Here is a 63,369-nt window from a genome sequence, read left to right on the forward strand (position 1 = left end):
CAAAAATTTAATTAATCAATTTGCATATCAAAATACAAGAAAAATAAATTTTAAATGAAACATATTATAATATAATAATATTAAATTAATTAATATATAAGTATAAAAAATACTCTATTTTTAATTCTCGCTTTAGGCTCCAAAATGTTTAGGCCGGCTATGCCCACGACTTACTCATGTCAGTAGCTTGATCCCAAAGTAGCTGTTTTTTTCTGTCAGTGCACCAGCTCACTGCCGACACCAGAATCATTCCTCGAAGTTAGCACCATCGGCACGCTAGGTGGCTGGAGCACCGCGATGTGTCACCCAACTCACAAACAATGGGGCTCGTAGTACGACCTTGGTGAGAATTGGAACAGTGGCCAGGTTCCATAATAATCTGGTTCGACACACATGGGCCGAAATGAGTCATATTATTATTGCCCACGACAGGAGAGTGGGCTTTCAAAGGTTAGCCCATTGCCACATGAGCTGCCTTTGCTTGTTCCCCACCTCTATTACGCTCCCAAAATACCTGCCTCCTTCCATTCTCTTATAATTCCACAATCAATCTCTTCCCTTCAACTCAACACCACCCACGGCAGTCGTGAAACTTTCACCGGTCTGAGTTTCAAAAAACCACCACCCGTGGCTGTGTGCAAGGTTTGTCTCTCTGATAAAGGGCTGCTTGCCTGCCAGTGCTTCAAAAAATGATTCTCCGTTTTATTGTTTTGTCATTGCAATTTTGTTGATTTTGCTTCTCTTATATCATAGAAGTTAGAATCTTGTAGAACTCTGTCTGGGGTTCATTTTTAATGTTTTTGAATGTCAAATTTATAATGGGTTATTCTTAAAATATTGTCTTGATTTGTTAGTAATGTAGTGCGTGAAATGTATTAACATGTTACAGAAAGCAAATTGTTGCAGAGAGAGGGCTTGTGTTTTAGAAGCTGATAGCTAATGGAATTTTGTCCTACTTGTGGGACTATGCTGCAATATGAGTTGCCCCATATGGGGCGCCCTTCCAGATTCTTCTGCTCAACATGTCCCTATGTATGCTACATAGAGAACAAGGTATATATAGTTCATTGGTCTTATTGTAGTTAAACTGATTAATATATGAAAAATTCTTGTTGTACTTTTGTGAAGTTAATAACTTGTGTGCATGTGTGTGTGATTTCATAAATGCAGGTTAAGATAAAGAAAAAGATGCATTTGGATAAGAAGGATTTAGAACCTGTCATCACTGACGATGACATGAAGAATGCATCTCAAACTGATGGTGCGTCTCTTGTTCAACTTTTTTGCTTGGTGGATTCCTTTTTCTTTTTCTTTCACTCTTTTTTAGTTTCAAGTAACAAACTAATCATTAGCGTATGAACTCAATTCTAGAAGAAAAAAAAAAAAAAAAAGGTCGGCGGGTTTATTTCATTGAGCTGTAAGTAAAGTAATATTCCATTCTAGTGGAAATAGAATGGGATGTCAGGGGAAGAGTAAAGGTCTGTAAATGGAGTAACAAGTGATTCTATTGATATAATAATTTGTTAAAAATAGTGTATTAGCTCAAAGACTATTCAGTCTATGCATAATGGCTAGTTCTTTTAGTGTTGCCATGTCATGTCTGGTAACGATACCCTGTAAATTGATGTAATTTTGTATTTTATCTTATCTGCTCAAGCATTTACCTAACTCAAAAGAGAAAAAAATAGAGTTATTTTTTATAATGTAGTGTAATGCCAATTTTGTCTAATTAAACCCTGATGATCTTGCAAGGGTACACATTTTAGTTTATCAGCTGGTTTTGCTTGCTACTAGAATTATATATATTGTGCACCTATCTGCTTATGTTTCTTGCTGCTGCTGCTGTTGTTGAAAATGGTTATTCAATGTGTGGGTTGAAGTTGATCAATCTCTCTGCTGGTTTTTATGGAAATGATGCTCAATCTGTATCAGTTTTAAAGTACCGAACCATTGCTTCTATATCCCGGGTGTTATACGCTAAATGGTTAACTTTACTTCTATGTGTGAGCTGTCGTTCATCAATCTCTCAGATGGTTTATATGGAAATGAAGCTTGATTTGTATGAGCTGTAGTTTACTAAATTGTTGCATATAATTATAGGTTTCATAGGAAGGGTTAAACTTCATGGTAATGCTTCTTATTTTTCACTTTGTTTCTCACTTATGATGGATTGGTAAAGTGCAACAAAGACTTATTTATGCACTGAGTGAGAAAGATTAATTTAATTTAAGTGGATGGAGTGGAAAGAGGTTGAAGGAGGCCTAAAATAATACAGGGTAGAAGTAGTGAAAAGGGGTATGTTAGGCAGGGAGACAACAAAGAGTATGAATTTCAATAGGATAGATTGGTGGTGAAGAATACGTGTGGTCGATTCCTATTAATTGATGAGAATCCCTAGTCAGTTGCCAACCCCAAAATAATTGGGATTATGGCATGGTTGAGTTGAGTAAAGTTGAGTTTCTGTTGATTGTCCTGCCTTTCTATTTGTTGTAAATCCCTATTTTTTCAGAACACTGGTGGTGGGGGTGTTATTGAGACCTTGGATGCTGAGTTAACTAGACCACTTTGTTCTGTTGGATATACTTGGGAAGACATTTGGCACTTGTATAGAACAGACGAATGATCACCCTGTCTGCTTGTAGAATCGCATAGGATAGACCAATATGAATGCACTTTCTTTTTCAGTTGTTAGATACCTTGATGATGCATGAACACTTCTATGCTAAAGTTATGTGTTTATAATGTTGTTATGGGTCACTTGCCAGCTGCCTGAGGTTTCGATTCAGTTGTTTGATGATCTATTAGATGATTTTGAAATCTTGACAAAGTTATAAAGTTGGATGTATAGCTTTAGAACACTGATAGAGTCAAAAGGCAGTGAACAACTGTAAATTTTTTACCATACAAGGTGAAGATGGGCCAAAGGTTTTGTTGTGTAGTAGCATTAGGTTTAATTAATTTTTAGATGATTAAGCTAAGCCCTCTCATGGGTATAGAGAATTAGTGATCTCGGATTATTTGAGACATCTGAGTTATTGGTCTTTGTTGACTTTGTATGTAATACATCTCTAAACTAGATGGAATACAACTTAATCATTGATGTTCAACTACATAACCAATATCTGAATATTTAGTGCTCAAAGCTTGGAGTTTGAAGTGAATCACTATCTTTAGGCTACAATTGTGTTACAGTTGTTCTTGCCAATGCTGCATTCTTGCAAGATTCTTTTTTACATAAACAATGTTTTCAAGAGATGGCAATTGCCTCCTTTCTTTCTTACCTGCTCCTTTCTATTATGACAGCAACATGCCCCAAATGCGGTCATGGAAGGGCTGCGTATGTACAATTTCAGACTAGATCAGCTGATGAGCCGGCAACAATATTCTATACATGCATGAAGGAGACTTGTAGAAGTACTTGGCGAGAGGACTAATCAAGATATCTTAATAGAGACATCTTACAATTATATATCAACACTTTTATTTAGCAATAAAGTTTTGCCCAAATCTGACTTGGTCTGAATTGATTGACTATGGGTTATGGCAAACTGGCTCCAAGTACTTTTATTGTTACTATATCATTTTTTTGAGTTTCTTCTGCTATCACCCTAATACACAGTTCCTAAGAGTGACTCCATTATGGAGTTTCTAAAATCTTATGAATGCATTCATTTTCATTTTGAATTTGAAATAGTGGATTGAATTTTTCATGTCATCAACATTTAAATATGAAAAATGTTATATTCACAACATTTTTACAATAAATCTTAAGTGGCGTGTTGTTACTTATTATTACTAATGAGCAAAAAAGTAACTTCAGTGATGAGTTCAAATTAGAACTAATAACAACTTACCAACAATGATTTGTTGTGAATACATTATAAAAATGTTGTGGACGTAACACTTCTCTTTAAACATTGACTTGCATCATTTTGAACCCACCAATGAAATTATTTTTTTATCCACTAATATCATTTAATAACCTCCTACTTAGGATTTGTTGTGAAAGTATTGGAAAAATGTTGTGGACATAATATTCCTCTTGTTCAAATTGTTGATGACATAGTCAAATCCAATCTACTATATTCAAATAGACTAATTGAATTTTAGGGGCTTTATGATTAAATTCCCCCATACCCAACTCTAAAAGAAGATTATATTTCTTCACGTAAGTTTAAATTACAATCTACAACTTTTTAAATCCCTATTTCTTTGTTTTAGATACAGCTTTTCAGACCCCAAAATTCTCTTTTTAATATTTAAATTAAACACATAAATGAATTAGGAAGAAGGAAAACCAGCTTGAGCTTCAGTATGCCAATTGTTGTGGCCTAAGTAGAATTTTGTCTTGCCCTCAAAAACAATGCTGCCTAAGATCCTATAGCCAATTAGGAATGAGCCAATGAGCATGAATTGTGCAATACTCATGAGTCATGACCAAGGATAGAGTTAATAATAAAAAATTAAAAAAAAATTCAGAACATTCAAGAGTATATACTTATATATTGAACAAAGTTATAAGGAAATTGACCCCCAAATCACAAAAATTAAATCCAAAGAAAGGATCACGACTTCCACAAAAAAATTGCCGCATCCGATACTAGTTTCCAATTACATAATCACAACCCTCAAATAGATACCTCAAAGGACCATATGGACAATAATGAAGCAACTTGAACAAGCGTAGGGAAAAAAGGCACCCCCCCCCCCCCCCCCAAAAAAAAAAAAAGGTTCAGCAACGTGCCTAATCATTGGCCAGCCAGCTTCTTCTTTGCTATCCATCGCTTTTTGGTAGCCTCCAATGATTCCTCCCTCATCCTAGAAAGTTCCTGAAACCAATGCTGATACTGTGAGTCAATTGCTTCAAGTTCCAACTTAAGCTCGATATCAGTATCTTTGTCTGCTAAGGACAAAGATGAACTGCTGCTTGTTAAGCTCATAACATTTGATACTCCACTTTGAACTGGCATTGACAATTCTGAGTTCTTTGAGAATTCATTCATGATGTCTTCTGAGTCGTTGCTATCAATTTGTTGCAATCTGAAGACATCATAACATGCATCCCCAAGCTCTATTTCAGGTAAAGACCCAATTGAGCCCTTGCAGCTTCCTTTAATGTTGCAATCAACAAATTCAGCTGCTTTATCAGTTTTGGTAGAAGCATCTTCTACCAGTATCTCTGAAGCAATTGATGCTTGTGAATGTTGATCTTCAAAATTTGCTAAATTTGGAGAAGAATTACATTCACCATGGCAAACAGAACTGTCAGGGTTATTGCATCCACTACCTTCTTCAGCTTGTACACCACCTTCTTGATGGCTTGTATTTAAACCAGAGAAAACATCTTGCACAACCTCCAACCCAGATGGAATTAGCATTGAATCCCATGGACATGCCATTAATTTTTTTTCTTCTCCAAAGACTGGGGAAACATCAGAGGGAGTTACTACTCCACTTGAGGAGTAATCAGACGAGGGCTTCCATCCAGGTAGAAGCTTCATTATCAAGTAATCAATCAACTCTGCTATGAATTCTACATCATGATCTGCTAAATCCAGTTGTTCAACCATCTCGCTGGCCACTGAAAGTGCAGTATCAGTATCAAGGTAAAAGAGAAAGTGTATATTCCTCACTCGGCCTGCAGGTAATAAAATTAAATCCATGATGTTACGCTACAAAACAGTAATATTGATCAATAATCAAAGTCTATGTTCACTTCTAACAACACCCCCCCCCCCCAAAAAAAAAAAGGAACCATACGCTCAACTTACCAAAAAAGTCAGCAATTCGCAAGGTTAACGATACTGAGTTATCATCATTTTTCTTCCCTTTTAATCTAAATTCATTGTTCATATTCGTCCTCTGAAATTCCAAAATTGGACAGTGATTACTCCCATTGATGCTTTCTGTACATGCGTTTAAAGATTGCTGCTTATAGTCAGTATCTATATCCATGGAACGAGGGCCAGACTTAAGTAAACCACTTGCTCTGGGACTTGGGTCAGGTAACTGTAAGGGATCACGTATTGGCTCCTTTGGATTCTCAACTTGAAGGAATTGGTCTTGGAGGAGCTCCTTTGCAGATGATCTCTCTGATGCCGGAACCAGACACTTCTCAATGAACTCCTTAATTTGGTAATCACTCACCTTACTAAGGGAAGCAGGTTTGATGCCCTAAGACAGAATGCATCAGAATATAAATTAGTTGTTTACATAAAGTTTTACACTGAAACATCCAATAGAGAATATGACGATAGACTGATAGTGGCTTAACTTACAGAAGTAACCTTCTTATAGATTTGAGCAGGATTTTTGCATTCACTGTATGGGTAATCAAAAGTAACCATCTCCAACATGCACATCCCAAAAGAATATATGTCAACAAGTTCATTGTATTCCTCTTCATAAAGCTCAGGAGCCATAAATTCAGGAGTCCCTAATGTAATATGTTAAAAAAAGAAGGAAAATTTCACTACTTTTCATAAAGTCTGTCTAATAGAGGGGAGAGCATCAGGGGGAAAAATCTCTTACCAATCACACTTCGAGCAGTAGGCTGCTGCATAACAATTGCCAATCCAAGGTCTCCAATCTTAACCTCTCCATGATTTCCATTCACAAAAATATTGTCACATTTTATGTCCCTGTGAATTATAGGTGGATTGTGACTGTGAAGATAGACTAAACCTTGGAGAATCTGCCTTGCCCAATTCTTTATTGCCTTCATATCAACATTTTTATGCTTCTTCCGATATCTGAGCACCAAAAGGTATCAATCGCACATATACTGTCAATCAATTTAAAGACAGGACAGGAAACAAACAAAGAGAACATACTGCCTCAGATTCCCAGATGTGAAGAGCTCGGTTATCATGTTGATAGTTTTCTTCTTCTCATCTACCCAGGAATTACAGAACTTGATGATGTTATCATGTTTCAACGATTTCAGTAGATGAACTTCAGAATACAATTTCTCTAAATCGTCTGGTGACTGCAAGACATCATCTATCCTAACTTGGTTCCAAGCAACTTCTATTCCATCAACTTCATCAAATGCCTTAAAACTGCAAAAAGAAATCAGGAATCCCCAAGTACAACCATTCTCCAAATTAATAAAATGTTTATCCCTTAAAAGATAATAACTCCTTAGAAAATAGATCAAAAGAAAAGAAAATAAAAAATCAAGAAAGATAAGAGTGGTTTTGGAATCATACACAGTCTTGAAAGCACCCTTGCCCAAGATTTCATTGCACTGTTACAAAAGAGAAGTGTACATGAATAAGAGAAAAACATTTGACCTCACTCCAACAAAGAATAAAATGGTCAATCTAAATCCAAAGATCTCTTTTGGTCCTCCAAATGGCAATGATGACAACAAGGGCTTCAAGGAAATAAAACAACAATAGCTTCCTAACTATAGGCTTGAGCCATTAGCTCAATCTGTTGATGGTTACATCAAAATAAGAAATCAAAACTCAATTACAACATCATGCATATAGTAAAAACTTGGAAATCCTCAAACACATAATTCATAACAAAGAATAACATGCCCTCAAAACCCGATTTTCAGTCGTTGAATACAATGCATTATGTAAGGTTACTGGCATCATGGCCTTGGGTCATTACTCATTAGCTCAAATTATCCGCCAAACATCAAAATTTACAAGGTCACAGTGTCACAAGAGGAAAAAGCCAAGCACTTGACTATCAAAACCCAATACCTTAAAACACAATGTCCTCACCTATATATAAATTTAACAACAAAAACTGCCATTTTATGCAATGCTACTTCATAAAAATGACCCATCATACAAAATTCTCAACTACATGATCATAATATGTCCAAAATAATTCTAATTCACAGGAATAAGGTTAGCTATACCCGAACATATCGACCGGTTGGATCTTTCTCTGTGTATTCTGGATCGAGCTCGACCATTGTCCAAGACATTACCAATCCAGCAAAGTGGAATGTATTCCTGCCAAGAACCAAACAGCTACCAGAACAAAAGGGGTTTAACAAAATTCAATCTTTTTATCATTTTTTGGGTCGATTTCGCTTTATTTTCTTTTAATAAATAAAGAAAAAAAAAATGTAGCAATCAAAGCAACCGGCGCAAAAGAGAAAAAAGGTGCTCAGAGAAGGCCTCAGAGGCAATGCAGAAGGAATCGAATGCCGATTGCGAGCGGAATCGGCATTCGACGACAATGGATTGAGGCAATGAACTCGCTGAAACAAAAGCTGAATTCACAACCCCAACTTCCATGCCACACTTTTTACTCATTCTTTAACTCTAACCAATCCCAATAACACCCACTTCTCATTTACCATTTTTTTTTTTATATCACCAAAAGCTACAAACCCATGACTAAAAAAAAAAAAAAAAAGGAGGGAGAGGGTGCAATTGGACTAGGAAAAAAAAATGGTGGGACAAAATCAGAAGTGAGAAACAAAATGGGGTTGGTAAAGAGACAACAGAGAGAGAGAGAGAGAGAGAGAGAGAGGGTTTGTTGGGAATGAGAGGAAATGAGATATAGAAGTAGCGGGAGTTGCGGAAGTTAGATATGTTTGTAGGAACAACATACACTTGGATGGTTCTTAACCGATAGCGTCAGAATTTCATATGTGAGCTGCCTAAACGACAACTTCTCCTTGCTTTTTACATGCCGTTGTTGTTGTTGTTGTTTTGTTGCTGAGGTTTGAGAACTACGGCTGTTAGTTACTGTTGGATCTCTCCATCTCACAGTGTCCACTCCATTTAAGAGCTAAAGATTGAAAGTGGACTAAATCTACCGTCTAAATTGTGCCAACTCGTTTAAAATTTAGTTATAGTTAAATCAGATTACAGTTATAGGTTTTTTTAACGAGTTGACACAATTTAGACTCTAGATTTTCTCAATCCAAGTCCGTAGGTCTCTCTCTCTCTATTTGGACCTAAATGATAAATCGTTCTTATAATATAATTTGGTACAACTTGTTAAAGGTGGTTGATTGTAAGTGGTAGATAATCATTTTTACATGGGCCTATCATTTTTCTCCATCACTCATAATCTACCATATTAGAGTTGTAACAAAACTAGCACAAAAGTTGTGCTCCTATACTTTCTTAACAACAAATGACTAGCCTTTTTATTTTCGTAAAATAGGAAGTTATAAGAAACTAACAATATAGTGATAAATGACCAGCCTTTTTTATTTTCCTAAAATGAGAAGCTAAAACAAACTACCAATACACAAGTAGGTCCTTGCTCATGTGCAAGTCAACATACTATCACGTTCATGGCAACCCATAAAAAGGGAATCACAAGGAGTAGGGCACGGGGTGAAGACATTTTGTCATCCTTAATTTGATGGTTTTGTTATTGATAAAATGATGGTTTTGTTATTAATAAAATGATGAAAGAAATATGATAAATGCGATGATAGGAATGCTAAGAGGAAATACTTAGGATAGAATAGAGGTTTGTTTGGATACCGCTTATTTTACTGAAATTGAAACTTATTGCTGAAAGTATTGTAGATAAGGTAAAAGTTAGTTGAAATAGTACAGTGGAGCCATGAATAGTACCAAAAAGTGCAGTGAGACCCATAAATAGTAGCAAAATTAAGCTAAATAGTAAAATAATTTTATTTTTAATTTTAATCCAAACGCATGCCAGGTGTAAAAAATAAATTGTAAGTTAGATATGCAAAAATAAAAATAAATTATATACATACACAATCAAGGTGGGCAAGTGAAATTAATCTATGTTTCATCCCCTTTTCAGGTGGGGAAAAAAACCCAAGTGGGATGGAGCAGAACAGAGGATTTTTGTCACCCCTAATGGAAGGGAAAGGCTTGTGTCCAATGAAAGTTTTCACTGGACATGGCCGGATTCAGACATGTGTCCAAGAGTGGACACGTGTCTGCAATCTAACGTGTCTAGTGAAAACTTTCACTGGACACAAGTTGCTCTCCTAATGGAGATGATAAATAATAGGATGAAAATAACTGTGAAAAAGAATTTTGAATAAGTTAAACTTGTATTATGTTCTAAACATGAACATTTAGTTATTTATTTAAAAATAATAATAATAAATAAAAATTATTGATGGCACTTTTTTCAAATCTAATGGGTCATAGTGTTAGAGGCTCATCTTCTACAACCTAAACGTAGCAAGCCAGTCAAACTAAACTTCATCTATCATGCACAAAAACTGCAAAATCCTATTTTTATGATCTAGCATATTTAACGATATCTAAAATGTTTGTTACTTTGTTTAGTTACTCAAGATTAGATTCATCAAAAAAGGTTACTCAAGATTAGAGAAATATTAGAGGAAATGAGTACAACGTGAAACTAGGTCAGTCAAGGTCATATAAGGGGGGCCATCAGGCCCATCACCATATATAGGGTACTTATTTTCATGACGAGCAAATTTAGTGAGTTTTGGGGGCTCCGTTTTTCTTAGAGGCATGAACTATATACGGTTAGGTCAACCAAATTTTAAGAAAAGGCCAAACTAACCAAATTTTAAAAAATAAATTGTGATTAGATACGTTTGTAGGAACAACATACATGCACTTGGATGGTTCTTAACCGATAGCGTCAGAATTTCATAAGTGAGCGGCCTAAACGACAACTTCTCCTTGCTTTACATGCCGTTGTTGTTGTTGTTTTGTTGCTGAGGTTTGAGAACTACGGCTGTTAGTTACTGTTGGATCTCTCCATCTCAGTGTCCACTCCATTTAAGAGCTAAGATTTGAAAGTGGAGTAAACTTGCTGTCTAAATTGTGTCAACTCGTTTAAAATTTAATTATAGTTAAATCAGACTACAGTTATAGGTTTTTTAATGAGTTGACATAATCGAGACTCTAGATTTACTCCATCCAAGTCTGTAGGTCTCTCTCTCTCTCTCTCTCTCTATTTGGACCTAAATGATAAACTGTTCTTATAAATTATAATATAATTTGGTACAACTTGTTAACAGCGGTGGTTGATTGTAAGTGATAGATAATTATTTTTACATGGGTCTATCATTTTTCTTCACCACTCACAATTTACCATATTAAAGTTGTAACAAAACTAGCACAAAAGTTGTGTTCCTATACTTTGACTAGATTTTTTTTTTATTTGATAAACACACACACACACACACACATATAGGGGAAGGGAATGAGATAAAGGAATACACTCACACATCAACACCAAAACTATATGTGACAGTTAGTGTTGCGGAGTAAGTGATTAACCCCTTCTCAATATTATACATTACCGATGTGGGACGACTCGACAACACTGAATATCTTTTTTTATTTGATATACACACACACACACATATAGATGCACTGAATATCTTTTTTATTTGATAAACACACACACACACACACACACACACACACACACATATATAAGGGAAGGAGGATGAGATAAGAGAATACACTCACACACCAACACCAAAACTGTAAATGACTGGCCTTTTTTATTTTCCTAAAATAAGAAGCTAAAACAAACTACCAAAATACAAGTAGGTCCATGCTCATGTGCAACTGTGCAAGTCAATATACTATCATGTTCATGGCAACCCATAAAAAGGGAAACCCACATGGAGTAGGGCACGGGATGAAGACATTTTGTCATTCTTAATTTGATGGTTTTGTTATTGATAAAATGATGAGATAAATATGATAAAGGCGATGAGAGGAGTGCTGAGAGGAAATACACATGTAAAAAATAAATTGTAAGTTAGATATGTAAAAAATAAAAATAAATTATATACATACATAATCCAGGTGGGCAAGCGAAATCAATTTATGTTTCGTCCCCTTTTTAGGTGGAAAAAAAACCCAAGTGAGATGGAGTAGAACAAAGATTTTTTGTCATCTATAATCGAGATAATAAATAACAGGAAGGAAATAACTGTGAAAGAGAAGTTTTTAAAAAGTTAAACTTATATTATGTTTTGAACATGAAAATTTAGTTATTTATTTAAAAAATAATAATAATAAATAAAAATTATTGATGGCACTTTTTCCAAATCTAATGGGTCATAGTGTTAAGAGGCTCATCTTCTACAACCTAAACGTAGCAAGCCCGTCAAACTAAACTCCATCTATCATGCACAAAAAGTTGCAAAATCCTATTTTCATGATCTAGCAAATTTAACAATATCTAAAAGGTTTGTACTTTGTTTAGTGACTCAAGATTAGATTCATCAAAAAAAGTTACTCAAGATTAGAAAAATGTTAGAGGAAATAAGTACACCGTGAAACTAGGTCAGTCAAGGTCACATAAGGAGGCCCATCACCACCGTATATAGGGCACTTATTTTCATGACCCGCAAATTTAGCAAGTTAAAGGCATGAACTATATACGGTTAGGTCAACCAAATTTTAAGAAAAGGTCAAACTAACAAAGTTGCTTCTTTTTCCATTGTAGCCAAGCTTGCACCAAAAAGCGACTACTTAAGACTTTCAAATTTTATCCAATTAGGCTAGTTCTTTGATTTTTTTAAAAATGTTAATTTTGTAAAATGAATAAATTAAGCCCCAAATTATAGCTGGAAAATAAGGAGAGCAAACATCTAAGAGGAAAAAAAGGGAAATGAGACCAAACTATAGCCAAAAAAAAAAAAAATGAAAAACTAACTTCAAAGAGAATAAAAAGGGGTAAAGGGGCAAAAAATAAGAGAAAAAAAAATGGTGAAAGGAGGCCAATGAGTTATACCAAAATATAAAAAGAGTAATGCTATAGATACAAACTATTTTATAACATTTTTACAAACTGTTGGTGTGACAAATTCTTAGTAATTCTAATATGGGTCCGTCACTAATATCACATTTTTACTTACAATAACTATTTGAAAAATGCTAAAACCACATCAACAGTTTATAAAAATATTATAAAATAATTTGTATATGTAGCAAATTTTTTGTGACCTAGAAGCTAAAATCTCTCTCCCTCTCACTTTCTCTCTTAACAAAACAAAACAAAACAAAATCAGCAAAACATAAAATCCCAACAAAAAAAAAAAAAAGCTCAATCCTCTTCTTTTTTTTTGCTAATATTGCTGGAATTAAATTTGTTTTTTTAATTTTCGGCTTAGATCCTAAAATGCATAAAGTTGCACCTAAGCATAACACCATAAAAATGCATGAGGTGAGTGCTACAAGAACCAAGTGTCATCCTATTATTCAAAGTCTTTCTTTCTCCATAAATACACTCAACTCATTTGCCATTAGCACCAGTATCCATTGGGATCGCCAAATGTATGACAACACTCCACATTTTCCTTAAACCGTGGCTAAATGTGATGCAAAGGGTCCAATGAGAATTTGGCACCTCAACCATTTGATTTCCATCTAAATGGCCTAGCTCCACGAGCTTAAAAGAGACGAAAACACTCACTAGAAGTTGGGAGGAGCAAAAAAAAAAAAAGCTAACATTCCTTCTACTTCAATTTTTTGCCCCCTTTTCCCCCTTTTTTTTTTTTTTTTTTTTTAATTTTTATCTTAGAAGTTTGTTTTCCTTATTTTTTGGCTATACTTTTTGCCTCTTTTCCCTTTTTTTTTCTTAGAAGTTTGTTTTCCTTATTTTTTTTGGCTATATACTGGTCTCATTTCTCTTTTTTTTTTTTTTTTTTTTGTTGTCCTTAGTTTTTGGCTATAATTTAGGGGTTTAATTTATTCATTTTACAAAATTAATTTTTTTAATTTAAGAACTAACTTAATTGGATAAAATTTTGGGGCCTTAGGCGATCACTTAACTCGCTTAAGGTAAAAGCCAACACTGGTTGCGCTTATGTTGCCATGCACAACACAGACTAAACCAAAAATATTATGCAAATTATGCTTGTACCAACTCAGCTACATTTCCTCGCTCTACTATGCACAAGCATTCTTCTTTACCTTTATGCTTCCATATGTATTATCCAGAAATGGATCCAAGATTTTAAGTTAGCGAGGGCAAGTCTAAAGAAAAAAAATTCAAAAAAGAATCTATATAGTATTAAAAATTTATAAATACTCAAGATCATTGTTTCTAAATACATTAAGATGCGATCATTTACCAACAAAGACAAAAACAAAAAGAAATTTTTTTTTTTTAATACAAGGCTAGCTAGGATTTTTTTTTTTTTTTGAAGTTAAAGCATTCACAGTGGTGGTGCTAAAAAGTTTAGCTTTTACACTTCAAAAAGTTACTTTATCTATTTTACCACCTCATTTTACAATACACCCAAAATCAAATGTTCTATTTTTTTTATCACTTCATTTAAAATAATATAAGTAGCTCATCTATATAATAACTAAAGGTCGAAATGTTTGACTTTTTGTTAACCACTTCTTATTGTGCTACGTGGTTACACAAATTATTGCCACGTTTACTTTAAAAAATATCAAAACATATGTCTTTTTCGTTTGAAGAAATAAGAAGAATTTTTCAGTTATATTTTCACTTTTCATAACCATATTCTTTCTCTAGGGTACACTACAAAACACGCGGGTCTTAGGCCGCGTTTTTTTCAGCCGTGTTTGAAAAAATACGGCCTAAGACCCTAGTACAAATATCAAACAAACCCTTCTTTCTGGCTTCTGGCAGTCTACAAATTTTTCCATACTTGAGTAGCATCTTTTCGAGTTTACATAGGTAGTTACGAAACTTTTGTTTCTTCTCATTCCTTTACCTCTTTATGTGGAATTTTTTTGATAAGAGGGGTTCCTGTTTCCGTAACTCATTTTCTGCAAAAAAAAAAAAAAAAAAAAAAATTATAGAAACAAATTTTGGCTTATTTGTAATAAGAATTATTCAAGAAGCAGATATTACGATTTTTGCAAGAAAAGTCACCAAAGAAGTTCAAAGGTCAGTTACCATACCCCAAATATATCCCTTCTCTCAGGTTTTATTTTTTAATCAAATATCTTCTTCATTTGCTATTGCTTGATTAATGCATATGATTAACACATAAATAAAACTAATCCTAAAGTAATAAAACTTTTTTTTCCCAAAACAAGCACTACGTTTGAATTGAAATTGATAATTAATTTTATTAGTGTACTAACAGAGTAAGAAGCTATTTAAAGTTTTTCCCCGGACTCTTTCACATTACGCTGATTGCTAATGCTTCCCCAATTTCCTATTCAAACCACAAAAGGCACTAAAGTGGAGAAGAACAGTTCCCTACATAAGTCACTTTTAGGCAACACGTTAGCCTATTTAATTGCAAGTGTTTTTTTGTCATTTTATTAGTTATTTTTTCACAACGACATTTTACATTTCATTAATTGGTCACAAATTCTTTAGAAATTGGTTATGAAGTTGAACATGTAATATAATTTAATATAAATAGTAATATTATGAATTACAAATTTTATAGCATTGCTTATGAATTATTTATCATCATATACTACCGCACGCCCTTGATGCAATGGTCACTCCACAAGTATAAGTGCTTGTGAAGTGTGAGGGGTAAGAACCAGAATTCAAGTTTTCAGGACGGAGCTTCACACACATATATACTTAGATTAGGCTAGAGTAGAATTCTATCTTGTATAAAAAAAAAAAAAATTATTTATCACCATATAAATAAATTGATCTTCAATTAAACAAGTAATTATATTTATTGTCACATTAGTTTGTCAAAGTTACGTAAAAGAATTTGTAGGATTACAATCATAGTAAATAGCTTATGACGCAAAATCATTAGAAAGTGATTACCAGGTCAATCCAAAATGTAGAAACTACAACTAGACTTTAATAAAATTTGATACTATACATGACAAATTAGATCATTATTAATTGAAATTTTTTTATGAGTATTAGATGTTTATTGCATTTTGTTTTTGTTTTGATACATTGAGAAACTGAAATTTAGTGGGAAAATGATATTACAATAAATGCACAAAAATGTTTTGACATAGAGAAGATACAAAAATGTACTGGCAAATTTACAAATGCTGCATTTAGAGGGAATCTTTCAAATGTTTTATTAAATGGAAAGATGATGTTATTAGAGCATCAACAAAGGAAAGTGTAAATGCCAAATGTAATGGTTTTTAAGCAATCTAGCCCAAAATGCTCACTCCAGCCCAACTTGCAAAATATGCCAATTGTAAAAAAATTTGGGATTGTGCTACAATGCGATTCTACATTTAGAATCACACTGTAGCTCAATTGTAAAAACATATATTAATATTTTATGCGTAAATATCAAGCCTTTCTCTCTCCACAGTCTCTCATCTCTCTCTCTCCATTGCTCTTTCACACACCCATCGCTGAAGCTCACCCATCACAGAAGCCATCGCTGAAGCTCTTTCAGACCAAGCCTTTCTCTTCTCTCTCATCCCCTCTCTCTATCACTCTCTCTTCAGACCGAGATTCTCAAGGGTTTTTGGGTTTAGGTTAAGATCAAGATCAAAATCAAAATCCAAATCATCCAAACCCACAACAAAAAATGGATAGCCAGAACCATCAACTTTGGCAGCAATGATGGTTTTCTTCAAACCATCAACACAGAACCCATTTTCTTCAAACCCAAAACTCATTTTCTTCAAACCCATTTTCAAAGAACCCAAAACCCATGCACATGAACACCATCACCAGAGCCACCCATGGCCGGACCCACCATGCAGTGTTTTATGTTTGGATTGATGGAAGTGGCAGTGATTATTTTTGGGTGATTTGGAGGATTTGTTGCTTTGTTCTTGGCTTGGTATTTTATTTTATTTTATTCGAAATATCTTGGCTGGGTTGTTGGTGGTTAAATAATGGGTTTTGGTGTGGTGGTGCCTGTTGTTGGTGGCGGTGTGGTTGAGAGAGAGAGAGAAAGAGAGGAAAAGTGACTGAAATTAGTGATAAAGGAAAGAGGGAGATAATTTTATATTATTTTTTATTGTATAATTTATGTTATTTTAATGTATTGTATTGTAAAATAAAAGTTGGGATGATGGAGTATTGTAAAATGGTATTGTATAAATTGATAAAGTAGCTTTTTAGGATGGTAAAATAGAATAAGATGAGATTTTGGGTTGTGGATGCTCTTGATTTGTTATTTGTTAACTCCTATTTATAGGCATTTATGCATGTATGCTAACCATTTAAGGTCAAATATAATATATGTTTTTTAAAATATTTCTAGTGGCTTTTTTTGTGCATCACACAAGTTAGCGACTAGTTAAAATAATAAAGAAAACAAGAAAATTTGAGTTTTTTTAATTGAAGGAAGAGACATAATCTTAATAAAATATTGTATTTTATTTTTGACAGCTTGCTATTGTCAACTGGTATTTATACTAGTTTACTATAGTTGCAAAAAATTTAGTTTTAGCTTCTTCAATAATACATAATTTTTTGGTTCTTTGCTGGTAAAATTGTTTTTTTTTTTTGTGTGTGTGGCTAAAATTCAATCACCATTGTGAATGTTTTTATTGCTTTTGTTAAGTATTTGAGTTGGATAGTTGCTATTTGAGTGAGGCTAGTTAGACTTATTGAGCTTTTATTGTTTTTGTTAAGTATTTGGGTTGGATAGTTGCTATTTGAGTGAGGCTAGTTAGACTTATCAATGAGAAGGTGACCTAATGTTTTGGAAGGGGTCAATTACAAAAATGAAATATATTATAACTATAATTTTGGACCTAAGTGGGCCTTGGCCCCCACTTGGGTCCGTCCCTGGTATAATCTATCATATCTCTCTTGTTTTGCATTGCATTTGTAAACATATGTCGTGGTTTGAAGATGCAAATACTTTTATTGTATACCATATGATTTTGTAATTCGGAACATTCTTCTTAATAAGCTTATCAAACAAAGGAAGGAAGGCTAGTATTTCCGTCGCGATAAATGTGTATTTGGTTGAACTTATATTCATTTACTTATTTTACTTCAAAAATAATTTCTACTTAAATGCTTTAAAAACAAAATTGTACATAAATCTAAATAAGTTGGAGAATGAGTTCATCTAAACAGGTTATTACCATATAAAAATAATATGAATGATTTTCATGTATCATTAAAATTTAATCACTGTAGCCTAATGGCGTGGGAGAAAAAAAACAACCATCTTTAGAGAAAATATTAAAACGGAAGTAAAGCACGCAACGGTGTCGTGGTGTAGTTGGTTATCACGTCAGTCTAACACACTGAAGGTCTCCGGTTCGAACCCGGGCGACGCCATAAATTATTATTTTTAATTTTAAAAATTTTGATGCAAAGTGGACTTAACCTGTAAAAGAAGGTAAACGTGTCGCATACGTGGTGGGAGGTTCGTTTTGTTTTCATTTCGGGTAGTAGTTTTTATACTGTCTTTTTGTCTTGTCTTCTTTTGTTGAGACTCTTTTGAGATTGTTTTGTCTGTAAAATCACAAATATCAATTCTCATACTTTCCTCTCTCCTTTATCACTCTCTTTACTTGACTTTTCAGTACTCACTCGCTACTAAATCATGGAAACAGAGAGCAATGGAGAAAAGCAAATGAAAATGAGAATTAGTAGTAGTAGTAGGAGGAGGAGGAGGAGCAAACAGAAAGAGAGGGATGAGGTAAGCGAGTTACTGAAGAAATCGTGGTACCATCTCCGGCTTTCTGTGAGACACCCCAGTCGGGTTCCCACCTGGGACGCCATCGTGCTCACCGCCGCTAGCCCCGAGCAAGCCCGGCTTTACGACTGGCAGCTCAACCGCGCCAAGCGCATGGGCCGTATCTCCCTTTCCACTCTCACCCTCTCCGTCCCTGACCCCGACGGCCACCGGATCGGCTCCGGCGCCGCCACTCTCAACGCCATTCACGCCCTCGCTGCCCATTACAAGGACCAGGTCCGTCTCTACACTCCCCCCAACCCCCATTACTATTGAGATCCATTTCATTTTTGTTTCGCAAAATTTAGGTACCGTAACTTAGTTAATGTTGGGTCCCGCATTAGGAGTCTATATAATCAATTACAAGGAACCCATTCTGCAGGACAGAATTATGAATAAAAATGTTGTCGGAATTTATATACTTTTGCAATACACTTTTGGCTTATGTTTAGAGTATTGGGAATTATGGTAGTGTTTGGGTTTGTTGTTTTATTTCATATTGCCGACACTAACTAGTCTGTTGAGCATCCATAGCCCAATTCCACAATCTTGGGACTAAGGCTTGCTTATTAGATACCGCTTATTTTGCTGAAATTGAAAACTTATCAAAAGTACCATAGATAAAGTTAAAAATTAGTTGAAATAGTAAAGTGCAGTGAGCCCATGAATAGTAGCAAAAATAAGTTAAATAATGAAATAATTTTTATTTTTAGGTGGTATCCAAACGGAGGCGAAGAGTTTAAAAGTTTCTTTTGGTTATGTATCTCTGTAGTCATTTGGTAAATCCTTTCACTTGCTGGCTTTGATAAGATGCTTATGTCTACAGGTAGCAACCACAGAAAATAATAACAGTTCTGGATATTCAATGCAACATCAGAATTCCAACAACGATGTCCCTCTCACACCAATGGTTAGCTTTATGGCCAAAAAGCATATACTATTGCTTCATGCTGGAGGTGATTCTAAAAGAGTCCCTTGGGCAAATCCTATGGGAAAAGTTTTCCTGCCTCTTCCATATTTGGCAGCAGATGACCCTGATGGGCCAGTTCCACTGCTCTTTGACCATATTCTTGCCATTGCTTCTTGTGCAAGACAAGCTTTTAAAAATGAAGGTTGTTTATCCTGTCTTTTACATTTGAGTGAAAATTTTGCTACCTCGTCACTACAAAATCTATTACTTAAAGTTGGCTTTCCTTTTCCTTAAAAAAAAAATGTTGGGTCTTCAATGCGTATAAATCTTAACAATGTATTCAGTGTATTTGTATGTCTATTGTCAATACAATTGATATATGTATCTTGACGTGAATAGTTCTGTTAACCATTCTCATATTATTGATGAACTTATAGTGTCAATTATTATTTATAGTATCTTTATCTTTGCCTAATTGATTGAACACTTGTTACTTATAAAAAAAAACATTGTATACATACTCAGAGTGCTGTTTTCTGTCACAAATATCATCACTTGCAGTATTGTGGCTGTTTACCAATGGGAAATTTTTGACCATTGCAGGTGGTCTATTTATTATGACCGGAGATGTTCTTCCTTGTTTCGATGCCTCCACCATGGTACTTCCAGAGGACACATCCTGCATCATCACTGTTCCGATCACACTAGATATTGCTTCTAACCATGGTGTCATTGTGGCATCTCAAAGTGGGATTACAACTAAGAATTGTGCAGTCAGTCTAGTTGATAATCTTTTACAGAAACCCAGTGTAGATGAGCTTGTTGAGAATAATGCTATTCTAGATGATGGCAGAACACTACTTGACACAGGAATAATAGCAGTTAGAGGTCAAGCCTGGGTGGAGCTGGTTAAGCTTTCATGTTCCTGCCAACCAATGATTTTGGAGCTTCTGAAGAGCAGAAAAGAGGCAAGCACTGATATTCAGTCATTAAAATGTTTTATAGTTTTAATCATAGAAAAAAAATATTTATAGTTTTAGCAGGAAAAAGAAAAGCAAAACTTTCAATATGTGTATCTCATTTTCTTCTTAGGGAAAATAGAATAGAAAAAGGATCTCTTGATTCAAATTTTTTTGTGATATTTCTTTGTGTAAAATAATTTTTGAGTGCATGCAGGATGTGTGCCCAGTCTGGTATGGAATCTAGTAATGACAAGTAAAAAATTTATGAATAGAAAGTAAACCAGATACCTTGATCCATTCTTGTTTTACTGACTATCAAACACAATTTGTCCAGTTTCACTGGAGCAAAGAAAATGGTTTATTATTATTGATAAGTATATTGGTTTATTATTTTTCATAAATAATAAACCAATTTGTTTTCATTTTATAGGCAAGGTCCTCTTCGATCTCCCTTACTTTGGATAATCATTCTAGCATTATATACATCTTATTCTTTAGTCATCTCTTGGCCTTTAATTGTCATCATTTCCTTATTCTTAATTATATTTTTTATAAAAACTGTATTCTATTTTCTTACTCTTGTTACCTCTCAAATCGCATGATTCATTCATGTTTTTAACTTGTAGGAGTTACTTCTTACTTCCTCTTGTATTATCCTTTACTTTTTATTTTTTTATTTTTTGAGAATCGTATTATCCTTTACTTGTGTCTGTAATGGATATGTGTTGAATATGCTTCTAATTTAGCGCAGCATTGACATATTTTACTCTAATAAAAATTCCTTGTATTTTCTACAGATGAGTTTATATGAAGATCTGGTAGCAGCTTGGGTACCTGCTAAACATGAGTGGTTGCAACAGCGCCCTTTGGGTGAAGAACTGGTCAGCAGATTGGGAAAACAGAAGATGTTCAGCTACTGTGCTTGTATGTTAAACATTGCTGCAAGTATTTGAATCTTATTATTGTTTTCACTATTGTTACTATTTAATGTTGATATGATTGCTATATTGTTTTTGTCCTTCAAATATTTTTTCACCACAGATGATTTGTCGTTCCTACATTTTGGAACTTCAAGTGAAGTTTTGGATCACTTAAGTGGGTTTGGTTCGGGACTTGTTGGCCGAAGACACTTGTGTTCCATCCCAGCAACAACTGTATCCGACATTGCAGCATCTGCTGTTGTTCTGTCGAGCAAAATTGCACCTGGGGTGTCAGTTGGTGAAGATTCTCTTATATATGATTCATCCATTTCTAATGGAATACAAATTGGTTCCCAATCTATAGTTGTTGGTATCCATGTTCCAGGAGACAAAGGTGGTTTAGTAGAAGATTCATTTAGGTTCATGCTTCCTGATCGCCATTGTCTTTGGGAGGTTCCGCTAGTAGGATGCACTGACAGAGTTATTGTGTATTGTGGCCTCCATGATAACCCAAAAAATTCACTTTCTAGGAATGGGACTTTTTGTGGAAAGCCCTGGAAAAAGGTTTTGCTTGATCTAGGCATTCAGGAATCTGACCTGTGGAGCTCAACAGCTTTGCAGGACAGATGCTTATGGAATGCAAAAATATTCCCCGTTCTTCCTTACTTTGAGATGCTTACTTTGGCAACATGGTTGATGGGCTTGAGTGACCAGAAAACCAACTACTTGCTTCCCTTGTGGAAAAATGCAAGCCGTTTCAGTTTGGAGGAATTGCATAGATCAATCGATTTCACAAGAATGTGTATAGGCTCCAGTAACCATCAAGCAGATCTTGCAGCTGGAATTGCTAAAGCATGCATTCATTATGGCATGCTTGGACGCAATCTCTCTCAACTGTGTGAAGAAATTCTTCAAAGGGAAGTTTCAGGCGTTAAAATATGTAAGGACTTCCTGGATCTGTGCCCCAAACTTCAGGAGCAGAATTCTAAGATTCTTCCGAGAAGTCGGGCATACCAGGTGCAAGTTGATCTGCTTCGAGCATGCAGTGATGAAGCAACAGCAAGTAAGTTGGAGCACAAAATCTGGGCTGCAGTTGCTGATGAAACGGCTTCAGCTGTAAGATATGGCTTTAAAGGTAGCTTTTCTTGAACGGCTGCAGTTGCATAGAGGCCTTTCATGTGTGTGTGTGTATATATATATATTCATGTTTTGAATAATGTCAAAAATCGTTTCAAATTCAATTATTGGGAAAGAAGGGCTAAGGCCCCGTTTGATACACCCACTCAAACACATGTTCTTAGTTTTTAAACGACATTACATGTATTTTCACACACTTTTTCACCCACACTTATTTCCACACATGTTTTTAAACATATTTTTTCAGTTTTTAAGTACATATACCAAACACCCTCTAAGTTTTCGTTTGGGAACAGCTTATTTACTTGTAGTTGAAAACTTTTTGCTGAAAATATAGAAAAAAAAAGTTTAAAAAAAAGTTGAATAGTATAGTAAAACCCATGAATAATAGCAAAAAGTGCAGTGAGACCCATGAATAGTAGCAGAAAGTGTAGTGGGACCCATGAATAGTAGTAAAAATAAGCTAAAATCAGGAATAAGCTACAACTTTAAGCACTTCTCCAAAGTACTCTAATACCAAAAGTGAGCAATATTAATACATTCCTAAGTTATAACTTGAAAGTTCTAAAGAAACTTGTCTTTACTTCTGTTGTCTTTCATTTCTAATTAATTGTTTCGGATCTGTCAATATACCTGGTAATTTATAATTTTACCATTCTGTTCAAGCTCTAATGTTTGCTCTTTGACTTTTATAAGGGCTAGTGATTTACACACCTTTTTGTTCTGTGATCTGTAGAACATCTCTTGGAGTCCCCTACTGACACGTCTGCCCCAGCATTTCAGAAAAACAAGTTTGATAACTGCGGAGGTCAATTTTTCCACCCTAGAAAGGTCAAGGTTGAATTACCTGTTCGTGTAGATTTTGTGGGGGGTTGGAGTGATACTCCTCCATGGAGCTTAGAGCGTGCTGGTTGTGTTCTGAATATGGCAATAAGTCTGGAAGGTTCTCTTCCTATTGGCACCATCATACAGACGAAAGAAACAGCTGGAGTATTGATTAACGATGATGCTGGAAACCAGTTACATGTTGAAGATCTTACCTCTATTGCAAGCCCATTTGACAGCAACGATCCGTTTCGGCTTGTCAAATCTGCATTGCTTGTGACTGGCATAATTCATGATAACATTCTTGCGTCCATGGGTTTGCATATCAGGACATGGGCTAATGTCCCTCGTGGTAGTGGCTTGGGGACTTCTAGCATCTTGGCTGCTGCTGTTGTGAAAGGACTTCTCCAGATAACTGATGGAGATGAAAGTAATGAAAATGTTGCCAGACTTGTTTTAGTATTAGAACAGTTAATGGGAACAGGAGGCGGCTGGCAGGATCAAATTGGAGGTCTGTATCCTGGAATAAAATATACCGCAAGTTTTCCTGGAATTCCATTGCGACTTCAAGTCATCCCCCTCCTCGCTTCTCCTCAATTGATTCTAGAGTTGCAGCAACGCTTGCTTGTGGTATTTACTGGTCAAGTACATGTCTATCCACTCAGATCTCATTCCTATAGAATATGCCTCTCAAGTATATTTTGTTATATAACTGTATATTGGAACTGTTGCTGTGCTTTTTATATGCTGGTTAAGTACTGTGTATCATGGTTGGCTTTCTTCATGCATTTGATTAAAAATTGTTGACATCCAACATTTTGAGTCATGAATCCACCAGCTGAGCTTAGCACTCTTGTTCTCCCTTTTTTCACACTTCTGTTAGGTATTGGATAGGTCCTCAAATGGTCATCAGGCTAACAAGTGCAACCAGGATTGTGATAGGTGTTTCTTAAGTTGATATGCATGATTGAAGCCTAAATGAGCCACATTGAAGCTTATTGCATTTCTGATTGCATTTATATCTCACCCTTCCCTTGAAGAATGAATCGTAACTGTGATTTATCTTCATCCAGAGACTTGTGTGGGAAATTAATAGATGCATTTTCTCATCTTCTTTTTATTTATATTATGTTTTTTATAATATAAATATCATTTACTTTGTTATTTGCTAATATTTTACAGCTGAATTGGTAATTAAAAATTAGGAATAAAAGCCTGACTCTTAGATTGCAGCTCTCTACAAAGAAAAATCCTTCTTTTTATTGGGTCCATATTAAGATTTTTAATAACTGGATTATATACTGCAAACGCTGTGCAGGTTCGTCTTGCAAACCAAGTTCTGCTAAAAGTGGTAACTAGATATCTTCAACGAGATAACCTTCTTATATCTAGCATCAAGCGTCTTGCTGAATTGGCAAAGATTGGGAGGGAAGCTTTAATGAACTGTGACATTGATGAGTTAGGGGAAATAATGTTGGAGGCTTGGAGGTTGCATCAGGAGCTTGACCCTTACTGCAGCAATGAGTTTGTTGACAGGCTCTTTTCGTTTGCCGACCCTTACTGCATTGGCTACAAGCTTGTGGGTGCTGGTGGCGGGGGTTTTGCATTGTTACTTGCCAAGGATGCTGACTATGCCAAGGAACTGAGGCAATCATTAGAAGCGGATTCAAGTTTCGACGTGAAAATCTATGATTGGAACGTCTTTTTGGAATAGTAATTGTGAAGAGGTTATTAAAAGGTAGCTTATAATATTATTATCATATATATATTTTTTAAGATATGATTATTTATTCTTTACTGGAGATTAAGATTCTTGTTCAAATTGATGAGGTGTCATTATGTAAATTCTGTCAAATGAAAGACCAGAAATAAACTACAAAATGGAAGTACCAATGTATCATTACCACTTATGCTCAATAAATTACAGCAGTATAGTTTCTTAATGTTATTTTGGTCAAACTTCTTAGAATCCATCTTCATATATACCCATATGGATCTTGGCTTTTAATTCAAGGTGCAGACATTAAAGTTGTGAGTTAAAAGGCCAATACAAGTAGTCTGATGATGTACAAAAGTCGGGCTTGAGGGATAACTCTTATTTTTGGGGTCATAAGGCTTTGGTGAAATTAAGAGAGTAACGTCAATTTCCTCATATCCAAATAAGTGTTTGACAAACTTGAATCATCATTTTTTATACTTTAAAGGAAAAACCGAACCAAACCATTGACCTTGAAGTTCCAATCATAAATTCATGTTAGGTTCATGGGGTATGCTAGATAACTAATCATTATTATCTCATGCCACTTTTTTAACAATAAAGTGGGAATAAGACCGCACTACGACAAGAACTTTGTATGAAACTTTCTCTTAAAGATTTAAACTCTGACTTTTAACCTCATTTCACAAGAATTTTGTACTAGCAGAGTGACCAATATGCTAAAGGTGTGTGGTGGTAAAAATTGCATTGTGACCGTAAGAGAAATTAATATTAAGTGTCCGTTTGTTTGCACTTTCCTCTAGCAAATAACGCTTTTTGAAACCAAATAAATAATATATGCATTTGGTAAGATTTAAAAAGTTGTTTTTTCTAAAAAGCCGCGTTTTGAAATGTGAAAGAACTCCATTTTAACATAAAACAGCTCTTTAGAACCTTTTGCAAAAACCAATGTGCATTCATAAATATTACCGTTGGAGGCTGTCTTCAATTACCAAATTGCCCAATCATTATATTGAAAATTCAATTTTACCCTTTGATAAATCAAATTATAACACCTCTTTGGAGCTCACCTCATGCCAGATTCCTCTCACATCTCATCTTCAGAACAAGCCTCTCCGTGCTGCTACACAATCCTCTCTGTGCTATTGCAGGTAAAAGTCTCTCTTGCCTCATCCGTCGGCGATCTTCTTCCTCTTCTTCTCGTCTGTATTTTTTTTTTTAATTTTATTTATGTCTATATTTGAAAAAGTCTCTCTTGCCTCATCCGTTGACTATTTTCTTCCTTTTTCTTCTTTGTCTTCTTCTTCTTGTCTATATATATATATTTTTAATTTTATTTATGTCTATATCTGATTTGAGAAAATTTTTATTTAAGTTGATATAAACTCCTTTCGAAAAACTCAGTTTAAAAAAACTAAACCAAACTCACCCTAATAGCGGTTAATTTTATTTTAATCTAAAATGCAAACATTTTTTTTTGATACAATATAGAATTTCTACTTTAGAAAGATCTAAGTGTATATGTGTGTGAAACTTCTTCCTAAAGGCTTAAACTTCAGTCCTTACCTTTCACACGCTACAAACATTTATACTTGTGAATTGATCACCATACAAAGGGTGCAAGGTGGTCTTAAATGCACACATTTAAACGATTATGATTAAAGTCTCCCACTCAATGCCAATGGGGTCCAAGATCCATGCCAACAACAGGTTTTATTGAGACACGTATATATAGTGGGCTACAGTGTTCATCACTTATTGCATGGAATCTCACAAAATTGAATAGGAACCCAAAAAGGCAAAAATGAAAAAAAGAAGAAGCTTGAGATAAGGTACGGTATAACTTGGAAACTTGGCAAAGAATCCGAGGCACACAAAATCCATTTTCCCCTTAGGAAACGGCGTCCCTTGCCGTGTAGGATTAAAGACCTTAAATAGTACTGTAAAAATACAAAAAAGTTTGAATGACCCAAAAGTCAATAGGAGAGGGAAAAAAGGTAAAAGAAACCACGCAGAACCGTCGTTAAAAACTCCAAAAACACCACACACAAAAAAAAAAAAAAAACGGTACTAAATATTATATGATACATATGACGAAATGTTACATATGTATAATAATGTATAGCAGTGGTAGAGGTTGTTGAGCTGATTCTTTGGTCACCCAATCATTTCTTTCCGAACCCCTATACAATTATTATTTAATTCTTTTTTTTTTTTGATACGATATTATTATTTAATTCTTAGTACGTTTGCAGTGCCATTTACTTTGGCAAATGTATGTGTTAAAGGTATACGGTGGGTTTATTGGTATCGTTTTCAGTGTTTAGAGATAGATTAGTGGGCAGAGCATTGCAGAGGCAGAGGCAGAGGCAGAGGCGGAGAGAGTGAGATAGAGAGAGATGGGTCTGCTTAGCAACAGAGTGGAGAGGAGTGAGATCAAGCCTGGAGACCACATCTACACCTACAGAGCTGTCTTCACCTACTCACACCATGGTCTCTCTCTCTCTCTCTCTCTCTCTCTCTCTCTCTTTTAAAGTACTAATGTCAATTGCCAAAATGCTTGCTAAATTTTGAGATGTGGGTTCCTTTTCTAATTCTACCTTCTGGGTTTTTTTTTTCCTGTTTAAATTTCTTTGTGGGTTCTCTCTGTTTTGTTTCTCTTAATTTTACTTTCTGGTTTTTTTTTCTTTTTTATTTTTCCTCCCACAATTGTGAAATGTGGGTTCATCGGGCAATTTTGTTTTGTTTTTTCAATTGCCTTTTGCCTGTTTTAACTGTCAAAAAACGTTCTTTATTTTCAAATTTTTTTTTAAAAAATAGTAGTAATTGTTTGTTCAGTGTTGTTCAGGATTATCTTTCACCGAAATGTTTGATTGGTCCCATCAAATTTGTCGATGCTCTGCGTGTTAATGTATTCCTGCCGACAATCAGGATTTCCAAAACTTTGACTTTAGTTTTTGTGTGTTTTCGATTTTGGATGTGGATGTGTATTTACTTTGCTTGCAAGTATATGCTTTTGCTCTTCTGGACTGCTTGATTATTGCTTCTAATTGACTTTTCAAGGAAGGCCAATAGTTTGTTTAGCATAACAATTTTTCAGATTCTTTTGATGTTGCAACATCATATCGTAGGGTGGAATTCTTCAATTGACTTTTGCATTGACGTGTCATGCCATATTCTGTGTAGGAGTACCAGGCTAATTCATAGGTACTTTCTCTTCTATGCATTGGTAATGCTTGAAAGCTCGAATTTGTATGAATATACAAGAGCTTGTTTAGATCCCTAATATAAATTACGGCCAGATGACTTTTACTCTAACTTATTTAAGTGCGGAACAAGAGTAAATGAAGCTTGGCAATGCTTCATTTGTGTACTTTCTCTTTTATGCATTGGTAATGCTTGAAAGTTCGAATTTGTGTGAATACACAAGAGCTTGTTTAGATCCCCAATTAAAAATTACGGCTAGATGACTTTTACTCTAGCTTATCTAAGTGTGGAACAAGAGTAAATGAAGCGCAATAAATCGATAACTACTTTAGTGCATAAACATTAAAAAAAAAAAAATAAAAGTAAAGCACAAGAGTAAGGAAGAGAGATGTAACCACAAGATAACACCAAGAAATTAATATTAAAATTATATAGAAATTTTTTGGGACTTGAGGAAACAACTCTGTAATCAACTTAGCCTCATACGGCTAATGTGCATATTTCATCCAAGGTCTTTTTTTTTTTTTGGAGGGGGAGGGGGGGGGGGGGTTGTTTAAAAAAGGAGTTTAATAAGATTAGATTATCCACTGTGTTCAGAATTCTAGTTATCTAATCTGAATTTATGCAAGATATGTTACCAAGATAGCACTACTGTAAGTTCTGCTTCTATCAAAACAAGAAGTTGGTCATGCAAGTGATTTAGATTTGCAGGTCCAACAACAGTAGCTTACATCTACCATGAAGATATTCAGATGGAGGCTTGTAGTGGTTTCAAAGGGATAGAGTGCATTGGAGAGCAATCGCTAGAGTGGATAGGTTTAATAAGGGTGTTTTACAATGCAAAAGCATGCCTTACTGTTTATATTTGTGAATTTCATTTATGTTAGAGTTCTGTTTGTGCTCTCTAAGTAACAGCGCATTATATGTAGATAGCTAATGAGAAATATTGATATGCCTATTCTCTCCCCTCCGGTGGGTTGTTGGTCAAGACATTCTTTATGAAGTTTTCTTGTAAAATGCTGGTAGTCTCCTTTGCCAAAAAACCATGATTTTATCCACCATCACTGCTAGAAGTCTTACCACTACAAGTTCTGAATATTGGCCTCTGAATGCAAAGCCCCTTCTTATCCGTTGGTTGGTTTAGGTTTGGCATGAAGACATTGAAACTTTACCTTTAAGGGTTAGCTTGTAGTCCACTGGTTTGTTGCTGTTTCAGAAAGAGGGAGACAGAATTTCTAGATGTCAAGGGCTGTGAAACTTATGAACACGTCTAAGGAGATTTGTCATGTTGGAAAGGCAAGATTAGGAAAATTTGTAGAATGATGGGTCCAGTGGACCTTAACAGAAATCTCTACCAACCATTCAAATGTTATTTTGAAACTTCACTGTTATATGATTTCATAGCCACACATGGAGTTTGAAGTATCCCATTTCCTGACATCATGTCTTTGTCAAAATAACTTCATAAAAAGTCGAGTACTAATTTTATTTTTGTTTGTTTGTTTCATTTTTGTTGTTGTTGATAATTCGATAATTACAAGCTTACAACATTGGGTAAGGGGGCATTTGAACTTGAGTTAGCCTCATAAAGGGTAGGTCATAATGCCACTAAGTTACAAAGCTCTTGGCATGTTTTCTCAAAATGCTAAGGAGCTGAAAACAACAGTCTAACTTGGACATTCTGTCCCAAAAATGTTGTCATAGGGTTGTTATGTTTCCCTTTCCTTTAGTTTTTGTCTGTAAAATTAACAACTTGATCCTGATGAAATTTGTATGCATTTGGATTAAAAGAGTGGGCTTTTCTGGTAAAGTAGAGATCAGAGAATTTAATCTGAACACATGAAGGTGATTTCCGCTACATGCCATTCATTTACAAAAATTGTGCAGAGATATGTCAGAATGCTGTGAGATACTTGGGGCTCCCATTAGGAGCTAAGTTTAAGGAGTTGTCAATTTGGAACCCTATTTTGGAGAAGATGGAAAGGAGATTAGCAGGGTGGAAGATGTTGTATCTATCTAAGGGGGGTAAGGTAACTCTTATTAAAAGTACCCTCTCCTCCTTACCTACATATTTCCTTTCCCTTCTGCCTATACCTGGGAAGGTGGCAAATCGTATGGAGAAGATACAACGAGATTTTTTGTGGAGTTGTATTAATGGTGACCCTAAATTACACTTGGTCAGTTGGGCTCAAGTTTGTAAACCGATGCAGGTTGGAGGGTTGGGTATTAGAAGTTTGAGGAGTTTTAATGCTGCCTTGTTAGGGAAATGGTTATGGAGGTATGGCTTGGAGACCGATACTCTTTGGAGGAGGGTCATAGAAGTGAAATATGGGAATGATTGGGGTGGTTGGTGCACAAAAAAGGTGACCAGTGCTTATGGCATTAGTTTGTGGAGACATATTAGGAGTGGTTGGATGAGTTTTTCTAAACTAATTCGGTATGAGGTAGGGGATGGTACTAGAGTGAAGTTTTGGAAGCATGTATGGTGCGGAGATCGTACTCTCCAAGAGGCTTTTCCGGAGCTCTATTGTATTTGTAGAACAAAGGATTCTTCAGTAGCGGAGATTATGTGTTGGTCTGGTGGGAGGATTTATTGGGATGCTAAATTTCGTCGTCCTCCACAAGATTGGGAACAAGAATCCTTTGATTGTTTCATGGATATGGTTTACTCTTTGTCGGTAAGGGGATTGGGTCTGGATCGGTTGTGTTGGAAGCCAGCAAGGAATAGAGGTTTTGAGGTTAGAGGATTCTATCTTTCTTTCTTCCCTCATAGCATCGTATCTTTCCCTTGGAAGTTGATTTGGAAATCGAAGGTTCCTCCAAGGGTAGCTTTCTTTTCGTGGTCTGCTTGTTTGGGTAAGATTTTAACAACAGATAATCTTCGTAAACGACGTGTGATTGTTCTTAATTGGTGCTATATGTGTAAGAATTGTGGTGAGTCGGTGGATCATCTGCTTCTTCATTGCCCCATTGCTTGTGAGCTGTGGTCGTTGGTGTTTTGCTTGTTTGGAATTCAGTGGGTTATGCCACAAAAGGTTATTGAGTTGTTTGAGTCGTGGCAAGGTAAGTTTGGAAGACATAGAAATATAGAGCTGTGGAGAATGGTGCCTCATTGCGTGTTATGGTGTGTTTGGCGCGAAAGGAATGCGAGATGCTTTGAGGGCTGTGAAAGCTCTAGTTTAGAGATTAAGTCTTCTTTCTTACACACTCTCCTAGATTGGAGTGTGGTTTTTTGTCATTTTTCTTGTTCTTCCATTCCTGTTTTACTTGATCGTTGTAATCTTGGTTTTTGACTTATGCCCCCATAGTACATTCCCAATGTACTCGGGTTGGCTATTCTTCATTTTTTAATAAAATTTTGTCGTTACTTATCAAAAAAAAAAAAATTTCTGTGAAGAAACCATGTCATATCATATCCCTTTTAGAATACTTGGTTTATAGAACTTAAAGAAGTTAATAGGGTGGTTTATCTGGACATTGAGGTAATCATAAATCATCTTTATCGTCATTAACTCTTGGATTCTTTTACCAACTATTGATGCCTTCTACTTGAATCTTTTTAATTCTGTTTGCCTCATAATGCATAATGCATGGTGTATTGCTAGTTTAGATTACCTCCACATAATTAATAGTGAAAAGCTAGTGACAAGCCACCCCTTTATGGTTTGTGCTTCATTATTTGGTAGTCGCATTTAAATGCATCTGCCTTTTATGGCTAGTACTGGACCCAATGGTATGCATTTAGAGTTGAACCACTGGGCTATATGTTGGTCGAAATATTGATCAGCTTTGCACGGCCAAAGGCTTCAATATCTTGGTTGCCTGTCTAAAGCATTCTAGTAGATTTACAAGCATAAATTGTGTTTGATACATATCGTCCTTCAAATTTTCTTTATGTTAGTCTCAATGTATATTTCCCCTAATTTAGCATCATACCTAACCACATATGTTCTGTGCTCCTCCTTCACGTCTCATTATTGCATGACAACATAGTAACAGCAATTCTTTAATGCGGTCATGTTTTATTCTTTAATGAATACAATTGTACCTCAAGAAGCTTACAAACAGCTGACAAGAATGTCAATGGCTTTTCACTTCACTCCTTTTGTGGTAGATCAAGCCTGATCATGTGCTGTATCGACTTCATGCCATGCAGGTATCTTTGTTGGGGGAAGCAAGGTGGTCCACTTTAGACCTGAGAGAAACCTGAATTCAGGCACTGGGTCATCTTCTAATTCTGACTTATATGATTCAAGATTCAGTCTCCCATCATCATGTTCTACCTTTCCTGACTGTGGATTCACGCAACCCAATAGTGGTGTAGTTCTCTCTTGCCTGGATTGTTTCCTTGGAAAAGGATCTCTGTACTGTTTCGAATATGGGGTTACCCCGTCAGTTTTCCTTTCTAAAGTGCGGGGTGGCACGTGCACCACAGCAACATCTGACCCACCAGAAATGGTTATCCACCGAGCAATGTATCTTCTTCAAAATGGATTTGGAATTTATGACGTGTTTCGAAACAACTGTGAGGACTTTACATTGTATTGCAAAACTGGTCTTCTGATAACAGACAAACAGGGGGTTGGAGGAAGTGGTCAAGCTTCATCTGTCATTGGTGCCCCATTAGCTGCTATTCTTTCTTCTCCTCTGAAGTTGCTGATGCCAAATCCTGTTGGTGTGGCTACGGTAACAGCTGGGATGTATTGTATGAGCAGGTATGCAACTGATATTGGTGTTCGAACTGACGTGATCAAGGTGGCAGTGGAGGACTTGGCTGTGAACTTGGGTTTGCCAGGCCCTGACGAGGAAGTGGCTGACAATGGGGCTTCTAACCAACTGATTGCCCTGTGATGTGCGTGAAGCTGAATTATAAATTATATATAGTTAGTGTTGATAAGCATTTGTTGACATTCATAAGTGAACTTCTGACATGGGTATTGAATGCTAGCCCCACTCTGTTCACCCTCTTTCCCTCTAAATTTGTTAGTTATTGAATGCTGTTTGGTCTTGTGCTGTGCATGGAATGATATAAGAACTATACTCTCATTGCGGATTAAATGAAAGTATTGGCGATGGGTGGTCTTCTATAGGTAATTACGAACTCTTTTAATTTTAATTTTGCACATTTAATATCTGTCATGGACATAATTGCATAAAGGAACTACTTGATTTTCAAGCATGGAAGGTGTACAATATCTTAGTTTTCTCTTAAAAAGTATGAGGGACAAATGGAGGTAAAATGTTTTCCTATAGAAAATACTCTCTCCGGAACCATTGACACCTTGCTTATGAATTTGAGTTCAACTATGTTATTTATATTACTATTTAAAGGGCTTTCAAATTGTAAGCCTGGGCTTTAAAGCTAGGCTTGATTATCCACACGTAATTGTGCAAGTACTTTGCTTTTCAAAACTCTACTTTCTTCCAAAGCACTTTTTCATTACATTACCAAAGCTGATTTTAAAATTTTAGCTTCAAAAAGTGCGTTTTAGCTCCTTAAAGTGGAATCAAATGCATACTAAGAATGCGTTTGGGAAGGGTTGAAACGCATAGCGTCTGCGTTTCAGCCCCTTCCTTTTTTTCTTTTTCTTTTTCTCTGGACGCGCTTTGTTCGCTGTTCATTGGCCATGAACAATGATTTTAGGCAAATGAACAGTGATTTTTACCCATTAAAAAATTACTTTGCTACAGTGTTTTTCAGTTTTCAGTTTCAGCTACATCCAAACGGACCCTAAGTCTGGATTCTAATCCAAGCCATCTAAGCCATGAACTCTTAAGACATGGTTATCTCAAAATATTCCTAACCTGATCACTTACAACTTTTTAGTTAGGGGCATAAATTCGTAAAATAAATTCTCACAACTTAAAACCTTCTACTAAACTCACTTTCTCAACCTTTACAATCTCTCTCTTCTCCTTACTTTTTTGTTTTTCTTTACGCTTCTCTCATATTTTTTATTTCTTGCCATATCTTCAGTGGTGACTCCAGGAATTTTGTCCAGGGTGTTCCTATTCCACTTTGAAAAATTTTTGGGTCATTTCGGTCTATTTCAGGTGTTTCGGGACATTTCGGTAAATACCGGCCGAAATTCAAAATTTGGTAAGCATAAAGTTTGTACTTAAAAAAAAAAAATTCTTAAAACCAAAACAAATTTGCATTCTATACATTGAAAAACCTCAAAAGGAAAAAAAAATAAAAAAAATAAAAAGAAAAGAAATTAATGAACAAAGGTACTGGTATAATAAACTATAAGTTCATTTGAAATATTAATAAAATTATTAATTATTGTTGTTTAGTTGTTTCTTAAATTTGTTTGTCTTTTATAAACTATAATTTGTTGTATTGTTGTTTCATTAATTATTAAATTATTAATTGTTGTTTAGCCTAACATAATTTAATTTGTTTGTCTTTTATAATGTATTAGTTAATTAAATTATTAATTATTGGTGTTTAGTTACTTTATTCATTTTTTTTACTAATTATTAGGAGTCTAGCATACACCCCACTGTGTATGCTAGACTCCTTTTTTTTTACTAATTATTAGGAGTCTAGCATACACCTCACTGCATGCCTTTTAGTTCAAAATTTGTTTGGCATAAAATTTTTGAGAGTATTTCTGAAATTGCTTGAGGGTGTCCCTATTTTTTTTTTAAAGGTAAATAAATAAAAAAATTAAATTATTATATATATATAAAAAAAAAAAAATTCAAGCCAGGGTGTTCCTAGGAACACCCTGGCTTCTGAGTGGCGGTGCCACTGCATATCTTCAGAAAATTTTCATATATGTCGGATTGGTTTATATAGCTTTGTGTCCATATTTTCGTTGGTTTTTCTTAGTTTCCCATTTGGTGCAGTTTCATTTGGACAAACCATAAATGTACAAAGAGTAACGTCTTTGTTTCGTCGAGCTTGCATTGGGTGTCATGATGCAGGCAGAAATATAATCTAGCCGGTGATAATCACTTTGCTCATGCAATCCAGATGATTATTATTCTAAATCTGTTACTTCTTTAATCCATTGCTTTTTCATCTTCCTAGAAAGATAACACTTTTTACAAAAGATCTTCAAAGGTAATCTTATCAGAAATCCATTGTTCTGTTTGAAATAGCATGCCTCATGATATATGCAATTTAAAAGGAGCATGAAGACAGAAAAATATGGAAGTATATCAAAGATAAATTAAAATACTACTTTTGGTACGGCTTGCTGAATTTTGGGTCGTTGGTGCCTTGGTAGCACTTGCTTTTCCAGTTCAAAGCAACATGGTTTTGGCATTTGTTGGTGGCATTAATTTGCTGATAAACTAGTGTATCAGCAAATGGCTTCAAACTTTAGTGGAGAGAAGCAGATTTTGTAGTACGAGGAGCAGATTTTGTACATCTGCTCCTCTCCACTAGTGTTTGAAAACGTAAGGGACAAGGTAACTAGGGCCGGCTCAATAATTTTGAAGATTTTAGGCGAAAATTTTAAATAGTTTATTTTTTAAATTTTAAAATCCAAACTTACACAAATAAAAATTAATTTATTACATGGTTCAATAAATTAGTATCACTATAATACAAATGAGTTGATATAATATACATCAAGTTATTAATTAGTTTGATAATTTATAATAATTGATAAAGTAAGAATTTGCATTAAAAAAAAGTGATAACTTATTAATTAGCATGGGGCTGTGTGGGGCCAGCTTAGCTTAGGCTTATGATGTGTTGGGGCTTGTGGACAAGGTTGCGCGGTGCACATAGCACTATGTAGTCTTGTCCTATCAAGTTGTGTGTATTGTTATTGTGCATTTTAAGATATAATGTGACATTTTTAATGTATTTTATTAACCAATAAAAGTATTTAATTTTTTATGTAATTAAAATATATAGATAAATATATATATAATTTTTTTTACAAGTGGGGGCCTTTTTTTATTTGAGGGCTTTAGGCGATTGCATTAATTGTATCTATTGTTCAGCCGCCCCTGAAGGTATTTGAACGGGAATTTGATATGTTCGTTTTTATCTTTATTTATGCATTCGATAATTTTGATTAAAAAATATTAAAAAAAAAGGTAGATGAAGATGTGGAATTTGATTTTTTTTTTCTTTCCACTCTATGCTCTTTTTTTTTTCCAGTAAATATTAATAATTTGCATCCATTATAATTTGAGATTACTACATTTTTCAATCACAAAAATACTTAGGGGTGTGATGAAAAAATTATTTCACCCACAAATGCATAACACTCACTACATTTATAATTATTTCATGTGATTGAAAAATGTGGTAATCCTAAATTATAATAGATGCAAATGATTAATCTTTACTAAAAAAATTATAGAAGATCATAGGGTGTTATATAACTCAGTTTTAATCCACCCAAAACTCAAAAAATGTGAACCCCACCAAAAACTAAATTGTTTGAATATATTTTTTAGTTGAGTTTCCATAACTTAAAACTCAAAATTTTGAGTTGAATTACGAAAATTGAAAACAAAACTTGGATACTTCCAAATTTTGAGTTAAGTATTTCAATGACACTATTGTAGATAACTCAATCATTGTGAAGCCCACATTAGTGTATCGGCAAATCAAATTAGTGTGTGACTATTGGGAGCTAACTCTTTACTCTTTATTTATTTATTTCTTTTAAGGCAACATCTCTTCTTTAAATGGGTCACACTCGCCACCATTTTTGAGTTTAAGACATGAGATATGCATCCAAGATACAAACACAAACAAATATTTTCTAGAGTGAATGAAAAAGTAAAAATCGAGATATAAGTTATAAGAATTGAGTTTGAATTATGAGATTTGAGTTATAGGCATTAAGTTAAGAGTGATGCTGAAACCAAACACCGCTAATGTTATAACACAACATTATCAAGTTGGTCTTAATTCTTACGTTAATTTTGAAAAGACTGGTCCATAATCTATTAGTATAATTCAACTTGCGAATGATCATCGTTTACAACTTACACGGCAGTACAATATCCAATATCAACTATTGGCTGGTGTACATAACCGAATCAGTCATAAAAATTCCCATGCGCTTGCAATCTTTATCTGTGCTTGCAGACGTCTTTGACTTTGTTGTTGACAATCCGTACTGAAAATCTATGTTCACCTTCTAAAGTACTCGTGCAATATGTACTGCAACAACAACAAAAAGTGGGAGGGATTTGTAATATTAATATATTTATGGTCTGTTTGGATGTTTAAAAAAGGAAGGAGAGTAGAGTAGAGGGAAGGGGAGTAATTCAATTACCTTGTTTGGGAGTTTTTTAAGGAAGGAGGGGGAGGGGTTTGGAGGGGTTTGAAGGGGTTTCAACTACTTCCAACCTCCTCATTTTTAATTCCTCCAAATTGGAGAGATTTGGAGGAAGAGTAGAGAGCACATAAAATTATTGATAAAATAAATTACCTAATTTACCCTTATTATATTTATAAAATTACAATGTTAAAAACAAGGAGAATGACTAATTACTCCCTTCCCCCTTACTAATTATAAAAACATCCAAACAAAGTGGAGGGTAATCATTCTCCTCTACTCTCCTCCCCACTACTCCCCTCCCCTCTACTCCCCTCTAATCTCCTCCTTCTCTAAACTCCCAAACAGGCCATTAGGGAAATGGGAAATTTGTGGTGATTACCGTACCTTACACAAAAGAAAAAGTTGCATGATGTGGAACGCATAAACGACTGAGTTGGTTCCCAGGATAACAATGAACGAACTTGGTGCACTACCCAGTTTAGTGCAATTACCCAAAGCAAGCAATGGACATTAAAGCTTCATAAAAAAAAGCAGCCCACTACTTGAGGAGTATGTCTATTTTTCAAACTTTATGCATGATAGAATGATAAAGATGTAAAGTTCTGTTTAAATAAAGTTCTAGCCTCTAGTGATGTTCCAAGGCCAGAAGTATACAATCTTACTTTATACTACAGGGTCAGATTGTCTAGCTTTTACCCCCCAAAAACAAAGATATCTTTTCTTTTTCTTACAACAAGTGGGGGGAAAACAAAGATATCTTTTATCTTTTTATTTTTTATTTCTTTACAATGGAAAACTGAGATTTGATGGGTAATACTATTGAACAACGAGACTTTTAACAGGAAAAAAAATTTATATACTTGGTTATATTTAGTATTCCGGTAAATCCTGATGACTCAGACCTTTGGTAGGGTCTCCATTGTTTCATGATGTTGGATATCAGAGGTGGAATTGCTAGTGGGTTTCTTTTGTTTGGAGTTTTCATCCATCGCAAGCTCGAATTCTGCCAGGCCTGCTAACTGGTCGACTGCATCGGCAATTCCTTCAGTTCTTGCAGCAATCTCAATCAGCAAATATACTAAACTGGCCAGTGGAAAAACCTCCATGAGAGATGGTATGGCAGTTTTTGTTATAGTTTCTTTGTTGGCATCATTGGGAGCTTGTAGTGTTGACACTGTGGGTCCAATGAAAGAATCGGGAAGAGAGTTCAAGGAATCTTGGAGTTTTTGTACAGCTAAGTTCATCTCTTCAATTAGTAAATCTATCTTGGATGATTTGGTGAGAGTTTTCATTGTAATGACCAATTCTTTCAGGACCTCTGAAGAATTGGTGCTCAATAGCATGCATACATCACTGAGATGTTTCTTTAGATAGTCTGGTGCCTGTGGCCAAGCAAAAATATTGTAATTAATATTACAAGAAATTTAAGTAAACAAAATATGATACATAAAACCAAAGTAAAGTGTTTTACCTGAATTTCTGAGTTTATGCAACTGTTGAGAGCCTCAATGCAATAAGCACACTTACGCATTGATGTGCCAATCTTGAGGTATTGTTTCCATGGATGTCGAAAGTTGAATCTGCCATGTGCAGGTTCCCATTTTGCAAGATTGGCCTGTACAATTAAATTAGAAAATTTGTCAAACTGAATACTAAATAGTTATATATCTTATTGCTAGCAAATTGACCCGCTAGGATAGTTAGCAGCCTACCATGACTTCTTCAGTTGCCTTAGAATTAAGCACACATTTGTAGCCTTGCATTCTCTTACTAGGATCTTCCTCATTGCCAAGCTTAGTTTTATCATCTTTGAAGTATTCGCCGACACATCCTGAATTTCAAGTTGACAAAGTGTTTTATGTATAATTTGGTTATGCTTGAATAAGGAGAACTAATTATATATTGAGTGTTTAATCAATGATCTTTGTTGATGCATACCGTCCAGGGAGTCAGCGAGTTTTTCCAGGTTACGAACAATCAAATCGTGAAGCCCACTGCCAGCCCAAATGGGACAGAAGACCATGGTTATAAAAATGCATAAAGAGGTCCCAATGGCAATTGTTGACAATCTTTGGTACGCCATCTCAAACAATTTTTCCACCCGGTAGCCGGAAACTGTAACTAAGCTGAAGGTGAGGATGAAGATCATGGCACCATAGTCGAATCGGGTTTTCACAGAAGGAATAAATCGAGAGAAAGTTGCTACTGAAGCTGAAAATAAGACAAGTGATATATGTGTTAGTATTTTGGGAAGTAGAGAGTAAAGAACTTATCAAATAAGACAAGTAGTGATATGTAAGTATTTTGGGAAGTAGTATATAATAACTAATAAATAGAGAAATTTTCAAAGAAAACACGCACCTAGAACGAAAACTGAAATTCCAATAATTATGGGCTGAAAAGTTTCTCCTGACTTTTCTGCAATCGACTGAACTCCTAAAGCAAGAGATCCAGCAAGAAAAGTTCCTATTGCCCTATTAAAGCATTTACAGAGTGTAGCACCTGCGCCATAATGTTGTTTATGTAAAAAGACTTATAGAAGACAACTAAGAAAATCATAGACATTGAAAGTACTTTGATTACTAAACCATATTTATATATATTTAAAAAATACTAACCTACTGTCGATTCAAAAACAACGACAACAGTCATAACTGCCCACATAGCATTCCCTCCAACACCATCATACAAAGGCCTCATATAGTAAAAACATGATACAATCAAAAGGCACAACCCTAATTTGACACCATGTATGGCCTTTTTAGGTTCAGCAACTCCTAAATTCCAAGCCTTGTATAAGAACCTCCAAATTATCAAAATTGGTCCACAAAGCAGACCTTTTAACCACAACCATGCTTTGTTCACTAGCCGATCAGATTCTGGGAGTAACACGTTCGATGTCCCATCAGGTACATTGATCCTCCATTCCAGTTTCCCTGACACTTGCTTTGCATTTGCCATTTTGGACAAGACTTAGAAAAAAAGAGAATGATGGAAACTAGGAGGTTGGGAAAAAAATGTATGGTTCTAAACCCTGTGATGTTTTGCTAGAGTACTAGGGGGACTTCAATGTCATTCAATGGAAGAGCTAAGCTTTCTTGGCCTGTGTTTTTTGTTTTGGCTAGCTAGGCTATTGTGGTCTACGTACTCACCAATCAAGCATATATATACCGTAGTCAGTGATTAGGTAAATTGTTTAAAATAAATGTCCCTATGAATTTATATTCCTCTTACAAATGTAGAGTAACTTATAAAACTAGTTATGGTCCCGCGCGATGCATGAATTGTGCTTTAAGCTATTATGTGAAAAAATTATATAGAATATCCAAAATATTTTAAAATAATAACATGAAGTAATGCTGCAATAATATGAAAAGATTTTTGTTAAATTAATGTGTAATACAAAATTAAGGGATGGAGAATTTAAACTATAGAGAAAAAGTTACATAAATTAGAAATTAGTTATGATGTGGTGTAATATCTTCTAAAAAAAAAAAGTGGTGTAATAAGTTGATTGTTTTTTTAATCATTTATTATTTGCTGAAATTTTAATCATAATTTTTGTTTCTACATTGGCTTGGAGTTAGCATAAAAAATTTGTAATTTCATGTAAATGTTTAGTTTTTTTTTTGTTGAGAAAAATGTAAATGTTTAGTTGGCTTATGGAAATATTATCTAAAATTTATGATGTCATGTTTTATGTTATTGAAGTATGACAGTGGTAAGTTAAACACTCAGTGAAAATAGTGATATCCTATTAATAGAATTTTATTATAATCCAAATATGTAAAGAAGTTGAGGAGTAAAGCTAGATGAAAAATTATTCTTACAAATCGCTAAATGACAGAATCGCATGATCTCTTACATGATGTTTTTTTCTTTCTTTTATATATATATATATATATGTATATGTATGTATGTATGTATATTCCAAAAAAACCATATAAAATTCTTATATATATATATAATTAGTGCATACTTACAGATAATTAATGTGTATTCACTTCATTGACAAATTCAATGAATTAAAAGTTTTACATAAATGTAAACTTTGATGATGTGGAAGCCTAAATGAGAGAAACTCGACAAATGTGTCACTTGGCAGAACCTCATACTCTCCCATATGAGATCTTTGCTTATATATATATATATATATATATATAGATGTTTTGAGTTGGCAAGGGGGTTTAATACATTAGTGACTGTATAATCTGATCTGCTATTACTGCATCACCAATGGCTTTAGAGGAGAATAGAAGAGAGAACACTGACTAAAAAAAATTAGATGAGATTTTCCCCATGTCCTATAGTGGTTTTAGATAATGAATTCAAAAATCAACCATATGTTGGTGTATTTTTGTCCTTTTAGATAAGTGGATCATTTGTTTTGCACAGATACCCTCTTATTTAATGTCTATTGCAGTGCCCATGAAAAATTACTAAAAAATGAAAAATTATAGAGAAGAACTTATTACAAATGAGGAATTATGAAGGAATTCTTCTAGTCTATCAATGAGAACACTAGTTTTTTTTTTAGGCTGAATTAGGGACCGCTTCAATTTAACGTTAGTGCTTCATTTATACTACTTTCATCAAGAGTATGTTTGTTCACCAAAAGACGTCTTTATTCGTACCAAACAAAATTTTTGTTCACAAAAAGACTCCTAATTGGACGAGTTTTTATCTGTCACTCTTATTATCAAACCAAAAAAATAAGTCCAAATGTATAATAATTAAACGATTTGGACAAACTCTATGTAAGCTACATTAACTCTCCTAATGGAGAAAATACAATGGAGCCTGTCCAAAATCAGTGCTAAATCATTACACCAACACCATAGATTCTTAGCATGTGAGTGGCTTGTTTTGCTTTGTGTAATTAGCATATTACCATGCATTTTTCTTTTTCTTTTTTGGAAAAGTATTGTTTTACACTCTTTGACGTGAAATGTTTCACACAATATCCAAGCCATAGAGAAACTTATAAATTGTTTTTGAGTTGGCAAGGGGGTTTGATACATTAGTGACCGTATAATCTGCTATATTACTGCAGCACCAATGGCTTTAGAGGAGAATAAAAGAGAGAACATGGACTAAAAAATTAGATGATTCTTTCCAGGGTCCTATTGTGGTTTCAGATAATGAATTTAAAAATGAACAGTATGTTGGTGTGTTTTTGTCCTTTTAGACAAGTGGATCATTTGTTTTGCTCAGATACCCTCTTATTTAATCTCTCTTGCAGTGCCCATGGGTTGGAGCAAATTGTAGAATAGAGGGGGCAAAAAAGCATAAACTTTTTTTTAGGGGTTAAAAGAGCATAAACTTGGCACAGTTATAGATACCATTTGCTTGCATTCTAATTGGTAATTGTAAATGAAAAATGTAGAGAAAATTTAGCAACAATGCATAAAAAGAGCTCAGCAGCCAGACTTGTAAAATTTGAGAATTGTAAATTTTTTTGCAATTGTGCTATAATGCCATCCTAAATGTTGGATGACACTGTAGCACAGTCGTAAAAATTATAATATATTTTAATTCCAAAATATCATTGTAGCACTGTAATAGCAGCATAAAAATATATATTATATTATTTTAATGGGTAATTTATATTATTTTAATGAGTATAATAGAAAAATAAAAGTTGGAATGTTGGTTGTGTTGTAAAATGGTATGATATAATTGATAATGTAGCTTTTTAAAATAATAAAATAGAATAGGATGGAAGTTGCGGATGCGAATGCTCTAAGATTACTAATTACAAGAAAAGGTAGCTAGGATTATCGAGAAATCTAAAATAACGGAAGAATTCAACGTCCCTTATGTCATTTTTGTTCAAGTAATATGTAGAGAAAACTTACAATAAAATGAAAAATTACACATAAGAACTTATTAAAAATGAAGAATTATGAAGGAATTCTCTTACTCAATGACCTTCTCTTTAGAAACCCTTTGATGGAGAATACTGGCTTTTTTTTTTAAAGCTAGACTAAGGACCACTCAATTTAACGTTGATTATTTATTTATATTACTTCCATCAAGGAGTATGTCTATTCACCAAAAGACTTCTTTTTTGTCAAACAAAGTGTACGTTCACAAAAAGACTCATAATAAGGTCTTTACCTATCACTCTTATTATCAAAAAAATAAAATAAATATGAATATAAAATAATTAGATTATTCGAATAAACTCTATATGGACCATATTAACTCTCCTCATGGAGGAAATCATATTTCTGAGGCCTCCAAAATCAGTGCTAATTCATCACGCCAACACCATAGCACCTTCGCCTACAATTGGCTAGTTTTACTTTGCATAATCAGCATTCCTATTCATCTTTCCTTTTTTTTTTTTTTTTTTTAAATATTGTTTTACGCTCTTTGATGTGAAATGTTTTATACAATATCCAAACTTTTATATCAGATATCCACATTTTATACATAATATGAAAGAAAGTGAGACAGTCATAGATAGTTAGAAATTTATGCGTGCATGCATGCATGCATGGTTTGAGTTCATTGCTCTCTCTCTCTCTCTCTCTCTCTCTCTCTCTCTCATAAATTTGAGTTCTTGGATAACCATTTCCTTAAGAAAAAGAGGTATTGAATGCCTCAAATCCAATAGTATACTCTTTCTTTTTATTTATGAAAGTGTTCATACTTTTTCACATCATATTCACATTTTACACAATATAAAAGAATGTGAACATAAAGTGAAAGCTTATGGATAGTGTTAAATGTGGGACAATTAATGCTTTTTTTTCTCAATTAAAACAAACTGTTACCCAAGCACTTAAATTTCTTATCTTTTAACTAAAAAAAAAAAGAAAATTCTGGATGTGTAGTGTTGGCTTGAGAGAAGGTGACCAATGAACTAAAATAATGCAAGCACGCGCAAACCTCTGGCCAGCCATGTGACACTGTCTCAACTCTCAATAAAGTACTCGAGAATTCCTATTTTCTCAAACATAGTGCTTTCAGTTATAATATGATCTTAAAAGTCTATGCTCATTTACCTTTAAATTCTTGTTTAGGACAGATGTAGTTTAGGCAATGAAAAATCTTGCTCGTACAAAACATCATTCATTCAATTGTTGTCCAAGTGTTTGTTCTAGTTAAGTTGAAGTTTTAAGATAATACGAGTCAGAGAAACATGATAGGCAGACACTAATATTGGTCGGTTAAATGAGTTGATTTTGATAATGAATAATTAACATTATTCAATTCATATAAATTCAGACCATATATTCAAGAATTTCCCATTATCATGAGTGATCACACCAGAAACCAGAATTATGTTGTGGCTAGCTTTTATTGGTAAGCAGGGGGAGTGACCTAATTTTTTATTTCTCCCTTTAAAGTAAGTTGTGCCGTGCGTACTTTGTTTGTGAGTGTGCCTGACGTAGAGAGAGCGAGATATGACCCAATTTTACCCAGTAGTGTTCACACAAAATATTTTCTTGAGTCGCGACAATGTGTAAGTGACTAATTGTGTATCAAGATTAACATTGTCGAAGTACGGGGTTTCAGTGGAGCACTTAACAAAGCCATGCATGACTATTGGCCATGTAACATGGCTCATGCTTTGAGACAATTAATTACTAAAGTGGCATCAATCTATTAAACTATATATATAATTGAGGATGGGAGATTTGAACCTTAGATAACTTTGTTAAAAACTCTAAAAAGTGTCAATTAAGCTAAAAAATTCTTAACAATATGTTGACATAACTCATGTGGAACTCCTCTTTGTATGAACTAATGCAACATGGTTCACAATTTTGAGTCATGGACCTAGTCGAATGCCCACTAGCAAATAGCGAATGGCTTATGTTTTATATGAAAAGCAATATTTCAAAGTACAATGATGTGAAACTCATATGAGCTACAAAATTCTTAACAGTATGTTGACATAACTCATGTGGAACTCCTCCTTGCATGAACTAATGCAACATGGTTCACAAATTTGAGTCGTGGACCTAGTCAAATGCCCACTAGCAAATAGCGCATGGCTTATGTTTTATATGAAAAGTGAATATCTTTCTGGAAAAGTTATAAGGTATTTCGAAGTATAATAATGTAGTATTCTCTCTTCTTATATAAATGGTGAATCTCAACATGAATTGAATTAACATGAATTATCATTATATGAGAAGGAGAAGTACCAAATCACTATACTTATGGAGTAGTAAATAATTACTCATTCCCATCAGTACATGAAGGTGATTGGATCCATGGGCGCCTAAGAAAGAACAAAATAAGGGCATCAAAAGAGTTATCAAGTATCGGTGATAGGCGACAACATGAGACTCTCTAATGTCTATGTTAGAAATTGTTTCATGATAAAGGAAGTTAGAGTTTCTCTTTTCTTTTTCTGAATGAGTCAATTGTACCCTTACCTTTTACATGTTCCCCTTTTATGGCTGTTGTGAGTGTGAATTTTCTTATTCTTTGTTGGAAATTAAAATTCATAATGCTGTAGAAAATATATCATCTTACACAAGACCCCATGATTTTCATGGTCAAATCCCAAGATTTGTAAGAACACACTAAGGGTATGTTTGGTAACTATTTTTACTCCTTATTTTCTATTTTCAAAAACAATTTTCTATTTTTGAAACTAAAAAACTTGTTTGGTAATTCAAAATGGGCAAAAAACAAAAACTGTTTTTAAAACTCAATTTGTAAAGGAAACTGAAAACATGCAAAAGACTGTTTTCAGTTTCTAATATTTAAAAGTCAATGAAAACACACATTTAATTTAATGAATCTCTCTCATTTAAAGAGTTAACATTAAAGTTCAAATCTTAGTAACAACATATTTTAGTATTTTCTATTTTTTTTTCTTCAAAAAAACTATCTTTTTAATTTTAACTAACCAAACATGTTTTTTATTTCAAAAATACAAGAAATTTGTTTTTTCTTTATATTTCCAAAAATAAGTTTTTTAAAGTAGAAAATAAAAACTGTTACCAAACATAACCTAACCTGAGAGATAAGTCTTTGACATAGCTCGATTTCAAGGATATCCAGCTAGGTTTGCTAGTCAGCTACGTTATTCGGTCTTGGCTTTGTCCCCAAGGTTCCTCATCACCATGTGGTTGAGATGCCACATTATCATTTGGTCATGATCGTACATCACCATCTTGTCGTGGAAAAAATTCACCCTATTATCACTCCATGTTTCTTCTCCCTCACAAGGGGGTGGACCCAGTGGCGAAGCCAGGATTTGACTTCAAGGGGGGAAAAATTTATATATATTATGAACATTCATTAGGACATGTATATGTATATTACTCGATATAAAAAAAATACACATATTTTAGTGATATTTTAATGTAATAAGACCTACATAATTTAAAATAAAATAATAGAATAATACTATTACTTCTTAAAAAATAGGGTATACTATAGAATTGCATATCATAGCCTACCTGCTAACCGATATTAATACCCTAAGAGACCAAGACATGTTGCACTAAAGGAAAAAAAAAAAAAAAAGACGTGTAACACAAGGAGAATATAGCTCAGTTTTCAAAGAATTTAATATCCAGTAGTCACAAGAGTGTTGGTCTCATTCCTAGAGTTTAGATCAAGTTCTCTTCATGTACTCTATATGTTTAGGATTGAAGAAAAAAAAAATGAATCCATCACAATGCAAAATTAGGATATCTCTAAAGTACCTTTTTTTTTTTTGGCAGGCTAGGGGGGCAAGTGCCCCCTCTCAACCCCCTGGCTCCGCCCCTGGGTGGACCCCACAAGTGTAAGGTCCACCCCCTTGTGAGGTAGAAGAAACATGGAGTAGTAACACAGAATACCTTCTTCTTGTCATGGTGCCATGTCATTAAGTAATCTATCAGCTACCTCCCATTCCTAAGCAAAGCTCGATTTCTAGGCTTGGTCTTGGGAATCTTTTGTTTTATGTTTTGGCGACTAATTTTGGGAAATAAGGCCATCGAAAATGGCACGATTTTGTGCCACAATTCGCCACGTAATGAGTTATAATTGGTAAAGGTGTATCCCCACATAGCCCACAAACATTCCTTCACCAGTCACAACTTGCCACGTGGCAAGTTATGACACAAAATTGTACCATTTTTGATAATCTTAGCACAAATCCTAATTTTGCTTGAGAAACACAAATAATGTAGCATTGATGCTTTTATGACACTAGTTTAATGTGATTTGAAATGGACTGCCTTCTTAACTTCTCATGACACATGTGCATCTTCACCCTTCCTCCTTCATGTTGCCGTTTCACTAAGTGCCTTTTCCTTGTTTTGTCCTCCATTAGTACTACTAATGGAGGACAAAACAAGGTACTAATGGAGGACAAAACAAGGAAAAGGCACTCGAATTGTTTTTAATGGTACTAATGGACCATTACCCATTAATTTTTATTTTCTCTTTCTGTCATTTTCTTGAATTGTTTCACTCGAAGACATTCTGCTGGAATTTTTTCATGTGAGGTTCTACTGTGTTTGTGGTCATTTGGGTTATTTTTCAAAATTAACGTCATTTGTGGGTTCCTCTTTGCCCGTATATAGGGTTCTTTGGCCTTCCTTGGGTGAAATTGTTACCGCCCTTTCATAGAGTTAGAGTTCACAATGCACATATCACCCTTAATCATCGATTCATTTTGTTGGATTCTAATTTTGAGTCTTTTAGGGTGTTGTCAGGTCCACTCAATGACATAGGTCTACTTGTGTTAAATGACACCCTTAGTTTATGCACCGAAAAAAAGGTATTTCATTTTGTGCAATGATGGGTGGGAGTCCCTTGATTGGGACAGGATCAAGTTCATTCATTTTCATAGATTGTGAGGAACTCCCTCCAAGGCTAATTAGCTATCGCGGGATACTTCAATGTTCTTTACTTGGGTGTCACTTTTTATTGACTCTTGGTATTCCCTTTGCAGCGCTTGACAAGCACAAGTTGAACAATGCTAAGCTTCAATAGATCGAACAAGCACCTTTAATAACGAGAATAATAATATAGTGGGGAGCAATCCCAACATGAAGACTTCCAAGATGACCTTCTCAACCAGTTTTTTTACATGGAGTGCATCCCTATTGAATGGTTCCATGTAGCCTCTTAGCAACTCTTTTTATTACTAATTGTAGGGAAATTTAGACCCCAATTGATAGAATTAACTAATTTTAAAGCTAAGTTGTTAATTAGATCAATTATGATTAGTCCTTGGTTAAACAATCTATTAGGGTCATATTTTCTATGTATTAGCATATCCTTTGACAAAATGCATTTTATTTGTAATTGGATAGATTTAAGATGAGTTTAATGTATCAAGAAGTATGTTGCACAAGCATAACAAGTTGTATCATTAAAGGCATGAAGATTGAACCAAAAAACAAGTGAAGAAAAGCTAAAACAGTGAACCTTGACACTAGTCTCAATACAAGCTCGACACTAGTATCTATCGAGACTTAATAAAGAATTCTCGACACAAGCTCGATATATCGAAATCTAGGATTTTAGAATTCTCAGATCTAAATTTGTGCCCATGATGACTTGGATTGCTAGGGTTTCTTTCAGTAAACCTCTAGACTATATAAAAGTTTTATTTTAAAGTCATCAAAAATACAAAGACTCAATTAGAGAACTCATGCACTCTGTGAGAAGCTACTGTATTTTATGTGTCTTAGGGTTTTGTAACTAAGTGCTTCCAAATCTTCAACGTGTTTTGGAGCAAAGAACTTTGCAACTAACAAAAGTCAATCAATTGTTGAGAGTTAGTCACGTACTGACATCTGTGCAAAGGAAGAATTCTCTACAAGATCAAGTCCAATTAGGGATTAAAGCACATTTTCAACTGTAGATTGGTATTTTGGGATAGTCCAGGGTAATAGTAAGATTTTTTTATACTTGTGACCGCTTGATTCTTGATTAGTGGATTTTTGGAGTTGTGACTTGAAAATCACTTGATGGGGTTTTTGCCTTGTGAAAGGCTTTTCCCATTCGTCAATAAATCACCATATTTATTTATTTTCCACTGCACTTAGTTTATTTGGTGATTTATCGGTGCTTCCATGATTTGCATGTAATTTGACCTAATTAATAAACCGAGGTTAATCTATAACCCAAACAATCAAACATCAATATTGTGCGCATCATGACAGTAAATAAGATAAGATATGATGGTCTAAGAAAACCAATGAAATAAACTAGTTTCACTAAAAAAACCTGGGGGTAAACCCTCCTAAAAGACAATTCACTATAATAAGGAGAAGTTATTTTTTGCACAAATTTCCCATCACCATAGGGGTCCTTTTCTTTAAGGCCTCCATAACCCCATCTAACCTGTGCTATATCTCTTGAAGTTTTTCATCAACCTTGCTCATGGCCTCCAATTCTTCCATCAGCTTGTCCTTCTGGCTTGTCAACCACAGTTGCTTTGGTCTTTTATTACACTTCCCCCCTCTTTGCAATGAGGTGGGTGGTCATATTTAAGATGTGTCATGGTATTTTGTCCTTTGTGATAGTATGTGACACATGAAATCTTTGTTGGAGGATTTTACAAATATTTTGCGTCAATTCGTGCATTTGTTGTTTGAGTGCAGCCATCATTTTTTACAAAAAAATAATTTAAGGGTCCTTATAATTGCCTTGGGTTTGTAGCCTTGCCCCTCGTCACTCTAGTGTCTATGGATCTAGTCATACCATATAATTGTTGTCTTAAAAAATTTGGTCATTCCACAAATGATGCCTACTAATGATGCAATTGATCACACAAGTTGACCTAGATCCACAGACATCTATAAGAAGGCATAAAAGGAAATTAGAGCATCCACATTGGTGGTGCTAAATAGCTATATTACTATTTTTAGCACTACTAAATATCAAAATATGCTTTGCAATGGTGGAGTCAAATCTATATTTTTTGACTCCATAGCTATAGTACACAACTACTTTTGGCTATGCACTGTAGCTGAAAGGTAATTTTTTTAATTGTGCGTGTACACTACTTTTAATTATTTTACTCATTTTTATTTTTATTTTCCTTCTTTCTTCTGCGTTTCATTTTTCCTCCGTTCATTTGTTCTCCCTGTCTATCTCCTCACTCCCTCAATCCTCCACGCCGATTTGCACGAGCCTAGCCGCCATAGACCCATCGTCGCCGACCCATGCTCCACCTTCAACCCACGCTGACCCATCTCGACCTCTTTTCTCTATTTTCGGCGTTTGTGCTTGTGTTTTGGCATGGATTTTGGGCTATGTTTGTGTTTCGGGCATGGGTATCAGTTTGGGTTTATGTTTCGGGCATGGGTTTCAGCATTTCTCATGTTTTGGACGTGGGTTTTCAGCCTCTTGATTTGTGTTTCGGGCTGGGTTTTTGCTAGTTGTTGTCAATTTGTGGGTTTCGACCTCTCAATTTGTGTTTCTGATCTGAGTTGTTGTCGATCTGCTCTTTTTTCTGGTTTTTCTACATTCTTTTTTTGTTCTTCACCGGTTTTTGATGGGCATTGGTTACAATGGTGGGGTTGCCGCTGTACAATGATTTTTGTGGCTTTGATGGTGGTTGTGGTTGTGTTTTGGCGGTGGAATGAAATAATATTTTATTGTAGTATTTATATTATTTTATTGTGTTAAAAACTATAGTAAAACCATTAATGTTGGATGTTTTGTAATGTGAGAAGGTAAAATAGATGAAGTAGTTTTTTGTGGTGCCAAATAACTAAAAAAATAGCTCCACCATTGTGGATGGTCTTAAAAGAGCCATCGAGAAATGTCTGTGGGGGACTATTCGATACATGGTCAGAAATTGACTTGTTTGTGAAGAAAGGATGCTAGGTTTTTTTTTTTTTAATTTTTAAAAAGAGTTAATCATACCTATACCTTTTTCATGTTCCCCATTTTTCAGTTGTTGTGGGTGGGAGTGATTTTCTTTTTATTCTTTGTTGAAGATTTATCAAAGTGAAGATGAAAATGAACACAAGGAAGCAACAAGAGCAGAGTTTACAAGAGCATTGGAGTCTAATCAGGACAAAATCTCTGCATAAACGACTTGAAATAGTACTTGTACTGTGTATATACGACTTGTAGTTTTTGATGCTTGATTTAATGATTGTAAGTGATGGCACGTGGGAGTGGTAGTTATTACTATATGTGCACGTGTAGAGTTAGTTGCTGTTCTGTTAGTAGCAGTAAGTCTAATAGGCGTGTTTACTTTGTGTATATAATACTTTGTATATTTCCTTTTACTAATTAATCAAATACAAAATTCTTTCTTCCATTTCTTGATATGATATCAAAGCAAATTCCCAAATCTTTCTAGGGTTTTGCATTTTCTTTCTTCAATTTTCTCAATTTCTTCTTTAATTTTCTTGAGAAAACACACTATGTTTTGAGAAATTTTCCTTTTCTTGCCAATAATGGCTTCTACTGCAACTACTACAACCACAAATGGTTCTGCCAATGGATCTGCACTTGAGAATCCATCATCTTCTTTGCAAGATTCTCCAATGGATGATCCCCTATTCTTGCATCATGTTGAGAATCCAGGGTTAGTACATGTCGCACAGCCCTTGACTGGTGGAGAAAACTACTCTGCTTGGGCTAGAGCTGTGAGGAAGACTTTGCTCACCAAGAACAAATTGAGTTTCATTGATGGGACTTTGACTCTCTCATCACCATTGGTGTCTATTTCTTCATTTGTACAAGCGTGGATTAGGTGTGATAATATGGTTGGGACCTAGTTGACCAATTTTGTTTCTTCGAAGCTTCAAACAAGCATCATATATGAGGACACTGCCTTAGAAATTTGGAAAGACTTGAAGAATTTTTTTGCCCAAACCAATGGACCAAGGGTTTTCAATCTTCAAAAGGAAATTGCAGAATTACATCAAGGTGAGATGTCCATTACTGATTTCTTTACCCAATTGAAGGTGTTTTGGGATCAATTACAGAATTCTAGTCCTTTCCCTTAATGCACTTGTGGAAAGTGTGACTGTAATATCAACAAAAGGCTTAATGATTTACAAATCAGAGAGTTTGTGATGAAATTTCTAATGGGATTGAATGATTCTTTCTCCCAAGTTAGGACCCAAGTGTTGCTTATGGATCCAATTCTATCTATTAGCAAGGTATATTCTTTGCAAATTCAAGAAGAAACACAAAGATTACATACTTCAGGTGTTAAAGTTGATTCTACTATATTAGCTACTAAAGTACCAATTGATCATATTAATCTTGGTTCCAATCTTGTTAATTCTGGTGGGAAAGTTAAGGAGAGACCTGTCTATACTCATTGTGGTAAGACTGGTCATACTATAGATAAATGCTACAAGTTGCACGGGTTTCCACCAGGTTTCAAATTTAAGAATAAGCCTTCTATGGCATACCAAGTATCCTCAAGTTCAAGTTCAGACTTTGCTTCTTCAATGCATCAGCCTTCTGCCTTTACACTTGAGCAGTGTCAGCAGCTATTGGCTTTGTTAAGTGCTTCCAATTCATCTCTTGCAATAACCACTCCAACATCAGAAGCATCAATGGCTAATGTAGCTTCTTATTCCAACACTACCAATGTGGCAATGGCAGATATTGATTTCTCTCATAGTGTTTTTGCTGCACATGTGATTAATAGAAGAGCTTATAGTTCTACTACTTTGGATACTGGTGCCATTGACCCTTTTGTATGTTCAATTGACTTGTTAACTTCAATTATTGCTTCTAGGCAGTCTTTGGCTCAATTGTTTAATGGGGAATTAGCACAAGTAACTCATGTTGGGATTGCTGTTTTGTCATCTTGTCTTATCCTAAAAAATGTTCTTTATGTTCCCTCTTTTACCTTTAATCTCTTATTTGTTAGCACTTTGACTCATTCTTAGCCATATTGCCTTGTTTTCCTATTTGCTTATTGTTTTCTTCAGGACCTTACCTCTTGGAAAACGATTGGGGTAGGCAAGGCACTTGATTGTTTATATCTGTTGCAGTCTAACAATCTTCAGCATTCTTCTACTTCTTCTCTTGCTGCCTTCTTAGTTGCTTACAACATTAGTAATGTTTTTAGTCCTTTTGTTGCAGCAAGTTCCACTCATGTTGATCACTCTTCTTCCTCTCTCTGGCATGCCAGATTAGGTCACCCCTTGACATCAAACTCAATGCTTTATGTCATGTAATTCCTTCTTTAAAACATTCATGTAATAAAGATTGTCAAATTTGTCCTATGGCAAAACTTAAGAGATTGCCCTTTTCCTTTTCATAACAATATCAATAATTGTGCATTTGATTTGGTTCATATGGATGTATGGGGACTACATTCAACTCCTACTTTGGATGGCTTCAAGTAGTTTTTTTTAACTATTGTAGATGATGCTACAAGAGCTACATGGTTATTCTTAATGAAGTCTAAATCTGAAGTTAGGCAATTATTTTCTTCTTTCTATACTATGGTTCATACTCAATTTGGCCTAAAAAAATCAAAGCGATTAGGGCTGATAATGCTAAGGAATTTGATATATTTGATTTTCTTAATTCTCATGGAATTATTCATCAGCATAGCTATGTTTACACTCCATAATAAAGTTCTGTTGTGGAGAGGAAACATCAGCACCTTCTTTCAATAGCTAGAGCTTTACAAATTCAATCCCAGGTTCCTCTTAAGTTTTGGGGTGATTGTATTCTACATGCTGCCTACCTTATTAACAGGCTACCTTCTCCTTTATTGCATGATAAAACTCCTTTTGAACTTCTTTTCCACAAGGTTCCAGATTACAATCATCTTAAGGTTTTTGGTTGCTTGTGTTTTGCCTCAACCATTGCTCATACAAGAACCAAATTCTCTCGAAGGGCAAGGAAATGTGTCTTTCTTGGTTTTCCTTACAATGTTAATGGTTATAAAGTCTTTGACCTTAAGTCTCATACTATTTTTGTTTCTAGGGATGTTATATTCCATGAGCATGTTTTTCCTTTTGTTTCAAATTCTTGTGGTTCCGTCCAATATTCTGTTTTGCCCTTACCCTATGTTCTAGTTGTCAATCTTATGTTTGATCCTATTCTTTCATCCAATCTTCTTCCTCATCTGCTGTTCCTCTTGAATCAATCATTCATATTCATCATTCCCTTGAAGATGATTTGCTTGATGAGGTACCTACAGAACCTCCTGACCCAGTTCTTGATCCTAGTACTCTTAAAAAGTCTTCTAGGACTGTCAAACCACCTTCTTATTTACAAGCTTACCACTACAACCAGGCATCCACTATCCTTGCTGCCACTCCTCCTTAATCAGGTACTTCCCATCCTCTTTCATCTCATGTTTCTTATCACCATCTCTCTCCTTCTTACAAATTTTTCTATTGCTCCATTTCTTCCCTTGTTGAACCAACTTATTTTTTCCAAGCTGCTTCTGACCCCAAATGGCAAGAGGCTATGGCTGCTGAAATAGCTGCACTTGAGTCTAATAATACTTGGACATTGACCCATTTACCTGCTGGTAAGAAACCTATTGGGTGTAAGTGGGTTTATAAAATTAAATACAGGGCTGATGGTTCAATTGATAGGTACAAGGCACGGTTGGTTACTAAGGGATTTACACAGAAAGAGGGTGTGGATTATTTTGAGACCCTTTCCGCTGTGGCCAAAATGGTTTCTGTCAAGGTACTTATTGTTGTGGCTGTAATTCAGGTTTGGTTTCTCAGTCAATTGAATGTGAATAATGTGTTTCTTCATGGTGATTTGGATGAGGAAATGTATATGGCTCTTCCACAAGGGTTTCATAACTAAGGGGAGGTAGTTTGCAAGCTAAATAAGTCTTTTTATGGCCTTAAACAAGCTTCTAGGCAATGGTTTGCCTAGTTTTCTAGTATTTTACTTCAGCTTGGTTTCAATCAGTCCAAAGCTAATTATTCTTTGTTTACTAGAAGGCAAGGTGATGTTTTCATGATTTTGTTGGTGTATGTGGATGACGTCTTAATAGCTTATAATAATAAGGTTAAAATAGACAGGTTCAAGATTTTGCTAGATGAGAAGTTTAAGCTAAAGGACCTAGGTGACTTGAAGTACTTTATTGGATTGGAGGTTGCTAGATCAGATAAAGGAATTGCAATTTGTCAAAGAAAGTACACACTTGAGGTTCTTAATGATGCTAGTATACTTGGGTGTAAGCCGGCAAAGACACCTATGGAGCAGAATCTCAACTTAGTAAGTTGGAGGGAGAAGAACTTAAAGATCCAAGTAGTTATAGAAGATTAGTAGGCAGGTTATTGTATCTGACAATCACAAAACTAGACATCACTTTTGCCGTCCACAGACTTAGTCAGTACATGTCTAGACCAAGAAAACCACATTTGGATGCAGCTTATAGAGTATTGCAATACTTGAAAGATGAACCAGGGAAGGGTCTTATGTTTTCCTCTAAAACAGATTTACACTTGAAGGGATTTGCAGATGCTGATTGGGCTTCTTGTACTGAAACAAGAAGATCTGTGACAGGTTATTGTGTCTTCATTGGTAACTCTTTGGTGTCCTAGAAATCAAAGAAGCAATCTACAGTCTCAAGATCCTCAGCAGAAGTTGAGTACAGGGCCATGGCAATTGCCACATGTGAGTCGGTGTGGATTTTACATTTCCTCAAAGACATTGGGGTTAAACATAATAGAGAGACATTGTTGTTTTGTGACAGTCAAGCAACACTGCATATTGGTTCTAACCCTGTATTCCATGAGAGGACAAAGCATATTGAGATAGATTGCCATGTGGTCAAGGAGAAGGTTTTGGAAAGGGTTATTAAGTTGAATCATGTTAGGACTCATTGCCAATTAGCAGACATGCTTACCAAAGCTTTGGGTTACAATCAATTTTCCAATCTTGTTTACAAGTTGAGATTGATAAATATACATACATCCTCTACTCTTGAGGGAGAGTATTAAAGTGAAGATGGTAATGAACACAAGGAAGCAACAAGAGCAGAGTTTACAAGAGTATTGAAGTTTGATCAGAACAAAATCTCTGCATAAACGACTTAAATTAGTACTTGTACTGTGTAAATCTTTCCAATCTTGTAGTTTTTGATGCTTGATTTAATGATTGTAAGTGATGGTAGGTGGGAGTGGTAGTTATTGCCATACGTGCACGTGTAGAGTTAGTTGTTGCTCTATTAGTAGCAATAAGTCTGATAGGTGTGTTTACTCTGTGTATATAATACTTTGTATCTTTCCTTTTACTAATTAATCAAATACAAAATTCTTTCTTCCATTTCTTGATAAGATTGAAATACAAAATGCCCTAGAAAAATTTTCTTCTTAAACGTGAACCATGATTTTTGTGATTAGACCTCAAGGTTTGCAAGATATAGCCGAGGGTAAGTCTTTGAGGTAGCTTGATATTGAGGTGGTCAGGCTGGGTTCGCAAATCAGCCCCTTTTCTTAGTCTCATTTTGTGTATCAGGTTCCACATCACCATCTAGCAGAAATTTCACGTATTACCATCTTATTAAGGTGCCATGCCAATAATTAAGTTACCTATCAAAAATTAATATATGTCATTCGTAAGTCTGATAACCATAAATGTGAATGTGAAATATTAAGATAAAAAATAAAATTTATAAAGAAACCACAAAAATTACTAGTCTTGTGTGGATTACATGATTGGGAAATGAAAACTACCTCCATAGTTATGACTTATATATGAAAAGAATAATTATGATTATTCAAACAAACGACATTTGATTATATATTAACTAAAATCTTTACTTTTATCCCCATATAAGAGTTGTTGTAAGTTGGTCTCTTCAAGCAAGTAGGTCTTTTCAATCCTCATATTATAATATTTTATTTCATTTGAATCATTTCATTAATTATTATAAACCTATTATCATGATCCTATTAATTGAGACATTATTAAACCCACTAACTAGCAATCACTTTCTTTGAAAATTCTGCTAAAAGAATGTAGTGCATTAGCATAAAAAATTTGACCTTAGCATTAGCATAAAAATGGGAAGAAGTTCCTGATGACTCGGCAACTGCTCTAATAGTAATAATAATAATTAAATATATATATATATACACACACACACAAACACATAATGCTGCTTCAAAGATATCCACTATGGGTTTTTTGTTCTGGTTTTTCAAAATCACATACTTGACACTGTCGTGATAACATTTTTTATTATTTTAATTATTATAATTCTGATGGCAAAATTAGGTATTGGGGAATGATAGCCTCCACTATTGCGTTCTTAGCAGATTTAATTTGGTATGTGATAATGACTTAATATGAATATAAGATGGATTGCGCTTAGGTCATCCCATTAAAATAAAATGTTTTGAAAAGAGACCTAAATTATCAGATATAGGCTGGCTTACTTACAAGTAGTGTTTCCACCCATAAGTGATTTTCTCTGTTATGCTTGATAATCACGGACAACTTTTGCTAGTCACAATGTTATAATCACTATTCTGATAGCTTTCTTTTTTCCTAATTAATTTTTAATATTTTAGTTTTAAATGGCAAAATTAGGTCATGATGTAAAACCCCTCTAGCTTTCCAATGATATCATCCTCTATTGCATATTCTTAACTGATGATAGGATTGATTCCACTTTTGTAACCCTTTAAAATGTGTTGAAACTTCTTCTTGTTCTTCTTTTTAAAAGTTAAAACATGAAAAGCGACCTAAAGTATCAGATAAATGTCTCAATAGCTCGTATACTCCCAAGGGTGTTTCCGAAAACTACTCTGCTATAGCTCTTTGGACTTTGGAGGGACGTTTCTGGAAAGTAGAGGTGAAGACCAGAACTGGACTTGCATCAGAAAACCCATCCGAACCTAAACAAAAAAAGAAAAGAAAAAAAGATATAGATCGTAGTAATAGCAATTTGTTTTTAGTCCATTATGTGTTTCTGACATGAACCCAATCTAACCTGATTTTGATGAGGTCAAATCATTGCTGCACCCAAGCCTTTATATTAGTATAAACTTTTAAAAAAAAATTTATTTTCAACATATGTTTGTATATTAAAATTATATTAATTTTTTATATATTGTAGATAAAAATACTAAAGGAGACTTTATCAATTTGACAAATAATTCTCAACTATAAATGCTTTCAGTGTCAAATCTATTACTAATATTAAGTAGTTTTTTTTTTGTGAGTTTATTATAAATTTTCTTTCTAATTATTACTATTTTCATTATATGTTATATTTTATTCTTAAGGTTTTATATATTGTAAGAGTTTGGATTAGTATTTTTCTTTTAATTTATTTGCTTATGTACAACTTTTAAAAATCTCTCATTTTTTTATAGGTACAACCTTATATAATTGTTTGTATCAAATGATACGCAATATTTATCATACAAGACATATATTATCATGTACAAAAAGTTTTGTATCATAAGAATGTATTAGTAGCACTCATGAATCATACGATATAGGGGGTGTATTGTATAAATCATATCATATTGTAAAATAGCACATATCATATGATACATAGAGAAGTACTTTAAAATGAGTTTTTTTTTTTTTTTTTGGGTTAAGATTTGTGCTTTTATTTGAGTCCAACAAGTTGTTAGACTTGTTTTTAACACAATATTGTTATGTTACTTCTTAATTGAGTCCAATAAAATAACATGTTCATAAAGTTTACAGTTTTTTTCCCTTTCAAAATTCGCATTACACACGTGACACTTCACTTTCATATTTGTAAATTTTTTTTTTACACAATGAATAAGGTATTAAATGAAAATATAATTTATTTTGTTATTATTTTTATAAGTCTAAGAAGCTAGATAGCCAAGAAGAAATTTATAAAAAATGATTAAAATAAAGGAGTAAGAAGATATAGTAAATGTTGATGATGATGAAGAAATATTCAATGAAAAAAAAAATTCAAGATAACAAATGTGATAATAACATTGACTTAGATGAAGTTGATTAGCAAAGATGATGAAAAGAAATTATGATTTCAGGTCATTTGTCATGTATTATCACATTTGAGTTTAATTAATTTGAATGTATGTGTTATAAACACATGTTAGTTTGATTTATTTAGTTAAATTTTTAAATATTATTACATAAGTGATGATTAAATTAGTCATTAGTTGAATATGTTTTGAATTTATAATGAATTTACCCTTTATATATGTATATCTACAATTTGTGTGTGTGTGTGTATTATTAGGTGTTTTTGTATTTTATAATACACAATACGATGCAATACACGATACAAAAAAAAAAAAAAAAATCAATTCACGATGCGATTTATATTTTGACAACTTGGGGTACAACTACAATTTTCCTTGTACAAGCATCAGATGTGGGCCCAACCCATTAACCTTCGTATGGCCAAGAATTATGGGCCCATTGGCAGATTGGGGACCATATCAATTCGGAGATCAACAATAGATTCGGGTCTGTGTCAGTTTAGGGGTCAATGCCAGGTCGGGGACCGAACTGAACAATAACGATAGTGTCTTGGGGGAAATCGCCTACCGAGCACCGTTTGGTGACAGGTGCAAGTTTCAAGATAATCACATCTGTTGTGAGAAGTGGATCTCATTTGGTTAGGAATATATCCCATAAATGCCCCACCAGCATAAAAAGCCCCTCCCATCAACGTGACAATGCCACTAAAGGAAGTTTATAAATAGGGGCCGAAGGAGTGAGAGAGGGGGTTGGCAAATCTAGAGAGAGAGAGAGAGAGAGAGAAGGAAGCTCGTTACATAGCCCAAAACTTCACGGGAAACACACAAAGGAGGATAATATTCAAGTTAGGCCACAAACTCCATTACTTGGGCCGTTAGGTTGGCCTCAAGAGATCTTACCATTGTAGGAAACTTTTCACCTATTGTAAACAAGTAAACTGGGAGCCTGACCCCAAAGTTTGTCCATCAGGCATTTTAGGTCGGGTCGTCAAATTCCTGTTTTCAACAAATAAACATAAATAGGCTTTCACAAAAAGCTAATAAAAAATCACACTTAATTTATAGTTGATTTTAATTGTCTTTCATATTTCATGTGTAACATGTATGTGTATTTTTTTTTTGTTGGATTAATTATTAGGCTAATAGACTATTAGAATTAGTTATCAAATTATAACTTAAGGATTTATGTATTATTAACTTTTATGTTCCATTATTTGTATTGAAAGAAATAATATTAAAAGAGAGGTTAGAAATTATGTTAAAGTTCTTTTTTAGAAGGAAAAAATACGAGTCATTTTGAATCGACTTGACCTGCCAAAGTCCAAATAAAGGTCATAGAATAACAACTCATTTTACTCTAATAAGTTTTTTACCCAAATCTATGAGAGACCGTGACCTTTGCCCATTTATTTTTGTTGACACCCCATTTTGCAACTTGCATTTAACCTCACATGAAAGGTAAAAAGGCAATTTCACCTTAGAAATATGCATCTTGATTCTGGTCATTAGATCCTTAATATCATTTCGCCAAAATGATCTTGAGATTGTAATGATCAAATCGATTGGTCATAAGCCCTAATCGGACCATCAGATTGAAAATTATCATCAAATCAAGTTTTAATGGCCGAAATGCACTATCACAAATTAGGTCCGACTATAAGTGATTATGAAGAATTGATTCCAATTGGTTATAATTATAATCAATTTGAGATTAATGGCGTGTCATAATTTGATTGGCTAGGACTACATTTTATGGTAAGGTTGCACATACTTAATTAATTAGATAGTCAAGTATTAATTATTCAATGAGTAATTTATGCAATTATATATTAATTAGGGTAATTTTGGAACTAATTAAGTCTGAAATGGGAGTGATTGGAGTCTATTAATGTTAATTGGGAACTAATTTAGAACCTATAAATGTTAATTGTGTTGAAATTATTTTCTAACAAATGACCTCTGCTCACCATTTCGTTGATATCTTTCAGAGCATTTTGAATCTGTGAATGAGGTTAATTTTTCCAGAAACTAGACATCCGAGGCTTCAATTTGAGCATAAGGACGAGATAAATCCGATCAGAATTGTGTAAGATATGATTTTTTGAAATTGGCTCTATAGGCTGTTACAGTGGCTACGGGAAACCGAGTTTTGCTTGCTCCTCACTCCCTCCAATCTCTACATTTAATGCGCCAAATTTTCCCAAAGGCTAAAATAAGGTTTAGGTTCATGATTCTTTGTCAACCCTCATTAAATGACCTTCCATTCATATATTCTTCACCACTACTATATAAATCCCCATCTCCTCCATTCCAAAGCACCAAATAACTCCCTCTCTTCTCCTCTCTTGAATTCTAGTGAAGTAAAGTAGTCTTGTTATATCTTGGTCTTCTTGAGACTCAAAGTATTGAGTGAGACTCACTCTCCTTCTCCTAACTCTTCTTTTTCTCCACCCTTAGGACCTCCACCAAGAGTCTCATTTTCCATCGTATGGATCTTGTATGAATGTATAATCCCTTTTCCTAACTTGTTTTTTGTGTTGCCATGATGCAAATTAAAGCATGATAGTAATTATTGAAATTCCCTTGAATATGTTTGAATGTTTTTAAATGTTCTTATGTATTCTTCACATGTTCTTGGTTGTTCGTCACATTTTCATGCATAACATAAGTTTTAATCTTAAACCCACATCAAAACATGAAAAAAGATGTTTGTTTCATAATTCTTTCAAATCCTTGAATCTAGGATATCACCATCCACACACATTCACTAGAATTTAGTTTTCAATCCAAATGCAATGCTTAATAAATTGAATTAGGGTTTATCACATGCACACACATTAAACTCAATATGCAAATTGATTGATAACATATTGAATGATATGATATGCATGTTGGCCACCATAGTCTAGAAGACCGGTTTCACCGAGCAAGGTGGGTGTCTAGCTAACACCTTCCCACCTTATAACATAGCCTCCGAGTTTAGATCAAGAGTTGATAGATCAATGTTTATTCTTATAATTTTCAATTTCTAGATTGTAACTAGGAAACAAAGCCATGTACTTTATCTTAGATTGTATCTAGGACCAAAGTCATGTAATTTTCATATGATCAATGTAAATTCAATTTCAAATTAATAAAGTAAGGAATTTTTTAATTTTGGTTTTCTTATTTATTCCAATAATTAAGTAAATGACGACTTCATTGTAAAACTCTTAATCAAAAGAGGAAAATATAATGAGTTGAACCTCTATTTTGAGAGGCAATAACACAACTCTACCTATTCATATGGGTTTGACCCAACATCCATAAAAATGGGCCGGGGGTTGCGGTCTCTCACAATTTCATTGGACCAAACCCACATGAATGGGTGAGATTGTGTTTAATTATCTCTAATGATATTGTTTGTTCCCCTTAGATTTCACGTGGAGTCACCACTTGTTTAACTAAAATGGAAAAAAAAAATGATAATAAATAAATACTACATTTTATTGATTGAATTGAAAATTTACATTTGGCAGAGAATAACTTTAGAAGGTCTAGGTCCTAGATACAATTTAAAAATTGTTTGGCTTAATCTACTAACCATTAATCTAGGATTGGAGGTTAAGTTATAAAGTAGGAAGGTGTTGTTTTCAAAAAAAAAAGTAGGAAGGTGTTAGACATTGACCTCGCCTATTGAACCGGTCTTCATGCAATCGAAATATCCAAACATCTTATAGAAACAAGAAAACATCATTTTATTATGTGGATCAAGAAATTGAAATTTTGGGAAACATGTTTTGAAGGATTAGGATTGTAAACATGTGAAACTATAACAACATGCTTGATCTTAAATCATCACACATCATCAATCAAAAACATGTTTTTCAATTAAAAAACAACCAAGTTGGCTGTGGTTGGTTGGTTGGTTATTTGTATGTTGTGGTTGAAGAGAGAAGACCCAAGTTTGTAAATTTTTTCTTGTTTGAAATTGAATGTAGAATTTGCTTGATTATTGGCT

The 63,369-nt window shown here is 34.4% G+C and overlaps 5 protein-coding genes and 1 non-coding gene across 7 annotated transcripts; 4 read left to right on the forward strand and 2 right to left on the reverse strand.

The window, feature by feature from the left end:
* The first annotated feature begins 443 nt into the window (after window positions 1-443).
* On the forward strand, window positions 444-3,592 carry LOC142641656 (uncharacterized). Of its 2 annotated transcripts, none has more exons than XM_075816134.1 (4): window positions 444-642; window positions 890-1,053; window positions 1,171-1,261; window positions 3,304-3,592. In XM_075816134.1, exons 2-4 carry the CDS (start codon window positions 940-942, stop codon window positions 3,432-3,434), a joined length of 336 nt encoding a protein of 111 aa, XP_075672249.1. In that variant the 5' UTR covers window positions 444-642; window positions 890-939; the 3' UTR covers window positions 3,435-3,592. The 2 variants fall into 2 exon arrangements, with proteins under 2 accessions (XP_075672249.1, XP_075672250.1); XM_075816135.1 differs by having other exon boundaries at window positions 456-642; window positions 907-1,053.
* Window positions 3,593-4,711: 1,119 nt separating this feature from the next.
* Window positions 4,712-8,508, reverse strand: LOC142641655 (putative serine/threonine-protein kinase WNK7). Its single transcript, XM_075816133.1, has 7 exons — window positions 7,880-8,508; window positions 7,212-7,249; window positions 6,834-7,061; window positions 6,532-6,752; window positions 6,279-6,436; window positions 5,772-6,174; window positions 4,712-5,638 (listed from the first exon to the last, which is right to left on the reverse strand). Exons 1-7 carry the CDS (start codon window positions 7,946-7,948, stop codon window positions 4,749-4,751), a joined length of 2,007 nt encoding a protein of 668 aa, XP_075672248.1. The 5' UTR covers window positions 7,949-8,508; the 3' UTR covers window positions 4,712-4,748.
* Window positions 8,509-18,073: 9,565 nt separating this feature from the next.
* Window positions 18,074-18,147, forward strand: TRNAV-AAC (transfer RNA valine (anticodon AAC)). The gene has a single exon. It is a non-coding gene; the product is annotated as a tRNA-Val (tRNA).
* An 88-nt stretch (window positions 18,148-18,235) lies between these two features.
* LOC142641026 (bifunctional fucokinase/GDP-fucose pyrophosphorylase) lies at window positions 18,236-25,241 on the forward strand. Its single transcript, XM_075815379.1, has 7 exons — window positions 18,236-18,784; window positions 19,374-19,659; window positions 20,061-20,425; window positions 21,217-21,343; window positions 21,461-22,474; window positions 23,213-23,946; window positions 24,620-25,241. Exons 1-7 carry the CDS (start codon window positions 18,416-18,418, stop codon window positions 25,013-25,015), a joined length of 3,291 nt encoding a protein of 1,096 aa, XP_075671494.1. The 5' UTR covers window positions 18,236-18,415; the 3' UTR covers window positions 25,016-25,241.
* A 1,886-nt stretch (window positions 25,242-27,127) lies between these two features.
* Window positions 27,128-33,319, forward strand: LOC142641730 (protein LEAD-SENSITIVE 1). Its single transcript, XM_075816206.1, has 2 exons — window positions 27,128-27,511; window positions 32,382-33,319. The coding sequence occupies exons 1-2, from the start codon at window positions 27,418-27,420 to the stop codon at window positions 33,074-33,076; spliced, it is 789 nt and encodes a 262-aa protein (XP_075672321.1). The 5' UTR covers window positions 27,128-27,417; the 3' UTR covers window positions 33,077-33,319.
* Window positions 33,320-38,321: 5,002 nt separating this feature from the next.
* LOC142641708 (aluminum-activated malate transporter 10-like) lies at window positions 38,322-40,596 on the reverse strand. Its single transcript, XM_075816185.1, has 6 exons — window positions 40,107-40,596; window positions 39,850-39,990; window positions 39,427-39,699; window positions 39,201-39,319; window positions 38,960-39,103; window positions 38,322-38,870 (listed from the first exon to the last, which is right to left on the reverse strand). The coding sequence occupies exons 1-6, from the start codon at window positions 40,447-40,449 to the stop codon at window positions 38,385-38,387; spliced, it is 1,506 nt and encodes a 501-aa protein (XP_075672300.1). The 5' UTR covers window positions 40,450-40,596; the 3' UTR covers window positions 38,322-38,384.
* Window positions 40,597-63,369: the final 22,773 nt, after the last annotated feature.

This window comes from Castanea sativa, chromosome 6 (genome assembly GCF_040712315.1).
Source record: "Castanea sativa cultivar Marrone di Chiusa Pesio chromosome 6, ASM4071231v1".
Lineage (NCBI taxonomy): Eukaryota > Viridiplantae > Streptophyta > Magnoliopsida > Fagales > Fagaceae > Castanea > Castanea sativa.

Coding starts and splice junctions, on each gene's coding strand:
- LOC142641656 (XM_075816134.1), top strand. CDS start 940: ATGGAATTTTGTCCTACTTGTGGGACTATGCTGCAATATGAGTTGCCC. Junction 1,054..1,170: donor TATGCTACATAGAGAACAAG/GTATATATAGTT, acceptor TCATAAATGCAG/GTTAAGATAAAGAAAAAGAT. Junction 1,262..3,303: donor GAATGCATCTCAAACTGATG/GTGCGTCTCTTG, acceptor CTATTATGACAG/CAACATGCCCCAAATGCGGT.
- LOC142641655 (XM_075816133.1), bottom strand. CDS start 7,948: ATGTCTTGGACAATGGTCGAGCTCGATCCAGAATACACAGAGAAAGAT. Junction 6,753..6,833: donor ACATCTGGGAATCTGAGGCA/GTATGTTCTCTT, acceptor TTTGGTGCTCAG/ATATCGGAAGAAGCATAAAA. Junction 6,175..6,278: donor TCTATAAGAAGGTTACTTCT/GTAAGTTAAGCC, acceptor ATTCTGTCTTAG/GGCATCAAACCTGCTTCCCT.
- LOC142641026 (XM_075815379.1), top strand. CDS start 18,416: ATGGAAACAGAGAGCAATGGAGAAAAGCAAATGAAAATGAGAATTAGT. Junction 20,426..21,216: donor TTCTGAAGAGCAGAAAAGAG/GCAAGCACTGAT, acceptor TATTTTCTACAG/ATGAGTTTATATGAAGATCT. Junction 22,475..23,212: donor TGTAAGATATGGCTTTAAAG/GTAGCTTTTCTT, acceptor TGTGATCTGTAG/AACATCTCTTGGAGTCCCCT.
- LOC142641730 (XM_075816206.1), top strand. CDS start 27,418: ATGGGTCTGCTTAGCAACAGAGTGGAGAGGAGTGAGATCAAGCCTGGA. Junction 27,512..32,381: donor CTTCACCTACTCACACCATG/GTCTCTCTCTCT, acceptor CATGCCATGCAG/GTATCTTTGTTGGGGGAAGC.
- LOC142641708 (XM_075816185.1), bottom strand. CDS start 40,449: ATGGCAAATGCAAAGCAAGTGTCAGGGAAACTGGAATGGAGGATCAAT. Junction 39,104..39,200: donor AGGCAACTGAAGAAGTCATG/GTAGGCTGCTAA, acceptor TTAATTGTACAG/GCCAATCTTGCAAAATGGGA. Junction 38,871..38,959: donor GCATAAACTCAGAAATTCAG/GTAAAACACTTT, acceptor GCTTGGCCACAG/GCACCAGACTATCTAAAGAA.